The 72,089-nt window shown below is 43.8% G+C and overlaps 2 protein-coding genes across 3 annotated transcripts in view; one reads left to right on the forward strand and one right to left on the reverse strand.

The window, feature by feature from the left end:
• The first annotated feature begins 753 nt into the window (after positions 1 to 753).
• usp44 (ubiquitin specific peptidase 44) lies at positions 754 to 57,989 on the forward strand. Of its 2 annotated transcripts, XM_055652773.1 has the most exons (6): positions 754 to 910; positions 14,500 to 15,952; positions 35,059 to 35,257; positions 53,095 to 53,203; positions 53,292 to 53,497; positions 55,484 to 57,988. In XM_055652773.1, the coding sequence occupies exons 2-6, from the start codon at positions 14,555 to 14,557 to the stop codon at positions 55,630 to 55,632; spliced, it is 2,061 nt and encodes a 686-aa protein (XP_055508748.1). In that variant the 5' UTR covers positions 754 to 910; positions 14,500 to 14,554; the 3' UTR covers positions 55,633 to 57,988. The 2 variants fall into 2 exon arrangements, with proteins under 2 accessions (XP_055508748.1, XP_055508749.1); XM_055652774.1 differs by lacking the exon at positions 754 to 910 and having other exon boundaries at positions 14,552 to 15,952; positions 55,484 to 57,989.
• A 10,232-nt stretch (positions 57,990 to 68,221) lies between these two features.
• Positions 68,222 to 72,089, reverse strand: part of metap2a (methionyl aminopeptidase 2a) — a 23,498-nt gene continuing 19,630 nt past the window's right edge. The window contains exons 10-11 of the mRNA XM_055652776.1: positions 69,579 to 69,694; positions 68,222 to 68,809 (exon numbers count right to left, since the gene is read on the reverse strand). Coding sequence (XP_055508751.1) covers positions 68,557 to 68,809; positions 69,579 to 69,694 — 369 coding nt within the window. The 3' untranslated portion in view covers positions 68,222 to 68,556. The remainder of the gene's footprint in view (positions 68,810 to 69,578; positions 69,695 to 72,089) is intronic.

Raw genomic sequence — 72,089 nt, forward strand, 5'->3', positions numbered from 1 at the left:
ATCTACCGTCATTTCTCCTCACTTTTGGAAATCTGAAGTAGGTTAAATGTCTCACACGCTTATCCCGATTTCCATCATTATTTACAGAGCAAAATTTGACAATTTCGGCGGGTTTTAACGGGCCCGCCACGCTGGAAACAATGGTAAGTGCCTACCTGCAGTATATCGCGTGTACTCCACTTGGCGTAGTGTAGCAACAGTACGGGTCATGGGTCGTGACCAGACTGCCGTGAAACCTCCCTATATTGACTTGTTTTTGAAAGACAAATTAAGAAATTCAATTCAATAAATAAAGGAATTCAATTCAATTCAATTCAATTCAATTCAATGCTGCGGTAAATCGAAGATAGACAAAATGCTTGGAGTAACTCAGCAGGACAGGCAGCATCTGATCTCTGGAGAGAAGGGTGGGTGATGTTTCGGGTCGAGACCCTTCTTCAATCTGAAGAGAATGAAGTGGTTGGAACAGCCATGATCATATTGAATGGCGGTGCAGGCTCGAAGGGCCGAATGGCCTACTCCTGCATCTAATTTCTATGTTTCTATGTAAGACAAGCTCCTTGTGGCTGCTGCTGCTGACGGTCTAGTGATTGACAGCAAAGATCCTATAGGATCTTTGATTGACAGCACCCGGGACTGGGACGTGACGCGTAACCAACGGCGGGGGGAGGCGCTTGTGATGTCACCGGTGCCCGGGAACGTGCCCGCGGCTGAGCGTGTGCGTGTGTGACGTCACCGCGCAACGGCGGCCAGGGGAGCGCGCGACGTCACTAGCGGGCGGGAACGTGTGACGTCACCCGCGGAGCCACTCAAGATGGCGGCGATTTGAAAGACGGATCGCTGGCGAGGGAGAGAAGATGGAGCGGCCCGGAGTGGGGACCGTCCCTCGCCCAGTCCGCCGGCATTGCGGGTAAGAAGCGACCCCGGCCCGGGCTGTTGGTGCCGCCGATCGGCAGATGCCGCGGTTTCGGGCTCCCGGAGGAGCGGGGCCCGGGCACGTTGCTCTGTCGGGCCGCGGGGGTTCCCACCGAACCGGCCCCATCTCCATCTCCATCTCCCGCCCGGGTGATGCCAGCAACTGCCGGCGGTGTCCACGGTTCACCCGCGTCACCCCCCGCGGGTAGACACCCATCACGAGGGTAGTCACAGTTAGTCGCAGTCACTCAGCGGGACAGGCAGCATCTCTGGAGAGGCAATGAGTGACTTCTGCTTCTGCTTGTTTACTGCACAACCGCCAACAGCTGGGCTATCTCTCACATGGGCTCTGGTTGACCCTTCCTCGACCCGAAACATCGCCCATTCCTTCTCTCCCCAGATGCTGCCTGTCCCGCTGAGTTACTCCAGTTAACTGTGTCTATCTTCGGTTTAAACCAGCATCCGTAGTTCATTCTTACACTGTTCCCGAGGACCATTACACGTTAATTTTAAGGCATGGCCTGATATAACTGCATGGTGTCATTTAAAAGTCTGCAAATGGTTCAAAGACTCTCAAAGACATACAAAGAAATCATCTCACAGTCCACCTTGAAGCTTACAAACTCCACATCACTGACTCCAAAGATGCTCTCATTGCTGCAAAATCTGCCTACCTCTCCTCCATATTCACCGATCCCTGCCTAAACCACAGAACCCTCTTCTCCACAGTGGGCAACCTCCTCAAGCCTCGAGCCAACACCCTCCCTACCTCTACTCCGGATCTCTGCAACTCATCCCTCCACTTTTTCGCAACTCATTCCTCCACCTTTTCGCTGATAAAATCAGCACCATCTATCAATCTTTATCCCCTGTACCCGACTCCCCAGCATCTACTCCACCACCTACCAAGGCCCCTCCTTTCAACATCTCCACTGACCTCCTTACTGCTTCCTCTCCCAGTTTGACCTGGTCACCCCTATTGAAATCTCCAAACTCATCAGCTCTTCCAAACCCACTACCTGCTCCCTCGACCCTCTCCCCACTCCGCTGTTGAAGTCCTGCCTCCCCGTTCTCTGCCCCTACCTCACTAATCTCTTCAACTCATTGTCCCAAGGAATTGTCCCCTCCGCTTTCAAAACTGCTGCTGTTACACCAATCTTAAAGAAACCTGGTCTTGATCTCTCCTCTCTAATTAACTACCGCCCAATCTCAAACCTCCCCTTTCTTTCAAAAGCCCTGGAGCGTATTGTTGCGTCGCAACTTCATTCCCAGCTCCTTGCGTATAACCTACTTGAACCCCTCCAATCTGGCTTTCGCCCCCTCCATAGCACAGAAACTGCTCTCCTCAAAGTACTCAACGACCTCCTCACCTCTGCTGACACTGGTTCCCTCAACATCCTCATCCTCCTCGACCTGAGCGTAGCCTTCGATACAGTGAACCATAACATCCTGCTCACCAGACTCAAAGACCTCGGCATTGAAGGCTCTGCACTCAGCTGGCTCCGTTCCTACCTTTCCAACAGATCCCACTTCATCTCTCTCCACAACCACACCTCTGCTACAGCCACAGTCACTAAAGGCGTTCCCCAAGGCTCTGTACTCGGCCCCCTCCTCTTCATCATCTACATCCTCCCCCTTGGTCAGATACTCCGCCACTTCAATCTGGACTTCCACTGTTACGCTGATGACACCCAGATCTACCTTGGCACCAAATCCCCCCACACCCCCCCCTCCCATATCAACTCCTGTTTGTCAGCTATAAAAACCTGGATGCAACATAATTTCCTCAAACTCAACAGAGATAAGACAGAATTCCTCCTCATAGGCTCCAAAGCCACACTCAGCAATATCAATAACCCCACTCTCACCATCGACGGCACCACTGTCTCCCCATCTCCCCAGGCCCGCAACCTTGGCGTGATCTTTGATTCCACCCTCTCCCTTGAGCCTCACATCCGCCATGTCATTAAAACCTCCTTCTTTCATCTCCGCAACATCGCCCGCTGCTGACGCTCTCTCACACCGCCCGCTGCTGAAAGACTCATCCATGCCTTCATCTCCTCCCGACTGGACTATTGCAACTCACTTCTCCTTGGCATCAGCTCCACCTACATCAACCGACTCCAACTGGTCCAGAACGCAGCCGCCCGACTCATCACCCATACCAAATCCTGGCATCACATCACTCCAGTCCTCAAACAACTTCACTGGCTTCCCATCTCCCACCGGATCACCTACAAAATCCTGATCCTCACCTACAAAGCCCTCCACCATCTGGCCCCCCCCATATCTCACTGACCTCCTCTCCCCCTACCAACCCTCACGGTCCCTCAGATCCACATCAGCTGGTCTCCTCTCCATCCACAAGTCCAACCTCCGCAGTTTTGGGGACAGAGCCTTCTCCAGGGCAGCTCCCAGGTTCTGGAACTCCCTCCCCCCAACTGATCCGCAATTCCGTGTCCCTCACCATCTTCCAGTCCCGCCTCAAGACCCATCTCTTCACCTCTGCCTATCCTTAGCCCCACGTGCCGTCTCTTTTCATCTGTGTATTAATTGCCTCATACTGTGTTTTGTATTGAATTCTGTATTTACTTTGTGTACTAGTCAAGTCTCTACTATTTATTTCATTCCGCTTACATGTTTTTCCTCTACCTGCTAAATTTTTGTAAGGTGTCCTTGAGACTCTTGAAAGGCGCCCATAAATAAAATTTATTATTATTATTATTAAAGTGTACCGAGCCATACAGCGTGGAAATAGGCCCTTCGGTCTAACTTGCCCACTGATCAACATGCCCCATCTACATGCCCCCTGCCTGTGTTATGCCCATATACTTCTAAACTTGCCTTATCTATGTACGAGTCTAAATGTACTTGCCTCAACTACTTCCTCTGGCAGCTCAATTCCACACACCCACCACCCTTAGTGTGACAACTACGACCCCTCAGATTACTATTAAAAAAAATTCCCCCCTCACTGTAAACATTTGCCCCTAGTTCTCAATTCCTGCACTCTGGGCAAGAGACTCTGTCTATCTACCTAATCTATTCCACTCGCGATTTTATACACCTCGATAAGATTGTCCCTCATCCTCCTGTGCTCCAAGGAATAGAATCCCAGCTTACTCAACCTCTCCCTATAGCTCAGGCCCTCTTGTCCTGGCCACATCCCCGTAAATCTTCTCTGTATCTTTTCCAGCTTAAACACATCTTTCCTACAACATGCTGCCCAGAACTGAACACAATACTCTAAATACTCATACAATTGCAGCATGACCTCTCAACCTCTGTACTCAATACTCTGACTGATGAAAGCCAATGTGCCAAAAGCATTTTTGACTACTCTATCTACCTGCAACTCCACCTTCAAGGAACCATGCACCTACACTCCTAGATCCCTCTGCTCTACAACACTCCCCAGAGCTCTACCATTCACTGTGTAGGTCCTGCCCATGTTGCATTTCCTCTCTGTTTTTGCTCCATATCATCACCCTATGTATGAAAACGTTTCCCCCCCGGATTCATACTTGGCCAATAAACTTATTAATTCATTCAAGATCACCCCTCATCCTCCTGTGCTCCAAGGGAATAGAATCCCAGCCTGCTCAATCTCTCATCATAGCTCAGACCCTCAAGTGGGGTGGAAGATTGCAACTTTCACGTGGTCCACCCTGTTTCGACAAATGCATTCAACCCGGCGTGCACAATCAAATAAGATCAAATAGAACAAGTTGTCCTACAACTTTAGGCTGTGCACGCCATACGCAAGAAGAAGACCCTCAAGTCCTGGCAACATGCTCGGAAATCTTCTGTGCACCCTTTCCAGCTTGACAAAATCTTTCCTTTAACATGATGCCGAGAATTGAACACAATACTCTAAATGTGGCCTCACCAACATCTTGTACAACAGTAATATGACATCTCAACCTCTATACTCAATATTCTGACTGATGAAGGCCAATTTGCCAAATGCCTTTTTGACCCCTTATCGACCTGAAGCCACCTTCAAGGAATTATATACCTGCACTCCCCAATCCCTCTGCTCTGCACCCTACCAGAGCCCTACCATTCACTGTGTAAATCCTGCCCATGTTACACTTTTCAAAATGCAACACCTCACATTTTTCTGTATTTAATTCCATCGACCATTCCTCAGCCCACCTGGCCAACCGATTAAGATCCTGCTGCAATTTTTGACATCCATCTTCACTGTCAGCAATACCACCCACTTGTGTGTCATCTGCAAACTTGTTAATCGAGTATATTATCAGGTATGCAAATAATAATTTGTATAAGAGACATTAACCACAGAGACAATCAGACTGGTAGATGGGACAGTTGACATTTACACTAAATTGAGTGTGTAGTGATTTTTTTCAATGGGACAGTTGACATTTACACTAAATTGAGTGTGTAGTGATTTTTTTCAAATATGAATAAATAAGAATTAAATAGCATTGTTTTAAAGTGGTCATGAAAATGAAAAGACATGAAAAACTGCAGTTGCCAGAATATTGTGTAAAACACAAAGTTGCAAAGTAGTTCTGCGGGTCAGGCAGCATCTCTAGAGAAAATTAATAGGTAACATTTCAGGTCGGAGCCCTTCTTCACATTACGACCTGAAATGTCACCTATTCCTTTTCTACAAAGATGCTGCCTGATCTGCTGAGTTACTCCAGCTTTTTGTGTCTATCTTTGGTATAAACCAGCATCTGCAGTTTCTTCCCACAGCATCTGTGGAAGGAATTGATCGGTGATGGTTTGGGTCGGGACCTTTCCCCAGACTAAGGGAAGGTGCACATAAATCTGGGAAATCCAAATTTCAAAACATTATGTAAAATTCTTAATTTATTAATGGAGTGCAACAGTTTGATTGTGGTCACCTTGATTGTGGTCACCTAGCTTTGCAGAAAATATTAGATGTTCATTCCTGGCTGACACCACAGTGTGTGGAAGATTGCACTGTGTGATGTGTTGAGTAGTGCTGTAGCCATATCTGCTCTATCCTATCACGCGGAAAGTCCCAAGATATGTAAGAGAGTTCTGGCCTTCTGGCAATATTTATCCCTTGACGATCATAGCCATTTCTTCACAACTTGTTTGGCAAATTGGCTGCTTGTTTCTTTCAATTATAACTGTTTAATCATGTATTGCCTTATTCATGTCTTTCCGCTGGCTGGTTAACACGCAGCAAGAACATTTCACTGTACCTCGGCACATGTGACATTAAACTAAACTGATTTCATCTAAAAAATGCAATAGAGTGTGAAGCACGTTTTGATGTTGTGGTTTTGAAATTTGTTGCATAAATTCTCACTTCCACACATTGCCATCACGATCATAATTTGCTATGTGATGCAATGCCTCAATGACTTACTGCCGCGTAGTTAGTAAATCATTGTTATCGGACTGTTATTTTACTTGTCATTTTGTAAAATCTAGCTACAGTGATTTTGCAAATGTGTGTTTCAGTCCAAGCTTAAAACATTTCCTTTTTCCATTTGAATGTGAGTAGATCCCGCACAACAAGATTGAACACTTTGACACCCATTCCTGCTATGTGGGGCTGATTTTGGCCCACATGCAAGTGTTTTTCCCCAATATAAATAAAAGCTGCTGAAGTGGGCCAGGCAACGTCTGTGGAGGGAATGAGTTGCTTGTCCATTTCCCTCCACAGGTACTGCCTGCCCTGCTGAATTCTCCCAGCAGCTTGTTTTTTACACCAGATTCTGGCATCTACAGCCCATTTTGTCTCTGTTTTCCCAATAGAAACATAGAAATTAGGTGCAGGAGTAGGCCATTCGGCCCTTCGAGCCTGCACCACCATTCAATATGATCATGGCTGATCATCCAACTCATTATCCTGTACCTGCCTTTTCTCCATACCCCCTGATCCCTTTAGCCACAAGGGCCACATCTAACTCCCTCTTAAATATAGCCAAGTAACTGGCCTCAACTATCTTCTGTGGCAGAGAATTCCAGAGATTCACCACTCTGTGTGAAAAATGTTTTTCTCATCTCGGTCCTAAAAGATTTCCCCCTTATCCGTAAATTGTGACCCCTTGTTCTGGACTTCCCTAACATCAGGAACAATCTTCCTGCATCTAGCCTGTCCAACCCCTTAAGAATTTTGTACGTTTCTATAAGATCCCCCCTCAATCTTCTAAATTCTAGCGAGTACAAGCCGAGTCTATCCAGTCTTTCTTCATATGAAAGTCCTGACTTCCCAGGAATCAGTCTGGTGAACCTTCTCTGTTACTCCCTCTATGGCAAGAATGTCTTTCTTCAATTAGGAGACCAAAACTGTACGCAATACTCCAGGTGTGGTCTCACCAAGACCCTGTACAACTGCAGTAGAACCTCCCTGCTCCTATACTCAAACTTTTGCTATGAATGCTAACATACCATTCGCTTCCTTCACTGCCTGCTGCACCTGCATGCCTACTTTCAATGACTGGTGTACCATGACACCCAGGTCTCGTTGCATCTCCCTTGTTCCTAATCGGCCACCATTCAGATAATAGTCTACTTTCCTGTTTTTGCCATCAAAGTGGATAACCTCACATTTATCCACATTATACTGCATCTGCCATGCATTTACCCACTCACCCAGCCTATCCAAGGCACCTTGCAGCCTCCTAGCATCCTCCTCACAGCTATCACTGCCCTCCAGCTTCGTGTCATCCGCAAACTTGGAGATGTTGCATTCAATTCCTTCGTCCAAATCATTAATATATATTGTAAATAGCTGGGGTCCCAGCACTGAGCCTTGCGGTACCCCACTAGTCACTGCCTGCCATTCTGAAAAGGACCCGTTCACTCCTTCTCTTTGCTTCCTGTCTGCCAACCAGTTCTCTATCCACATCAATACTGAACCCCCAATACTGTGTGCTTTAGGTTTGTATACTAATGTCTTATGTGGGCCCTTGTCGAAAGCCTTCTGAAAGTCCAGATATAACACATCCACTGGTTCTCCCTTATCCACTCTACTAGTTACATCCTCGAAAAATTCTATAAGATTCGTCAGACATGATTTACCTTTCATAAATCCATGCTGACTTTGTCCAATCATTTCACCACTTTCCAAATGTGCTGCTATCCCATCTTTAATAACTGACTCTAGCACTTTCCCCACTACCAATGTTAGACTAACTGGTCTGTAATTCCCCGTTTTCTCTCTCCCTCCCTTTTTAAAAAGTGGGGTTACATTAGCTACCCTCCAATCCTCAGGAATTACTCCAGAATCTAAAGAGTTTTGAAAAATTATCACTAATGCATCCACTATTTCTGGCGCTACTTCCTTAAGTACTCTGGGATGCAGCCTATCTGGCCCTGGGGATTTATTGGCCTTTAATCCATTCAATTTACCTAACGCCACTTCCCGGCTAACCTGGATTTCACTCAGTTCCTCCATCTCATTGGACCCCCGGTCCGCTGCTATTTCCATCAGATTATTTATGTCTTCCTTAGTGAAGACAGAACCAAAGTAGTTATTCAATTTGTCTGCCATGTCCTTGTTCCCCATGATCAATTCACCTGTTTCTGACGGCAAGGGACCTACATTTGTTTTAACTAATCTTTTTCTCTTCACATATCTATAAAAACCTTTGCAGTCAGTTTTTATGTTCCCTGCCAGTTTTCTTTCATAATCTATTTTCCCTTTCCTAATTAAGCCCTTTGTCCTCCTCTACTGGACTGAATTTCTCCCAGTCCTCTGGTGGGCTGCCTTTTCTGGCTGATTTGTATGCTTCATCTTTTGTTTTGATACTATCCCTGATTTCCCTTGTTATCCACGGATGCACTACCTTCCCTGATTTATTCTTTTGCCAAACTGGGATGAACAATTTTTGTAGTTCATCCATTCAGTCTTTAAATGCCTTCCATTGCTTATCCACCGTCAACCCTTTAAGAATCAATTGCCAGTCTATCTTGGCCAATTCATGTCTCATACCCTCAAAGTTACCTTTCTTTAAGTTCAGAACCCTTGTTTCTGAATTAACAATGTCACTCTCCATCCTAATGAAGAACTTAACCATATTATGGTCACTCTTGCCCAAGGGGCCACGCACAACAAGACTGCGAACTAACCCTTCCTCATTACTCAATACCCAATCTAGAATAGCCTGCTCTCTTGTTGGTTCCTCTACATGTTGGTTTAGAAAACTATCCCGCATACATTCCAAGAAATCCTCTTCCTCAGCACCCTTGCCAATTTGATTCACCCAATCTATATGTAGATTGAAGTCACCCATTATAACTGTTTTACCTTTGTTGCACGCATTTCTAATTTCCTGTTTGATGCCATCCCCAACTCCACTACTACGGTTAGGTGGCCTGTACACAACTCCCATATTATCCTAATATGCTTTACTTTTCTAGAATGCCAACATTCTGACCACCAAGATTTTCTGCTTACCTTTGTTATTGGAGTATATTTTCCCAAATGTATTAATGTATAGAAAATCTAGCTAGGATTAGTTACCTAGTTTTGATTAGTTTGGTCCCTGATCTGATTGTGCATCATATTATAGAATACAGGCACACAAGTAGTATTGGCTTAGTTGTTGAGCAGGAAAAATAGTGATATTGGTTGTGGAGCTGCTTCATTTTCTCAAACTATTGATGAACTTCACTTTGGAGATTATCAAACCTTTGTTAATAAGGGCACACTTAGTCTCATTATGTTGAAGTTGTTTTTTGGAAAGAATATCTGTTCCTGCAAACTTGCTTCGTCGAAATGTCAATGGGGTGCCTTACAGAGCCCGAGACCTGGGTTTGATCCTGACTTTGGGTGCTGTCTCTACGGAGTTTTACGTTCTCCCTGTGACCTGCGTGGGTTTTCTCCTGGTGCTCCAGTTACCTCCAACACTCCAAAGGCGTACAGGTTTGTAGGTTTATTAGCCTTGATTAAAAATAGTAAATAGTCCCTAGCGTGTAGGATAGTGGTAATGTACGGGGGGGGATTGCTTATCGTCGCGGACTCGGTGGGCCGAAGAGCCTGTTTCTACACTGTATCTCTAAACTAAACTCTTGAGGATAGTACCTTTGTATTGGAATCATACAGTTTTGTCACGTAGTAAGCATGTACTTTGTGAGGTGGATATTTTTTGCAGTAATTTGAGTAAAATGACCTGGCTGCTTCATTATTGATAATGTCGCTATTAACATTGTTTGTCTATTTAGTTTCTTGAGTATATGAGACATGTTTGTTTCACATAAGTAGTTTACATTTGAACAGTATGGTGAGCAGGAGAATATTAACTTGGCAGTATATTATGCCTTTAACAGAGTAAGCCTGAGGAATTTAAAGTGTTCTAGATCAAAGCTTGACAGTGAATCGGAAGGAAAACAGGTTGACTATAAAAGCTTTAAAAAAGTAAGACTCAGAGCTGTAGAGATTTAGATAGGCAGTTTCAGACCTTGGGGCCCAGTCAGAAAAAGACACAGCTGTTAATATTTGAGTTGTTTTAAATTGGGAATGTGCAAGCATTGGAAAATTGGAGAAGTGCCGATGTCTCTGAGGGTATTCTGTGTGGAGAAGATTGGGAAGCCAGGATTAATATATTGGGTCTAGAAAAGACAGGGTCATAAGTAACAAACCCTCGATTGCTGAGGGAATGTTACAGAGTGTGACACTGACTGTGAGGCAACAGCACTGTGATAACGTGGTTTACCAAAGGGAGATGGGAGGGCAATGAAGTTTTGAGTAATATTTTCTGGCTTCAGACTTTTACGGTTTATGTTGCAAGACTTTGTGCTATTAATAGGAGTTGCATGTTGCTTCCCTGAGTATGAAAATCACAAATATTTTCTGAAAACGGGTGCTTCTTAATTTTGCAGATTTCTGGTTTCAAGATCATTTTTTTTTCTACACTTTGTGAACTGTTTTTCCCTCTTTCTGCTCTCACTCAGAAGGAATACACTTGCATACGGCAAATCTTTTTCCCAACTGTGGGAAGCTGGCCGGGGAAAATAACTCGGATCCATTCCCCTTTCCCTGTGGATGATGCCAATCAAATCAATGTTATTGGCTGCTGCTCCTAAAAACTCCACGAGTCCGACAACAATGATCTGCTTTCGTTGTTCTTACCACAATTTTTGCAATTCTTTCCACATGTACTATTTCATCAACCCTTGAACAAAAATAATATTAGTCTCTAGTATGATTATAGGATTCGACTGGATAGAATGCAAGGAAAGATTTTCACTTTCTTGGTGCATGTGACAATAATAAACCAATACAAATATTAGATAGACAAAAGTGCTGGAGAAACTCAGCGGGTGCAGCAGCATCTATGGAGTGAAGGAAATAGGCAACGTTTCGGCCCGAAACGTTGCCTATTTCCTTCACTCCATAGATGCTGCTGCACCCGCTGAGTTTCTCCAGCATTTTTGTCTACCTTCGATTTTCCAGCATTGCAGTTCTTTCTTAAACAATACAAATATTAGTTGGTCCATATTTCTCTTTCCCCTGACTCTCAGTCCCATATCTCTCACTCTCATATCTTTCCCCTGACTGTCGATCTATTTGTCATTTCCTTCTCCCCTCAGTCTGAAGGAGTCTCGACCTGAAATGTCACCTATTCCTTTTCTCCAGAAATGCTGCCTGACCCACTGAGTTACTCCAGCACTTTGTGTCCCTCTTCAATATAAATATTATTGTATACTTATTATAGGCAAAGCAACATACCACAAAATTAAACAGAAGCTCAGCTTTTGAGTTGCGTTAAATGATATTGTGGTAAAGAAGCTGACCACTTTGTATACACCTTAAACAGCCATCAAGTGAAAAGTGGACTGTTTTTTAGCTGAGATTGATATTGGCAAATGTGGTGGGCAAAATCCCCGATTTTCAAATAGTGCCACTTGAACCAATAGAACTCTAATCCGCCATCTTGTCTGACACCAGTTCATCATACAACCTAGCCAATGGATATTTTGGATGTTCTTTTTAAAAGGCTCTATTACAGACATTGGACTTGATCAATTGTTATGATTTGCAAGTATTTACCAAGCTGTTATTTAAATGTCCTTGGTTTAAGAAAGTAGAAAAAGACTAGCATCTGCCCATTGCAATAAATACATTTTGTCTCAGTTGGCGTTTTGTGTAGCTGGGGTCCGCTGCGGCCTTGAGCAAATAACCTATGGTTACACCTGCACATGGGTGGTGCAGTGACAGAGCGCCAGGGCAACCTTACAGCGCCGGAGACCCGGTTCTCCTTGTGTTGTGGCCTGCGTAGATTTTCCCCGGGTGCTCTGGTTTCTTTCCACGCTATAAAGATGTACTGTTTTGTAGGGCAACTGGCTTGGTAAGATTGTAAATTGTCCCTTGTGTGTGTTGGGTAGTGTTAACATGCAGGGAACGCTGGTCGGCCCAGACTTGGTGGGCCGAAGGGCCTGTTTCTGCACTGTATCTCTAAACTAAGCTAAATGAAGGTGAATATTGGTGAGGCGGAGAAGGGTCTTGACCCGAAACGTCGCCAATTCCTTCTCTCCACAGATGCTACCTCCCCAGCTGAGTTTCTCCAGCATCTTGTGACTGCCTCTGAGGCAAATGAAATTCCTGATTGGAAATTTCTCCAATTCTTTGGCCTGGATTCTGTCCACATAGTTGATAGTCTTTGTGGATTGTGAATTCTAAAGGTCAAACCTTTTCCAATCCCTGGCAATCCATACTTAAAATAGTCCCTCAAACTCTCCCTTAATTCACAAATGTCATTCGATGTAACTAGAGGAGTTATTATCTATTGATGGCAGTGGTTGTTGACTGATACCGTACCAAATAAATGTATGGGAAGTGAATGGAAGGAGAAATGATGAGGCCTCGTATTCTGTTTGTACCTGTTACATTTCCAACTTTCAGTTTTGATGAAAGGATGGTTGGTCTTTCTCCATGGGTGCGCCTAGCTATTGCTACCAGTTTGAAAAGCAGTGTATTTCGTGATGTTCAGGGGATGATAAAGAAAAGAACTAAGTTGTCAGAGTTGCATGTTTTGCATCTTATTACCCGTTTTCCTGGAATAATGAAGTTGATTTGCTGGGTTCCCCAGATTTGAAGTTCATTTTCATGGTTGCATTGCAGTGTACAGCTCTTTTTAATTTCAGTTTTCAGTTTTAATTTTAGGGACAGTATGGAAACAGGCCTTTTGGCCATCAGTTCATGTCATAGGAGCAGAATGAGGCTATTTGGCTCATGTCCACCATACCATTCAATCATGGCTGATCTACTCTCAGTCCCATTCTCCTGCCTTCACGGCATAACCCTGGACACCCGTTCTAATCAAGAATCTGTCGGTCTCCACCTTAAAAATACCCTCTATGGCTAACCAAGTCCATGCCAACCATCAATCGCCTGTTAACACTAGTTGTATGTATTCGCACTTTTGCATCCACACTTCACACACTATGGGTAATTTAGAGCGACCAATGAACCTTCAAACCTGTGTCACCCATCCTTTTCCTCCAGAGATGCTGCCTGACCCTCTGTTACTCCAGCACTTTGTGCCTATCTTCTGTATATACCAGCATCTTTCTACACATTAGTAAGCAAGATTCACTTTGTGCAGCTAAATAACAAGGGGATGCAATCTGTATTTTTTACTCTTTCATACTTTCCTAGATTAGAGCAAATGACCTCAAAAAGTGTAGACAGTGACAGCGGGTTCGTTGGCGGCAGCATGAGCCTCGGCAGCAGTGGGAGCCTCAGCGACAGCAGGAGCCTTGCCGGTGGTGGGGCCTCTCGATCAACCAGCGGTCAATGAGCATGAGCGGGGGAGTGGAAGACAATGGGGACCCCATGGTGGGGGAACGCGTGAAGAACAATAGGGACCCCGTGTGGCAGGGACCGCTGTGAGGGACAGTGGGAGAACAAAGGGGGACCCAGTGTGGGGGGGGGGGGGGGGTTCTTGTTTAAAATCCTCTGCCCAGGGGATTAATCCTGCATTTGTTCGTATGTTTGTTCCAGTGAAGGCTCTGTGCACGCAGCCAGCCAACAGTCGCTTGTCTGTTTCGTTTTGTTTTCACGTTTAATTTCAAGTTTTCGTGTACTATGTTGTGACTGTTGGCAGAACAATTTCCCTCCAGGCATGAATAACGTTTTATCATATGATTTGAGTTGCCATTGATTAGTTGAATGAGGAAATTGATAGGCAATAACATTTTGAATTTATGGCTCTGCATGCATCTGAGTTTAGTAAAGTTTCATCTTAATCAGACGTGGATCTGGTCTCTATTCTTGCCTTTTAACGGTTATGTCGTGGTGAAATTGTAAATCTTAGTGCTCCTCACCACATTGAAGTGCATATGATGCCACATATCCTGCTTAGATCAAATGCCTCCCTTTCATCTGGTATTTGTTGGTTCACATGCTTGACCATTAATGTTTTATCATTAATGTTTTATTATTATTAATGTGTAGTGTTTTCTGAGTCATTCGTAACTGTCACAGTATGTCATGTTACTTGTGGGCGGAGCACCAAGGCAAATTCCTTGTATGTCAATACTTGGTCGATAAACTTACTTACTGACTTATTTGAAGTTAGATTTGATTCTGTGAAAGTTTACGCTTGTTTCTTGTATTTCTTGCAGTTTATCATATTGGATGTTTGCCGTGCAACCTCCAGAATGGTGGTGCCTGTAATTGATGGATCGGTGCAAGCATGTAGGTCGGCTTCGGCTGGCCCAGGATCATTCGATTTTAAATCCGCAAAAATGGCATTGTATGGAGTGCAACACTACCGAGTCCATGTGGGCATGTCTCAGCTGTTCCCATGTTGCTTGCGGACGATACAATGAAGAACATGCACTCAAACATTTTCAGGAGAGTCAACACCCCGTGGCCTTGGAAGTAAATGAACTGTACGTATTTTGTTATATATGTGACGACTATGTGTTAAATGACAATGCCACTGGTGATCTTAAGCTATTGAGGAGCACATTAAGTGCGATCAAGAGCCAGAACTATGACTGCACAACTCGAAGTGGTAGGACTTTACGGTCGATGGCAAGCGGTGACGACTCTTATCTTTCTCGAGGGTGTACGCAAGCACAACTGCGCAACGAAGATCAGATGTTCACAGCACTTTGGCACCGCCGTCGATCGCTTATGTCCAAGGTCTTCCAATCTTGGTTTGTGCTGACACCCACGGGCAAACTGAGGCTGGAAGAAGAGCTGTCAAGAGAGGAGGCTGAAATTAAGAGGGAAGATGCTCGGAAAAGACGACAGGAGCTGAAACGCCGGCTGCACGAAGAGTTCTTAAGCTTGCCGCCACGTAAGAGTCTGCGTGTAAAAGATCCCTCGTATACAAGTGACCTGTCGACTGAAATCGCACCTGCAAAACATCCAGCTGGCCTGCCTTCCTGCACAGTTAGATTGAAAAAAATTGGTGATTCTCCTATTAAACGAAGGCCGACTGTCACGCCTGGTGTGACGGGACTGAGGAACTTGGGTAATACCTGCTACATGAACTCCATTCTACAGGTGCTCAGCCATTTGCAAGTGTTTTGTGAGTGCTTCTTGGATCTGGATTTGAGTCCGTCCCAGGATTTGCTGGCTGGTACAGCAAATGGGAAAACCAGGTCGTGTAGCAGGCGACCTATTGTCGGTGAAGTCAGTTCGAGTATATCTCTGGATGAGGAAAAAGGTTCGAGGCGACCCAGTTTCTCAGAAGGCCTAAGCGGGGGAGCATCACAGAGCCAAAATCGGGAACTCATTCAATTAAAGGAGCCGAACTCCAAACATATTACCCTGTGCCACGAACTCCACACCCTTTTCCTGGTCATGTGGTCTGGGAAATGGGCATTGGTGTCTCCCTTTTCTATGCTGCACTGCGTCTGGCGACTTATTCCTACGTTCCGTGGCTATGCCCAGCAGGATGCTCAGGAGTTTCTCTGTGAGCTGCTGGATAAAGTTCAGCAGGAACTGGAAGCTACAAAGCCATCAGTTCATCACAAGCGATCAATTCCCATATCACAGCGAAAACTTATCCGAAGAGTTCTGAATGTGATTAACACCATTTTCCACGGACAGCTGCTCAGCCAGGTACAGATTGTGTTAGTTGTTAAACCTTTATTTAATATTTGTTGGCCATATAGTAGTACTTTGCCAAAGTGATCCAAGTTTTGATTTAATTTTTCGTTGTCGCCAAACTACGATGCAAATATTTTAGTTTCCTTTGTTTTTATTGTCCTAGTTAAAAAGCTGTATGTGTTGAGAACTTTTTCAAAGTCCCTGAGATGTTATAGTGCATTTATCATGTGATATTTGTTGCTTATAGCGTTATGATATTTGGAAGTTGAAACGGCAATAGTCAAGGACCATTGGCTTAGAATAAAAGGACATGCCTTTAGAAAGGAGATGAGGAGCAATTGCTTTAGTCAGAGGGTGATGAATTTGTGGAATTCATTGCCACAGTAAGCTTTGTAGGCCAGGTCAATGGATATATTTCCTTTGCTCCATAGATGCTGCCTCACCCGTGGAGTTTCTCCAGCATTTTTGTCTACCTTCGATTTTCCAGCATCTGCAGTTCCTTCCTAAACTTTTACCGTTCAATGTACATTAGAACAGATATTCCAAAGACTGGTTCTTGTTTTGAATTAATGGCTGCTACTTTCAGAAAATTTTAGAACCCTTGAATAGTTCCTAACAGTAACATCAAGGAGTTTGGGTGGCAATGAAGTTGATGAGCATCAAGGAGAAAACAGTTCAGGTTATTCTCGCACAAAGGGCAATGGTTGTGCTCATTGAAGGTTTAATCATCCTAGTCTTGGGCCATTGGTGTAGGAAACCTTGGCGCAATGTCCCAGGCCCGATCAGTTATTGGCTGCTGTTTCATTGTTTCCGTCCATCATAAGGTGAGAAGAGGAATGTGCAATTATCATTTGCAATGTTCAATACTAAAGCAGAACATGCCTGGTCACATGGACAGTGTTCAGTCATAGACTAATAACAATCATGCCACAAGTTTCAGGCTATGATAATCTTTCTCAGAGAGGAAATCTGACCGTTTTAAGTTTTGATAATAATGACATTGCCATTGAACAGGTGCAGCTAGTAGAGATGCTACCTCACAGATCCAGTGATGTGTTCAGTCATGACCTCTGGTGTTGTCTGTGTGAAGTTTGCACATTCTTCCTACAACTGATTTTTTTTTTTCCTCTGTGTGCTTTGGTTTCCTCCCTCATTCCAATGACCTGAGTTGATAGAGGAAGGGTCATGAGCCAAAACATCACCTATTCCTTTTCTGCAGAGGTGCTGCCTGACCCGCTGAGTTACTCCAGCTTTTTTTGTCTGTCTGGCTGATTGCCTCTTAGTGTGTAGGAGAGTGATAGAGTCTGGGTGAATTGATGGGAATGAGGAAAGAATAGATTACCTCAGGAAAATTTGAGGGGAGCGAGTGCTTTGAGCTGGCACAGACATTGGCGGAAGTGGTCTTAAAAAAAAAGTCACAAAAATGTGAATAGTCAATTCTGCTACCACAATGATTCTAGAGATACCATTGACCAGACGCTCAACTTGACAATAGGCAATAGGTGCAGGAGTAGGCCATTCGGCCCTTCGAGCCAGCACCGCCATTCAATGTGATCATGGCTGATCAGCCCCAATCAGTACCGTGTTCCTGCCCATAACCCCTGACTCCGCTATTTATAAGAGCCCTATCTAGCTCTCTCTGGAAAGCACCCGGAGAACCTGCCTCCACCGCTCTCTGAGGCAAAGAATTCCACAGACCAGCCGCATAAATACTGTGTCTGCAAGAACAAATCAGTTGCTGGTTATCATGCGACCAAGGGCCTCTCCACCAAAGATCTTATAGCCACCATGTACAAGGATTGTGTAGGAATACTCTCCACTTCTCCAGCTGACTGCAGTGCTGATGTATCCCAGGAAGTTTTATATCATTGAGGTCAAACAGCAGTGTATACTAGCAAAAAAAATACGGTGCAGTTCCTTGTGTTGGTTCTCTGTCAGCGCCCCTTGGACCCTCTGCTTCCACCACTAAGGTGGACCAGAATCGCAGGCTAATTGGAACACTATCTCCCACTGCCCGTACAGGACGCATCCCACACTAACTTGGAAACATACCGCCATTCTTTTATCATTGTTAAATCTATATCCTTGGTGGCCGATTAGGAAAAGGGGAGATGCAATGAGACCTGGGTGTCATGGTACACCAGTCATTGAAAGTAGGAATGCAGGTGCAGCAGGCAGTGAAGAAAGCAAATGGTATGTTAGCATTCATAGCAAAAGAATTTGAGTATAAGAGCAGGGAGGTTCTACTGCAGTTGTACAGGGTCTTGGTGAGACCACACCTGGAGTATTGCATGCAGTTTTGGTCTCCTAATCTGAGGAAAGACATTCTTGCCATAGAGGGAGTACAGAGAAGGTTCACCAGACTGATTCTTGGGATGGCAGGACTTTCATATGAGGAAAGACTGGATAGACTCGGCTTGTACACGTTGGAATTCAGAAGACTGAGGGGGGGATCTTATAGAAACTTACAAAATTCTTATGGGGTTGGACAGGCTAGATGCAGGAAGATTATTCCCGATGTTGGGGAAGTCCAGAACTAGGGGTCACAGTTTAAGGATAAGAGGGAAGACTTTTAGGACCGAGATGAGGAAATCATTTTTTACACAGTGGTGAATCTCTGGAATTCTCTGCCACAGAAGGTAGTTGAGGCCAGTTCATTGGCTACATTTAAGAGGGAGTTAGATGTGGCCCTTGTGGCTAAAGGGATCAGGGGGTATGGAGAGAAGGCAGGTATGGGATACTGAGTTGGATGATTAGCCATGATCATATTGAATGGCGGTGCAGGCTCGAAGGGCCGAATGGCCTACTCCTGCACCTATTTTCTATGTTTCTATGTTTCTATCCTGTAGTCCATCCTATAGCTCTAGGGATTGCAATGGTTCAGAAAGGTGACTCCTTACCACCACCACCTCAAGACAATTTAACAAGGCTAATAAATGCAGATCTTGCAGCAGTGCCTACATCCACAAACAGATAAAAATGTATATCCAGATCATTAATTCACAATTCAAAACTTGCAATGTATCAATAACAGATACCTATCTCAAATTTTTGGGTGGCACAGTGGCACAACGGTAGAGTTGCTGCCTTACAGCGTCAGAAACCCTGGTTCGATCCTGACTACGGGTGCTCTCTGTCTGGAGTTTCTACGTTCAACCTGTGACCATGTGAGTTTTCTCCAGGTGCTCCGATTTCCTCCCACACACAGGTCCTATAGATTTGTAGGCTAATTGGCTTCTGTAAAAATTGTAAATTGTCCAGAGTGTGAAGGATAGTGCCTGGGGATCGCGGACTCAGTGGGCCAAAGGGCTTGTTTCCGCACTGTATCTTTAAACTAAAACTAAACTAAATGTGGGAATGGAGGGTTATAAACTTCCTCCAACCCTATACCTTGTCTCACTCTTTACTAGCTCCTGACAGCCAGCCCCATTTTGTACAAGTTTACAATTTTGTTCATCCTGTTCCCACTAAACTCGCTGTGCTCCTTTTGTGCCACTCCACGAATGAACAAAGCTTGGGAAACAAAATGTTGCATTTCCTAGTAGTGGTCCATTCAGCACTCCCTCCACTTTCTGCTTCATGGTTATCAGAAGTGGATCTTCAAACAACACGTTTGTGAATGGAACCAGCTCTGCTATGTTTGTATGTGAATGTGCCCTATTCATGACCCCATGCTGCTGTGGGCCAAGCCCTTCTGCAATCATTCATCCAGGGTTAATCACCCAGTTTGTGTGTCGACTCTCAGAATTGTTTGACGATTGTTTAAACCATTTATTGTTTTGATGTACCTTCATTAAGCACTTAAAACACAGGAGGCAAAGATACAGCTTGTACAAGTGGAGCATTGGTGACATTCTCTCAGTTAAATATGAATATTATACCATGTGGATTTTGCATTTATTACCAATGCATTTGATTATTCATTATCTTTCTCTGAAGCTAACTTGCAATTTATTAGGTTGACAGATCTGGTTGATAATAATTTTATTACATAACCAGTGCTTGAATAATAAAACAGTGAATTCTGAGGATTGCTAATGCCCCTGTCCCACTTAGGAAACCTGAACGGAAACCTCTGGAGACTTTGCGCTCCACCCAAGGTTTCCGTGCAATTCCCAGAGGTTCCCGGAGGTTTTTTGTCAGTCTATCTACCTGCTTCCACTACCTGCAACCTCCGGCAACCACCTGCAACCTCCGGGAACCGTACGGTTGGGTGGGACGCAAAGTCTCCAGAGGTTTCCGTTCAGGTTTCCTAAGTGGGACAGGGGCATAAGTAATTTCCCATGCCCAGAGAGCGGAGGGTTGTTGGGATCGGGTCAGAAAGTGGAGCTGAGGCCAAGATGTGATCAGTCATGGTCTTATTGAAAGGCTGTGCAGGTCAAGAGGCCACATGGCTTCTTCCTGTTCCTGCCTCTTGCATCCTTATGAACTCTGCACACCTTCAGTGCTTTCCATTTGTGTCTATATCTAAGCCCCTGTCTTATCAACACCAGCACTGTCATCATACAAGACCATCCACAATATGATCATGTGTGTAGGAAGGAACTGCAGATGCTGGTTTACATCGAAGATTGACGCAAAATGATGGAGTAACTCAGCGGGTCAGGAAAAGGAAAATCTTTTCCCCCGTGATGCTGCCTGACCCGCTGAGTTACTCTGGCATTTTGTGTCTATCTACAATATGACCATGTCTAATCTGATCTTGGCTCCGCTTCACTTTCCAAATACCCATAATTTCTATTTGTGAGAAATTGCAGCAAGAGCATGATATCACATTCCCACGAAGTTGCACAGAAATGTGCCATTCATCAAAGACCATTCAATATTTAAGCTTGAGGAAAATGGCTAAATTTGCTATTACTGATTATTGCACACAGGAACCTGGCATGAGACAGTGCAATGTACCTTGTGCATAACTTGGAAGCAACTGAGTTACACGCTTAATTCATACTACATGTAGTTGACGGGTTGAAGTTTGGGAAAAAGAATTGAATAAAATGAGAAAAGTTGACTTGTATATACTAAGTTCTTCAAACACAACCTGTCCTAATCATGTTTTTAAAGTGCACATTACAGCACTATCAAATAGTTACTTCTCACCCCTTGTGCTTCTGTCAAATGGATGAACATATTGATTTTTGAAAACTGACTTTCTTTGTTATCATTGGTGCTTCGTTGACAAACTTATTAGCAACCCTGTAGTTTGTCTTGGAAGGGAAGCAAATCTGATTTCAGGAAAAAAAATTAAATGTTTGTAATATCTAATGGTATAACAACTATCAATTGAATATCATACATCGATTAAAACTGTGTGTGTGTGTGTGTGTGTCTATCCCCCAGAGAGTCTATCCCCTACCCCCTCCCTCTCTCTCTCTCTCCTCTCTCTCTCTCTCTCTCTCTCTCTCTCTCTCTCTCTCTCTCTCCCATCTCTCTCCCCTCTCTCCCCTCCCCCTCCCCCCTCCCTCCCCCCACCCTCCCTCCCTCCCTCCTCCACCCCCTCTCTCCCTCTGTCTCTTGCCCTTCTGTCTCTGCCCCTCTCTCTCTCCCCCCCCATTCCTCTCTGCCCTCACTCTCTACCCCCCCCCCCCCCCCCCCCCCGCGCCCTCTCTAGACACGCCTGCGAGTTGGGGGCTATGCGTCAGTGGATAGGGCGGTTATGGGGTAAAAGGAGCAAATTAATAATATTAATATAATATTAAGGGGGGTAATTAGCATGAGTGCGGGAGGAGGGGACAGTTAGTGGGGGTGTGTGATGCCGCATGCCGCCCGCAACCGCGCATTGGAGGAACAAACCCAATGGGTCTGCACTTGGTCTAGTCTAATATAAAACTCAGGGTGCTGTACAGTCATAATACATTGGTCAAAAAGCAGGGTTAAAGCATATCTTGGGATCTTTGGATGCCATCATGGCTATTGCCCTAGCTGGGGACCACAGTTTGTGAGAGGCTCCAAGGGTAATGGCTTTGGTCTTTCTAATTTGGTGAAACCAATTTGGAGAGAAGTGGAACTAAGGAAAGACTATTTTGTTGGTATGTCCAAGTTGACATTTTGTGATACTAACGGGACATCGTGAAAAATGGGAGGCAGTGGATAAGCTATCGGCTCTCTCGGGCATCATGGAAAATAAAACAAAGCCTTTATAAGAATTTCTGTGGCTCAGGTGGAATGGGTAGGAGTGAAAGTAAGTGAGGAAATTCCCATCCAGTGGGGATGAGGAAAAGCATTTTGAGGGATAATGATAATTCTCTCGAGTAGGCAGAGGATAAGATAAAGATTATGTACCATTGGTTTTGGCAGTCACTGTTTCTGGCACAAAAAAAGTACTACATAGAATATGATCTATGTAAAATTAATGTGGAGGTGTGATTCCAAGATGGGGTTCTGGACAATTGTCCATGTGATGGTCCAGACACTAAAAATCCTAAGCTATTAAAACTGGAAGCATAATGTATCGTAATAATGTACTTTGTGCTGGTCGCTATGATTTATTTGATGCTTATCAATTCAGACGATTTTTGGCCGAATGTAGTTAATTTATTTTGTGGTTGTACACTGCTGTTTTATCTAATCCTTTCCAAACTTCTTATTGACACTAGTGAAATTGTCAATTTATCCCATGGGAACCATATTACCCAATCATAATTTTATTTTATTTTTGTTTCCGCTTCTTGCAGGTTGTGTATGGCATTGGTTTCTGTTTTCTTTTTTTAATTGCTAGAATAATCTTCTGAAATTAGGATGTTGAAAAAGGGCGGCACGATGGCGCAGCGGTATAGATGCTGCCTTACAGAGCCAGAGACCCAGGTTCAATACTGACCGCGGGTGCTGTCTGTACGGAGTTTGTATGTTCTCCTCGTGACCAATGTGGGATTTCTGCAGTTTCCTCCCATTCTCCAAGGACGTGCAAGTTTGTACGTTAATTAATTGGCTTGGTAAAATTGTGAAAATTGTCCCTAGTGTGTAGGAGGTGTGTTAGTGTGCCTGGTCACTGTAGTGTCACTGGTCGGCATGAACCTATTGGGCCAAAAGATCTGCTTCCGCATTAAACTCGTTTTGGAACAGAGAACCCTTGTAGAAAAATGTGAAAATAAGGGCCATGTATAACATTAAGTGTGATTTCTTCAGCACTTCATGGGTTTCATGCTGAGAAAGTATGTTAAAATAAAGCAAGTCAGATACTTGAGTCAAATGGATTTGAACAGTGATGTGCTTGAAGCTGTTTTGGACCAGTTAATAACATTTGGCTCATTAGCAATCCTGGTTAGACTGGTTTAAGTAGAATTGTAATTATAAAAGTGTCAATGATTCATCTTCAAATTTGTGCCTGGTCAAGTCACAGCAAGCAACATTTAAAAATGAATGGAAATGCAATCTTTTTGTTATCCAATGTTTAAACTTTGGCTGCCGTAGAATAGGAAGGTTGATGCACTTGGCAGGTCTGCAGGGTTTAGAGTGTTTAGACGTCTGCAGAATTTTTTAACCTAACACTTGAAAAATGTTGATAAAGTTGATTAAATAATATATTTAAAGAAAGAAGGATTGCGTCAAACATTCAAATGACTACATTTTTTTCTTAGCGTGTGGACTAATTGAGAATGTTTTAACATGCTTTCCTATTCCAACAGTTTAGTTTGAAGATACATCATGGAAGCAGGCCCTTTGACCCACCGAGTCTGCACTGAGCAGAGATCCCCACACACTAACACTATTCTACACACATTAGGGACAATTTACAATTATACCAAGCCAAATAACCTACAAACCTATACATCTTTGAAGTGTGGGAGGGAACAGCAATTCCTGGAGAAAACTCACACAGGTCACAGGGCGAACATACAAACTATATAGACTGCACCCATGGCAGATTGGAAGGTAGCAACTACAATACTGCATCTTAAGGAATATATTTAAAGCAAGTAGGAAGCTGAAGATTAATTAGATTGATATCAATTGTCGTTATGCTGGAATTTATTGTTAAAGAGGAAATTCCTATTCTCCTTAATGAATACAATCACAGAATTCCAGTGTAAGATATGAAGGAGATAAGTGATCCATGTGGAGTCCGGGACTCTTTGGGAAAATCTCATTACAAGATAGCTACCAGGGGAGTCAATCGTCCAAGGACAAAAATGCTCTCCAAAATACAGTGCAAACATTAGCTTCCTTGTCTGTAAATATATATGTTTAAGTAGAATCATTAATTTGTCTAACACCATTAGTGGGTCACTTGCTATATGTTCAACATATTTTGGCCATATGGGTGATCATACACACATCTTGCAGTTTTATTATATCATATATGCAGCTAATGCCCTCATTTCCTTTAGTACATCCTGTTTGTTCCAGTCTGGAGAGTAATGGGATGGTTGTAGTAAAGCCCCTGGGATTACTTTTGATCACAAGAGCCTACAGCTCTGTTTGAGCTGGTTCCAGCCAGCTCTATCCAGCTGACCACATGGCTAGGTAGGCTTTGTCTCCCGACCAAAGGGCCAGTAAAGGAGGTAAACATATGGGGTAACTGGAATTTCTAAGTGGGTGTTTATAAGATGCATAGAAAAGGTTGCCACTTAAAATATGAACTAAATCTTGTCAAATTGTTGACTATTATTAGTGGGATTGTGACATTGTCAGCTATTTGCTACTTCTAATAATATGTTGGATGAGAATGTAGGGTGTATGTTCATGTTTTGTGCTGATAAGTTAATTTGTATGTAATGCCCTTGTCCCACTTGGGAAACCTGAACGGAAACCTCTGGAGACTTTGCGCCCCACCCAAGGTTTCCGTGCGGTTCCCGGAGGTTTTTGTCAGTCTCCTTACCCTGCTTCCGGCAACCACCTGCAACCTCCGGGAACCACACGGAAACCTTGGGTGGGGCGCAAAGTCTCCAGAGGTTTCTGTTCAGGTTTCCTAAGTGGGACAGGGGCATAAGAAAGCAAGGAGAATGTCAAGTTTTGCAAAGATTCATCGTCAGGTTAAGCAAATGGACAGGAATAGATGACAGATGGGAAATAAAGAAAGAATGTGAAAATGTGCACCTCGGTCGGAAGAATTAAAGTAGATGCTGTAAATTGCAAGGAAGAAATGTTGGTATAGAGTGCGTGGTGTTGCTCTTTGCAAAGTCAAACCTGGGCGGGGCCTACAGATTGGATGGTTGGGCTATGAGGAGTGATGTAGAGCAGAGGGATCTAGGAATGCAGGTACATAGTTTCTTGAAAGTGGTGTCATAGGAAGATAGGATGGTCAAGAAAGTTTTTGGCACATTGGCCTTCCTCCGTTACAGAGTATTGAGTGTTAAAATTGAGACATTATGCTACAGTTGTTCCAAATGTTAGTGAGACCACCTTTTGGAGTCATTGTTCAGTTTTGGCCAACCTGTAATAAGAAGAATGCTATTAAGTTGGTAAGTTTGCAGAGAAGATTTATGAGAATGTTGCCAGGACTTGAGGGCCAGTGCTTTAGGGAGAGGTTGAGCAGGTTAGGACTTTATTTCTTGGAGTGCAAAACGATGAGGGATGATCTTGAAGAGGTGCATGAGATGAATAGATTCAGCAAATGCACAGTCCTTTACTCAGAGTAGGGGAATCAAGAACTAGAGGTCATAGGTTTACGTTGAGGGAGGGGGAAGATTTAATAGGAACCTGAGGGGCAACTCTTTTACACAAAGGGTGGCAGGTATATGGAATGTGCTGCCAGAGGAGATAGTTGATGCAGGTACTAACACAACTTTTAAAAGACATTTGGACAGGAAATGTCCTATATGTATAGGATAGGTTTAGAGGTTATGGATCAAACGTAGGCAGGTGGAACTAGTGTGATGGGACATGTTGGTCAGCGTGGCAACGATGGGCTGAAGGACTTGTTTCCATGCTGTATGAGTAGAGTAGAGTAGAGTGAGAAGTGGTGGGATTGATTCATGAAATGATGAAAGTAAACTTGCCACGAAGACAAACATTTTGGAAGACAAATAGTGATTTGAGTACAAACAATGCAAGATCTTTCTACTGTATAGGGCTTTGGTGAGATCAATTGAAGTGGTGTGAGGATGTGTGCCTTGGAGTTGCCATATCCTGGACCTGCCAGATTGATTGCTGTGGGGAGAGCAAGATAAATTGTTCTTGAATATTTAGTAGACTCTTTGTTAAGCTCATTGAGAAATGAGCTATTTAGAGTCGTTAACGGGATGGATGGCAAAATGCTGCTTCCTCCAGCTGTCAATTCTGGGGAGGGCTGCCTCAGGATTGGGAATTAGCCATTTGGGATGAAGACGAGAGACATTTCTTTTGCACAAGAGTTGTGATTTTTTTCTTTAGGATTCTCTACTTAAGTTAACATGAATTTGGGCTATCATTTTGCTTTGGATGTTAAGGAGATTGGCATGGAAAACAAGGTGGGGAAGACAGGTGAGATACAAGGCTAGGTGTGAAATTGAAATGCAAGGCAAACTCACAGACCCTTCCGCCTACTGAATACACTCAGTATGGGCTGTAGTGTAAACCTATTGCTCTATCCAATGCTGCAAATTCTTTCAGTTGGCCAAGTTTCCTATTTTCTGCATGGATCATATTGTCTGCAGCCACATAGAACAGAGAAACATAGAAAATAGGTGCAGGAGTAGGCCATTTGGCCCTTCAAACCTGCACCGCCATTCGATATGATCATGGCTGATCATCCAACTCAGTATCCCATCCCTGCCTTCTCTCCATACCCCCTGATCCCTTTCGCCACAAGGGCCACATCTAACCCCCTCTTAAATATAGAACAGTTCCCTCAAGAAACAAGACTTCCACGTTTTAAATCTAAATCCCACTAAAACATATAGATTATTTTGTTTTTTGTGATTACTTTAACTGAAGTTGATTCCAGTGATAATGGGGAACTTTTGTTAGCAGGGTTTTCTGTATGTTTCAGGTGACTGGCTTTAAACATTTTTTTAAATGGAGAAAGTTTAAACTGCAAGAAATGCTCTCCTTTGTGTGACAGGAACTATGATGTGACAGATATGAAATGTGCACATGTACCACTTCATTTGCCAGTCTCCTGAGTCCCTGCATGGGTGAGTTTGTGAATATTACCTTGTATTTGACACTTTGATCTGGGCATTTCTCAGCAGAAGGTACTGTGTCTGAGGAAACTGCTTTCTGTTGATCTAAAATTCTGTCTTGTATGCATTGATTTGGGGATAGTACTCTTGATGATAAATTCACTGGAAATGCAAAGATCAGGGCTGGTTTACAGGATTTAGCTAATCTGTATTTCATTGTACATATCTAAACTTCCACCTATAGTTTTTTAATTTAGTTTAGAGATGCTGTGTGGAAACAAGCCCTTCGGCCTACCGAGTACTCACCGACTAGTGACCCCCACACATTAAAACTATCATTTACACTCTAGGGACAATTTGCATTTATACCAAGCCAATTAACCTACAAACCTGTACGTCTTTGGAGTGTGGGCAGAAAACAGGGCACCCGGAGAAAACCCATGCAGGTCACAGGGAGAACGTACAAACTTTGTACAGACAGCGCCCATAGTCAGGATCGAACCCAGGTCTCTACCGCTGTGCCACTGTGCAGCCTCGTATTGATCATGTGTTGATCTTGTATCAAACACTGGGGCTAACGTCTGCTACCAACATTCATTTTAATGCTCTTGAACTTACCGCAGCTTGGGTAAATAGTGTGGGAAGTTACAATGTGTGCCAAACAATCCCTTTGGCTGTGACATTTACTTCTACAAGTGGCGGCTTAACCCTGCTGGACTGAAAGGGTTTAATAGGCTGATATATCACCACCTGGATTCTGATTTGCAACCCAAGAGAAATTAAATTGACCAACATGAGCAGTCAAGTACTTTTGTTCTGGGTCTGTTTCTTGAATCAGACACACAATGCTGGAGTAACTCAGCGGGTCAGGCAGCATCTCTGGAGACGAGGAAAAGGTGACATTTCGGGTCGAGACCGTTTTTCAGACCTTTTTTTTGTGTTTTGCTTTAATCTCCAACAAATGCTTTATATTTAGGTTTAAAAGGATCTGACAACAAACTAATAACATAAACTGTATATCATAACTGTCTGGTACTGATGCATAGATTTTTACAAATTTAAAAGCAAGAATTTAGAAAATTGGAACCAAATTATACTCTTTTTATGCTTTTATGCATTTGTTGGAGATGATGTATATAAGACTGGCTGAACATAACTCCACTGGGTTCAGTCTTCATTCTTACATTTCATCTTGTAAACTAAAGAGTCCAGAGAATCGTTTTTCACCACCTCGGATGATGGTGGACAAATCAACTACTGCTAGGCAGGCATTTTGGGACATTTAAATTAATATTAGCAGGTGCTGTACTCGCTCCATACTCATGACTGCGTAGCCAGACATAGTGCGAACTCCATCATCAAGTTCGCTGACGACACCACTGTTGTGGAACGTATCACTGATGGGGACGAGTCAGAGTATAGAAGTGAGATCGACCGATTGAGCAAATGGTGCCAGCACAATATCCTGGCTCTTAACACCAGCAAAACCAAGGAACTGATTGTGGACTTCTGAATGGGTAGAATGGGGACCCACAATCCTGTTTATATCAACGGGTCGATGATGGAAAGGGTCAAGAACTTCAAATTCCTGGGCGTGCATATTTCCAAAGATCTCCCCTGGTCCCAGAACACGATGCAATCATAAAGAAAGCACATCAGTGCCTCTACTTCCTGAGAAGATTACGGAGAGTCGGTTTGTCAAGGAGGACTCTCTTGAACTTCTACAGGTGCACAGTAGAGAGCATGCTGACCGGTTGCATCATGGCTTGGTTCGGCAACCTGAGCGTCCAGGAGCAGAAAACGCTGCAAAAAGTTGTAAACACTGCCCAGTCCATCATTGACTCTGACCTCCCTACCACCTAGGGGATCTATTGCAGTCGCTGCCACAAAAAGGCTGCTAGCATCGTCAAGGACCCACACCATCCTGGCCACTCATCTCTCCGCTGCCATCAGGTAGAACATCCAGGTTCAGGAATAGCTGCTTCCCCACAGCCCAGACTATTAAACACAACTTCAAACAAACTCTAAACAAAAACAGCCTATTGCTCTTTATCTGTTTATTGATGTGTGTATATATATATATTCTATGGTATATGGACACATTGATCTGATCTGTATTTTTGACTACAATATCCTGTTTAGCTGCAGCAAGCAAGAATGTCATTGTCCTATCAGGGACACATGACAATAAACTCTCTTGACTTGATCAGATAGGAATTATGGCAACAGTTACAATGACAGCACAGAAACTGTCTGTTTGACCCATGATATCTGTGCCAACTGTCAAGTACCAATCCCATTTTATATTCCCCACATTCCCTTTTAAGTATTCCGAGATTCTGAATTTGGAGAAGGTAGGGAAGTCACGGAAGAGAGTAGTGATGTGGTAGTGGAGGAGGTGTTGACAGCTTTAAAGTACATAAGCTGGCTAAACTCCTGGGGCCTGGCCAAGTGTATCCTGGAACATTGGGAAAGCAGAATAGAAATTGCTGAAGCACTGGCAAATATATTTGCATTATTGTAATCCACAAAAGAGTGGAGAATGGCAAATGTCATGCCTTTATTTAAGAAAGGATACAAGGACAAACCAGGGAAATACAGACCAGAGAATGTAATGCCTTAGTTGGGCAGGTTACTTAAGGGGATTTTAAGAGACAGGATCCAGGTGTATTTGGAACGGCAAGGACTGAGTAGGGACAATCAGCTTGGCTTTGTGTGTGGGAAAGTGTCTTTTACAAATTTGGTTAGGTTGTTTAGAAGAGGTAACCAGCACGATTGAGGGCCGTGCAGTAGTCGACGTAGACTTTGAGCAACGGTTTTGACAAGATCTTGATTGAAAGGTTGGATCTCATGGGATTCTTGATAAACTGGTCAAATGGATACAAAATTTACTTGAAGTTAGAAAACACAGGTGGTGGTAGATGTGTGTGCGTGCGTGTGTGCGCGTGTGTGTTCATAAGTTCAGGGGGCAGCATTAGGCCATACGGCCCATCAAGTCTACTCTGCCATTCTCCGCCGTGTGTTTGGGTGGGTGGGTGTTTGGGTGGGTGGGTGTTTGGGTGTGTGTGTGTGTGTGTGCGTGCGTGCGTGTGTCAGCAGTAGGCCATTCGGCCCATCACGTCTGCCCCGTCAGCTGTCTTGGCCATGAAAGCCACAGATGCACCGCCCTCAGACAAGAAATTCCTTCTCATCTTCTGTCTAAAGGTACGTCCTTTTACTCTGAGGCTAAGGCCTGTGGTCCTAGACTCTCCCACTAGTTTTCCACTCATGCCAAGTTTGGCATGCTTGCCTTCATCGGTCAGGGTATAGACTACAGGAGTTGGGACGTCATATTATCATTGTAAGGCAACATATGGAATGTTGTGTAAAGTGCTGGTCACTCTGCTATTTGAAAAATGCCATTAAACTGGAATGGACCCAAAAATGATTAAGGAGGATGCTATCAGTTCTGGAATGTTTAAGTTATAAGGAGAAGCTAGATAGGCTGTATCTTCTGGAGGTAAATGCAATATATACCTTTAGAAGACCCAATATACCTTCATGGGGTAATATAAAGTTGTGAGTGGGCTTGGGTAAGATGAAAGGTCAGTTTTTTTTCTCGAGGCTTCATGGAGCCTAAAATTAGAAGGCACAGGTTTAAGCGGAGAGGGGAAAGATTTAACAGGGACACGAGGGTTAGCTTTTTCACTCAGAGGGTGAAAAAGCTTGCCCCCACCTACATCAAAAGTCTACTTACCCACCACACCACCTCCAGGTCCCTCAGATCGGCCGACTTGGGGTTACTGAACATCCCGCGGTCTAGGCATAAGCTCAGGGGCGACCTTTGTGGTTGCAGCTCCTAGACTGTGAAACAGCATCCCTCTTCCCATCAGAACTGCCCTCCTCCATCGACTCCTTTAAGTCGAGACTTAAAACACATCATTACTCTCAAGCCTTTCTTGACGTTCTCTGAGGGAGGGCTATACGTATGTAGCGATGTATGTACTTAATCTATGAACCACTGTTGTATAACGTTAGTACCTCCACCAATGTAAAGCACTTTGGTCAACGAGAGTTGTTTTTTAAATGTGCTATAGAAATAAAAATGACTTGACTAGTGACAGGCACGTGTGACTGGCTCAGATGGGTAACTTGGCCACCACGGACAGGGCTGGGCAAAGGCCCTGTTTGTGTGCTCCATAATGCTATGACTCTACTTTACCACTTGCTTCACAAGCTCTGGGTAATTTACAGTTAACCTTTGGAATGTGGAAGGCGTGCACTAAACTGTTCAAAGGGCTCGGCGAACATTTATTCACATAGTCATGAAGGCAAACAGCACGGAAACAGATGCACCATGTGCCAACTGCAGATGCCTATCCATGCTGATCCAGCACTCAGCCCATAGCTTTCTGTGCCATGTATTTCAGATGCTCGTGTAAATACATTTAAAATGTTATAAGCATACCTGCCCTCGCCATTCCCGCAGGCAGCATATTCTAGATTACAACCGCATTCCGGGTAAAAAATTCATCAAATCTCCTAAATTTCCCATCCCGTGCCTTAAACTTTGTTAACAGCAACATCCAAGACAGCAAGAAATTGCAGCGAATTGTGGTCGCAGCCCAGACCTTCACACAAACTAACCTCCCTTCCATTGACTCCATTTGTACCTCACGCTGCCTTGGCACGGGCAGCAGCATAATCGAGGACGAGGTGTAGAAGTGTGGAAAAAGCCCACCTCCAGATTCCGAGACAGTTTTTTCCCGGCTGTTATCAGACAACTGAACTATCCTGCCGCAACCAGAGAGCAGTCCTGAACCTCATCTATCTCATGGGGAACCTCAGAATATCTTTGATCGGTAATAATTCTGATTCTGTACCATTATAACGACACAGGCGCAGCGATAAAGGTGCTGCCTTACAGCGCCGGACACTCGAGTTCGATCTCTTGTCTGTACGGAGTTTGTACCTTCTCCCCGTGACCACGTGGGTTTTCTCCGAGATCTTCGGTTTCCTCTCACACTCCAAAGACGTACAGGTTTGTAGGTTAATTGGCTTGGTAAATTAAAAAATTGTCCCTAGTGGATGTAGGATAGTGTTAATGTGCGGAGATCGCTGGTCGGAGAGGACCCAGTGGGCTGAAGGACCTGTTTCCGTGCTGTATCTCTAAACTAAACTAATCCCACCTGCCTGCGCTTGTTCCATATCCCTCCAAACCTGTCCTATCCATGTAGCTGTCTAACTGTTTCTTAAAAGTTGTGATAGTCCCAGCCTCAACTACTGCCTCTGGCAGCTTGTTCCATATACCCACCACCCATTGTGTGAAAAAGTTACTACTCAGATTCCTATTAAATCTTTTCCCCTTCACCTTAAACCTATGAGCTCTGGTCCTCGATTCCCCTACTCTGGGCAAGAGATTCTGTGAATCTATTCCTCTCATGATTTTATACATCTCTATAAGATCACCCCTCATCCTCCTGTGCTCCAAGGAATAGACGCAGCCTACTCCATCTCTCTCCATAATTTGGACCCTCTAATCCTGGCAATATCCACGTAAATCTTCTCTGAATGCTTTCAAGCTTGACAATATCTTTCCTATAACACGGTGCCCAGAAATGAACACAATACTCTAAATGTAGTCTCACCAACGTCTTATACAGCTGCAACATGACCTCCCAACTTCTATACTCAACACTCTGACTGATGAAGGCCAATGTGCCTTTTTGACCACCTTATCTACCTGCGACCCGACCTTCAAGGAACCATGCACCTGCACTCCTATATCTCTCTGCTCTACAACACTCTCCAGAGGCCTACCATTCATTGTGTAGGTCCTGCCCTTGTTAGACGTCCCAAAATGTAACGCCTCACATTTTTTGTTTTAAATTTCAAACCATTCCTCAGTCCACCTGGCCAATCGATCTAGATCCTGCAGAATCTATCAAAACCATCTTCATTATCTGCAAAACCACCCACTTTTGCATGATCAGTGTGTGTAGGATAGTGTTAGTGTACGGGGATTGTTGTTGGCATGGACTTGGTGGGCTGGCGGACCTGTTTCTGCCTATTTCCTTCGCTCCATAGATGCTGCTGCACCCGCTGAGTTTCTCCAGCTTTTTTGTGTAACCTTCGATTCTCCAGCATCTGCAATTCCCTCTTAAACGACCTGTTTCTGCGCTGTATCTGTAAACTAAACGTAACGATAATAAATAATTGTTTGTGTTAATCGACTCTCATTGAAATTGCACTATTCTGATTTGCAGAAAAATTGATTTACGGGCAGTTCTTGGGAATGGAACCCTATGTAAACCCAGGGATTGCCTGTATTGGGAAAGTTGCATACCCCTACTTCTAATACCCCTATCATTTGTAAACTTGTATTTGCTGAGGCTTTTATTATATACAATGGGCAATTTGTAAAACTTGTGTTTCGGCCATATGATGGTGGATTAGTAACTCTAAAAGCCATTCACAACCACTTCAAATGTAACGGTGCTGCAATTTGTCAGAGGACCAGTGGTGAGCATTAGTTTTGTAATTGTAAATCTTTATTGTCATTTCCTGAGTATTCGCATACTCAGAGGAAACAAAAAAACGTTTCTCAACCAGTGTCCATTCAGTTTTCGTTACAAAATAAATAGCAATTAAAATTAAAATACATGTCATGAACAATTTAACCCTCTAATAACATTCAATAACATTCAACAGCCGTTCCGACCGGCAGCGGCACAACAGTGGCTCTGCTGTAGTGTGGGGTGTTTGTGCGCGATACTTGGCAGGGGGGAAAGTTCATTTAACAGTCTTATAGCCTGTGGGAAGAAGCTGAGGAGCATCCTGCTGGTTTTGCAGCTAATGCTCCTGTACCTCTTCCCAGATGGGAGGATGGTGAAAAAGTCATGCGATGGGTGGTAAGGGTCTTTGATGATGGAGATGGCTCTGTTGATGCATCTCTTCTTGTATATGTCCAGCAGGAAGGGGAGTGGAGCACCAATATGTGCGCAAGCTTGAAAATATCCTGTTTTAAAAGGATCCATTAGAAATGATGCAATACTTGTATTGGGACTTCAATTTAGTTTTGTTTATTGTCACGTGTACTGAGGAACTGTGAAAAGCTTTACTGAGGTATTTTTCTGAGGTTCTTTTAAGCGGAAAATACAAGCATTTCTATAAATTACATGATGGTATCTCATGAAATCATTTTAGTTGTTTGGAGAGGAAAATGAAACGATGCTATCATTGTAAGGCTGGAACACCTAATGGATCTTTGTAATTCTGCACTCTATCTGCCCTTTGTTTATGTTAAAATTTGCAAGTAGCAGGACTCTGTGTACTTGTGGAAGCAGTGGGTGAAGAAAACCAGTGAAATCAATTTGAAAGTGGGTGTCATTTATTTTGTGCAGCCGTTGGCAGCATAATGACTAATGGTGCAGATGATTCTCTTCATGTGCTGGAAGGGGTGTGTGCTTTTTATAGCCTGCCACTCACTGTTCTACATGTCAGGTTAACTACAGGCTCCAACTGAATCCAAGTGGCTGTCAAGTCAGTGCCCCTACAGTAGTTTGCAGTGTTCTGTTTATGTGATTGGCATTATTGGTTAGCCCATTCTGTGGTGTTTCGACAGGTATCGTATGCACCACTGCCTATTGAAGTGCTTAACGTGACCTCTCTAGTCCTGTAGTTGCTTGCGTTTGCTTCCAAGTAACATGCAGCAGGATGTTAGAAATGACTATCTACCGAACAGCACATTCTTTGTTTCAATAAAACCCACAACCTTTTACTATTCAAGCGTTCTCAATGCGATTGGCCCATAAAATCTGAGAAAATATTAAAATTATTAATGTCAATTTATTACACATTTTCAAAACTGGGAATGGTGTCATTATTGCAAGTAACTTCTTTTACCCTTTTGTGCCATTTTCTATACTTTACATTAGCCAGCCTCACTGTAATGCTCGATATAATTAAGCTACTACCAGATTTCTGCTGAAACAAATCTGTTACTGTCTAATTGGGATCCTCTTTTACATGAAGGATAAAGTGGGAATGAGGGTTGAAATCACCAATTATGTAATTGACTCGTATCCTTTGAAACAGGTTACTTGCCTTACCTGCGACAACAAATCCAACACAATTGAATCCTTCTGGGACCTTTCTCTAGAATTTCCCGAGCGATACCACTGCAATGGAAAAGAAGATGCTTCCCCATATCCTTGCTTGTTGACGGAAATGTTGGCAAAATTCACTGAGACAGAGGCTTTGGAAGGGAAAATTTATGCCTGTGACCAATGCAACAGTGAGTAAAGTTGAAGCAATATGTTTGTACGCTGCGCAAAGATTGAATCGTTATGGAGCTGGGATCTTTTTTCCGATTGATGCACCTCACTTACATGTATAAGATTGTTAAAAAGTGGCAAGAATGTTGTTTTAGGCGTGTGGCAATAGAATCTAAACTTTGTTTGGGTTATAATTTTCTGATTTATTTTGTATTCTTCTCGCTAACCCATTTATTTGTGATGCTGACCAAATATCCGATTCTGTTAATTAAAGTGAAATCATTTTTCCATCTGGACTCTCACTGCTTCTCATGTACACTGTAAATGGCATCGATTGTAACCATGTCTTGTCTTTCTGCTGACTGGTTAGCACACAACAAACAGCTTTTCACTGTACCTCGGCGCACGTGACAATAAACTCAAACTGATTCATTCATGGAAGATGCTGGGCTAAAGTATTGTTGTTAACTTAATGTTCAGTAACACAGAGTATTGTGTTCAGGTCTGAGCGCCATGTTATAGGAAAGATGTAGTCAAGTTGGAAAGGGTACAGAGAAAATTTACAAGGATGTTACCGGGACTCGAGGATCTAAGCTATAGCAAGAGGTTGAGTAGATTGGGACACTATTTCCTGGAATGCACTAGGATGAGGGGTGACCTTGTAGAGGTGTATAAAAGCATGAGAGGAATAGATTGGGTAGATTCGCACAGTCTCTTGCCCAGAGTTGGGGGGGATCTAGAACCAGAGGCCATAAGTTTAAAGTGAAGGGGAAAAGGTTTTATAGGAATCTGAGGGGTAACTTTTTCACAAAAGGGTGGTGGGTGTATGGAACGAGGTTCCGGAGGAAGTAGTTGAGGCTGGAATTATTGCAAAATTTAAGAAGCAATTAGACAGGTACATGGATAGGACAGGTATAGCGGTGTATGGGCCAAACGCAGGTAGGTGGGACAAGTGTAGATGGGACATGTTGGTTGGTGTGGGCAAGTTGGGCCGAATAGCCTGTTTCCACACTAACTCGAGCAATGTGAACTGCAAAGTGCATAAGAATGTGTCACATAGAAGTTAGCAATTGGACCCAACCTGTCTGTGTCCATGTATCCTATCTTGCCTAACTCTTTTGGCATAATTTTATCTCTTTCTACCTTGTGTATGTATCTAAACTTGCCATAGATGGATCCAAATTTACTATAAATGGATCCAGGCAGTGCAGCGTAGGTTCATGAGATTGATCCCTGGGATGGCGGGACTGTCATATGAGGAAAGATTGAAAAGACTAGGCTTGTATTCACTGGAATTTAGAAGGATGAGGGGGATCCTATAAAAACATGTAAAATTATAAAAGGACTGGACAAGCTCGATGCTGGAAAAATGTTCCCAATGTTGGGCGAGTCCAGAACCAGGGGCCACAGTCTTAGAATAAAGGGGAGGTCATTGAAGACTAACATAGAGGAAATCCTTAAAAAGTGCCATCAGAGACAATATCTACTCAGGAAGCTGAAGTCATTTGGGATGAACAAAGACATTCTCACCACATTCTACTACCCATTCATTGAAAATGTAATAACCTTCTCTTTCACTAGCTGGTTCCACTCCATCACCCTACAACACCCTGCAGACCTTGAGCAGCCTGTTAAATGTGCTCAAGGTCTGCTCAAAAATCTTTGAGCAGCCCGTCCGAACTCTCACTGCCCTATGCGACCAACAGTCTGTAAAGTTAACACGCAGGATTCTTCAGGTCCCCTCTCACATCCTGTTTCCTGAGTTTGAGTGGCTCCCCTCAGGACGCAGACTCCGTTGTCTGGGTTGCCGGACACAGAGGAGGAAGGCAACCTTCATCCCCAGGGCTGTCCAGCTTTTTAATGCTGATCACTGACTCATGAACATATGAAATGAAATAACCTTCTATATGCACTTTGTGTGTTGTGTGATTGTGCACTGTGTCTGGAATGCGTGTGCTCGTTGATTGTGCAGTATGTGTGCTGCTTATGTTTGTTGATTGTGTCCCTTTTTAAAAAGCTACTGTAATGCGCCCTTTTAAATTGCCCCTCGGGGACGAATAAAGTGCTTTGAATTGAATTGAATTGAGGTGAGAAAAAACTTTTTCACCCAGAGAGTTGTGAATTTATGGAATTCCCTGCCACAGAGGGCAGTGGAGGCCAAATCACTGGGTGGATTTAAGAGATCGTTAGATAGAGCTCTCGGGGCTAGTGGAGTCGAGGGTTATGGGGAGAAGGCAGGCACGGGTTATTGATTGGGGATGATCAGCCATGATCACAATGAATGGCGGTGCTGGCTCAAAGGGCCAAATGGCCTCCTCCTGCACCAATTTTCTATGTTTCTAATTTCAATCAGGTTCTTTGGTTATCATATTCCACATTGAAACCACTCCCTGTTTAATAATGTATATTTTAAATTCTCTGTTGATTCATTGAAGGCTATTATGTTTGCACTATTCAAGGCACCTTAATTTTAAACATTCCCCAAGGTCACCTCTCAACCATCCTTCAGGAACAGAAAATTGACCCAGGGTGTTTATATTGTTTTATAAGTGTATTATTGTTGGTAGTTGGAGGATCTGGGTATAATTGGCAAGGCAAACATTTATTGCCTGTTCCTACTTATCCGGTAGATGTGTCGCTACCTTAAACAATGGTCGTCTTCCTATAGGCTCTTCCATGGTGCTGTTAGATGGGGAATTCCAAGACTTGGACCCAATGACAACAACGCATCAATGACAACAACTCATCGAGTCTACTCTGCCATTCAATCATGGCTGATCTATCTTTCCCTCTCAACCCCATTCTCCAGCCTTCTCCCCATAACCACTGACAACCGTACTAGTAAAGAATCTGTCAATCTCCACCTTAAAAATATCCATTGACTTGGCCTCCACTGCCTTCTGTGGTAATGAATTCCACAGATTCACCACCCTCTGACTAAAGAACTTTCTCCTCCTAAAAGGACATCCTTTTATTCTAAGGCTATGGCCTCTGGTCCTAGACTCTCCCACTAGGGGAACCATCCTCTCCACGTCCACTCTAACCAGGCCTTTCATTATTGGGTAAGTTTGGAGGAAACTTGCAGGTATTGATCACAGTACTGGTCGTAGAATTGGTAAGTGCTAATCGTGTGAAACAAATCCTTCAGCCCACCAAGCCTGTGCTGGTCATCAAATATCTACTGTTACTTTTAAGAATGGCTTGAAAATCGAAGGTAGACAAAAGTGCTGGATAAACTCAGTGGGTGCAGCATTATCAGTCTGAAGAAGGGTTTTGGCCTGAAATGTTGCCTATTTCCCTCGCTCCTTCGATGCTGTTGCAACCGCTGAGTTTCTCCAGCACTGTTGTCTACCATTAAGAATGGCTTATTGTGTGTGGATCCAGTGGGAAATCTTGCTTGCTATCCTGTCAATGCATGAGTACAATCAACCTAACAGATGGTACAACATATCAGAGTGCAGAAGGTGTTACCGTGTTATAGCATTGCAGCTGAAGCGATAGTGCTGATTTAGTTTTTTAGTCCAAGGGCTGTAATAAGATAGGATGGGAGGTCGGGACTACAGCCTTAACTTATGGGAGGGCCATTGAGTAGTCTGGTAACAGCGTGAAAGCAGCCAGACCTAAATCCGCCAGTACGTGCTTTCAAGCTTTTGTATTTTCTGCCTGACGGGAGTTGGGTAAAGAGAGAATGACCAAGGTGAACACAGTCCTTTGTTATGTTGGTTGCTTTCCTGAAGCAGCATGAAGTGTAGGAGTCGATTGGGGAGGGAGGGGGGCTGCTTTGTGTCTAGACTGGGCTACGTCCACGACTCTGCAATTTCTTGACGTCTTGGGCAGGGCTGTTGCCAAACCAAACCAGTCGGATGCTCGTCTGATGAAGCCCTAAAGGTCACCTATTCCTTTTCTCCCCAGATACTGCCTGACCCGCTGAGCATTTTGTGTCTATCTTTGGTGTAAATCAGCATCTGCAGTTCCTTCTTACACAGTAGGATGTTTTCTGTAGAGCTGGATAAGAGTTGTTGGAGACATGATGAACCTCCTTAGTCTTCTGCGGAAGTAGAGGTGTTAGTGTGCTTTCTTGACTGTCTCTTCAATGTGGTATTTAGATATATCGATACATTGTGGAAACAGGCCCTTTGTCCCAACTTGCCCATACTGGCTCAGCTACAAGAGTGCCACCTGCCTGTGTTTGGTCCATATCCCTCTAAACCTGTCCTATCCATGTACCTGTCTAACTGTTTCTTAAACGTTGGTATAGTCCCTGACTCAACTACCTCCTCTGGCAGCTTGTTCCAGACATCCACCACCCTTTGTGTGGAAAAAGTGACATCTCAGATACCTATTAAATCTTTTCCCCTTCACCTTAAACCTTTGTGTTCTGGGCACGAGACTCTGTGCATCTACCCGATCTATTCCTCTCATGATCTTATACACCTCTATAAGTTTGCCCCTCATTCTCTTGCCTCATCATCTCTTGAGTCCCAGCCTACTCAACCTCTGCCTATAGCTCACACCCTGGCAACATCCTCGTAAAGGTACACAAAAATGCTGGAGAACATCATAGGCCCGAAACGTTGCCTATTTCCTTCGCTCCATAGATGCTGCTGCAGCCGCTGAGTTTCTCCAGCACTTTTGTCTACCTTCGATTTTCCAGCATCTGCAGTTCCTTCTTAAACATCCTCATAAATCTTCTCTGTACCATTTCCAGCTTGACAACATCTTTCCTATAACATGGTGCCCAGAACTGAGCACAATATTCTAAATGTGGCCGCGCCAACATCTTATACAACTGCAACATGACCTCCCATCTTCTATACTTAACACTCTGGCTGATGAAGGCCAATGTGCCAAAAGCCTTTTTGACCACCTTAACTACCTGTAATTCCACCTTCCGGGAACCATACGCCTGCACTCCTGGATCTCTCTGCTCTACAACACTGCCCAGAGGCCCACCATTCACTGTGTCGGTCCTGCCCTTGTTAGATTTTCCAGAATGCAACATCTCACATTTTTCTGTATTAAATTCCATCAACCATTCCTCAGCCCACTTGGCCAAGACCCAGATCCAGGATCCAGATCCTGCCGCAAATTTTCACAACCATCTTCACTATCCGCAAAACCACCCACTTTTGTATCATCAGCGAACTTGCTTATCTTACCGTGTACATTCTCATCCAAATCATTGATATAGATGACAACCAGTAACGGGCCCAGCACCGAACCCCGAGGTACACCACTAGTCACAGACCTCCATCCTGAGAAGCAACCTGCCACCATCGCCCTCAACCTTCCTTCCATGAAGCCAATTTTCTATCCATTCAGCCATCTCTCCTTGGATCCCATGCGATCTAACCTTCCAGATCAGCCTACCACGAGGAACCCTGTCGAATGCTTTACTGAAGTCCATGTACACAACATCTACATCTCTGCCCTCATCGACCTTTTTGGTCACGTCTTCAAAAAACGTAATCAGATTTGTGAGACACGACCTCCAACGTACAAAACCATGCTTACTGTCCTTAATCAACCATTACCCATCCAAATGCCTGTATAACCTATCCCTCAGAATACTTTCTAGTAACTTTCCAAATACAGATGTTTAGCTCACTTGGCCTATAGCTACCAGCATTTTCCCTGCAGTCCTTCTTGTACAGAGGCACAACATTTGCCACCCTCCAGTCTTCCTGCACCTCTCCTGTATTTAAAGATGACCCATGGTATTAGTCACAGACGTCGGATGATACTTCAGAGGGGTGAACACTTGGAAAGCGCCTGGACCTGATAATATACCCGATCGAGTTCTGAAAACCTGTACAAACCAACTGGCGGGAGTTTTTGCAGACATTTTCAACGTCTCACTTCTGAGGTCTGAGGTTCCCACCTGCTTTAAGAGGATATCAATAATACCAGTGCCCAAGAAGAGTGAGGTGACGTGCCTCAATGACTATCGGCCAGTGGCACTAACGTCTGCGGTGAGGAAGTGCTTTGAGAGGTTGGTAATGGTGCATATCAACTTCTACCTCGACAAGTCAAGTCAAGTCAAGTTTATTCGTCACATACACATACGAGATGTGCAGTGAAATTAAAAGTGGCAATGCTCGCGGACTTTGTGCAAAAAGACAAACGGACAAACAATCAAACAAACTATAAACACAATCACAAACACACACATATTCTTTTACATATTAAATATTGGAAGGAAAAACGTTCAGTAAAGTTAGTCCCTGGTGAGATTTACAGTCCGAATGGCCTCTGGGAAGAAACTCCTTCTCAACCTCTCCGTTCTCACCGCATGGCAATGGAGGCGTTTGCCTGACCGTAGCAGCTGGAATAGTCCATTGCATGGGTGGAAGGGGTCTCCCATGATTTTGTTGGCTCTGACGTTGCACCTCCTGATGTAGATAGATCCTGCAGGGGGGCGAGTGAAGTTCCCTTAGTGCGTTCGGCCGAACGCACTACTCTCTGCAGAGCCTTCTTGTCCTGAGCAGAGCAATTCCCAAACCAGATGGTAATATTTCTGGACAAGATGCTTTCCACCGCCGCTGCGTAGAAGCACTGGAGGATCCTCGGAGACACTCTGAATTTCATCAATTGCCTGAGGTGGTAAAGGCGCTGCCTTGCCTTACTCACGAGTGCTGAGGCGTGTGATGTCCATGTCATATCCTCAGAGATGTGGACTCCCAGATATTTAAAACAACTCACCCCATCCACAGGATCCCCATTTATACTCAATGGAGTGTACGTCCTCGGATGATGTGCCCTCCTAAAGTCCATGATCAGCTCCTTCGTTTTTTTGATGTTCAAGAGGAGGCTGTTATCCTGGCACCAGAGTGCTAGATCAGCCACCTCCTCCCGGTAGGCCTTCTCGTCGTTGTCTGAGATCAGGCCCACCACCACAGTGTCATCAGCAAACTTAATTATTGAGTTGGAGCTGAACCTAGCCACACAGTCATGTGTGTACAGGGAGTACAATAGGGGGCTGAGGATGCAACCCTGGGGCGATCCAGTGCTCAGGGTGAGGGACTTCGATGTATTCCTTGACCCACTACAGTTAGCATCCCGCCACAACAGATCAACGGAGGATGCAATTTCACTGGCTCTCCACTCCGCATTGGACCACTTGGACAATAAAAACACTTGCGTCAGGCTGTTGTTTATAGACTACAGCTCGGCATTTAATACCATCATCCCCTCCAAGCTGGTTACCACGCTCACGGAACTGGGTCTCTGTGCATCCCTCTGCAATTGAATCCTTGACTTCCTCATCTACAGACCACAGTCTATTTGAATTGGAGGAACCACTTCATCGTCAGTAACAATTAGTACGGGAGGACCTCAAGGCTGCGTGCTCAGCCCCTGATTTACTCACTCTATACCCATGACTGCGTAGCCAGTCATAGTGCAAACTCCATCATTAAGTTCGCCGACAACACAATTGTTGTTGGATGAATCACAGATGATGATGAGTCGGGGTAAAGGTGAGATCGACCGATTGACCAAATGGTGCCAACACAATAACCTGGCTCTCAACATCAGTAAGACCAAGGAACTGATTGTGGACTTTGGTAGGGGAAGGATGAGGACCCACAGTCCCGTTCATATCAATGGGACGATGGTGGAGACGTCAAAAACTTCAAATTCCTGGGCGTACATATTTCAGAAGATCTTTCCTGCAATTATAAAGAAGGCACATCAGCGACTCTACTTCCTGAGAAGATTACGGAGATTCAGTATGTCAAAGAGGATTCTCCTAAACTTCTACAGGTGTACAGTAGAGCGCATTCTGACTGGTTGCATCGTGGCCTGGTTCGGCAACTTGAACGTCCAGGAGCGGAAAAGACTGCAGAAAGTTGTGACTAATGCCCAGTCCATCAACGGCTCTGAACTCCCCACCATCGAAGGGATCTATCGAAGTCACGCCCCAAAAAAGGCACCCAACATCATCAAAGACCCACACCATCCTGGCCACACATTCATTTCACCACTGCCATCGGGAAGAAGGTACTGGAGCCTGAAAACTGTAACGTCCAGGTTCAGGAACAGCTTCTTCCCCACAGCCATCAGGCGACTAAACACAACACCAAATAAGCTCTGAACTGCAACAGACTATTATTATTATTGCACTATATTTGGTATTTATTGAGTATGTGAAACATGAACTTGTTTTCTTCTCCGTTATGTACTATGTTTACATATTCTGTTGTGCTGCACCAAGTAAGAATTTCATTGTCTTATCTGGGACACATGACAATAAAACACTCGACTTGACTCTTGACGACTAAATTTCAACCAGGGCTCCTGCAATTTCCTCTCTGGTTTCCCACAATGTCCTCAGATATCTGACCAGGCCCTGGAGATTTGTCTACCTTCACACACGATAGTACCTTCAGCATCTCTGTGACCGTAACACTGACTGCTCTCAAGCCACTTCCAGTGACTGCTCCAATTTCCTCCATCCTCCTGTCTTTCTCCTTGGTAAATGCAGAGGAGAAATACTCATAATAGATTTGAGTATAGGAGCAGAGAGGTTCTACTGCAGTTGTACAGGGTCTTGGTGAGACCACACCTGGAGTATTGCGTACAGTTTTTTGGTCTCCAAATCTGAGGAAGGACATTATTGCCATAGAGGGAGTGCAGAGACGGTTCACCAGACTGATTCCTGGGATGTCAGGACTGTCTTATGAAGAAAGACTGGATAGACTTGGTTTTATACTCTCTAGAATTTAGAAGATTGAGAGGGGATCTTATAGAAACTTACAAAATTCTTAAGGGGTTTGACAGGCTAGATGCAGGAAGATTGTTCCCGATGTTAGGGAAGTCCAGGACAAGGGGTCACAGCTTAAGGATAAAGGGGAAATCCTTTAAAACCGAGATGAGAAGAACTTTTTTCACGCAGAGAGTGGTGAATCTCTGGAACTCTCTGCCACAGAGGGTAGTTGAGGCCAGTTCATTGGCTATATTTAAGAGGGAGTTAGATGTGGCCCTTGTGGCTAAGGGGATCAGGGGGTATGGAGAGAAGGCAGGTACGGGATACTGAGTTGGATGATCAGCCATGATCATATTGAATGGCGGTGCAGGCTCGAAGGGCCGAATGGCCTACTCCTGCACCTAATTTCTATGTTTCTATGTTTCTATAAGACCTTGACCATCTCCTGTGGCTCCACACACAGTGTTGAGGGGTCCCACTCTCTCTAGTTACCCCTTTCCCCCTTATGTATTTATAAAATCTCTTCGGGTTGGCCTTAATGCTGTCTGCCAGCTATCTCCTGGCCCCTTTTTTGCCCTTCTGATTTCCTTTTTGACTTTGCTCCTAAGTTCCTGAAACTCCCCCAGGAATACACGTTAATGAGTTGCCTCAAGCGAGCTGTTTTCTCCTCTTGTACTTCCACAATTTTTTTCCCCTCATTTCCTCCATCTGCACTGTGGTTGCTTTGATAACTTGACTTTCCAGAGTGCCTTGTAAATGTCTTTCATAGAAACATAGAAAATAGGTGCAGAAGGAGGCCATTCGGCCCTTCGAACCAGCACCGGCATTCATTGTGATCATGGCTGATCGTCCCGTATGAATAACCCGTGCCTGCCTTCTCCCCATATCCCTTGAATCATGGTTTTGCCTCCACCTTAATTGTACGGCCTTGACTGCACCTATTCCTGACCCTGGTCCCCTACCCCTCTCTGCTGGGCAGTGTTTACCTCTGAAATCTGCTCCTTAACAACTTTAACACTTTTCATAGTTTAGCTCCTTCATCAGCCCAATAACTTTGTCGATAAGTTGACACAAAGTGAAATCTATTTTAAAACTAAATTGAAATTCTAATTGCATAACAGTTACAAAATCTTGGGATGTTGATGACATTGCCAAGGCACCAATTATCATCCACCTGTGGCTGCCTGCATTCAAAAAGACTTAAAATGGGAAAATAAACAATAAGTCTAATGGCCTCCGTAGCCTGCTATGTATCATGGAGGGCTTAATACCAATCTAATACCAATGTTCTTCACACAGAGAGTGGTGAATCTCTGGAACTCTCTGCCACAGAGGGTAGTTGAGGCCAGTTCATTGGCTATATTTAAGAGGGAGTTAGATGTGGCCCTTGTGGCTAAGGGGATCAGGGGGTATGGAGAGAAGGCAGGTACGGGATACTGAGTTGGATGATCAGCTATGATCATATTGAATGGCGGTGCAGGCTCGAAGGGCCGAATGGCCTACTCCTGCACCTAATTTCTACGTTTCTATGTTTCTATGTTCTTTGATTATTTTATTGTCCAAAAATGTGTTTGTTCAAATTTATTATATTTTTACAATGCAGCCAAAGGTCTCTGTTATAAATTCTAAGGGATTATAGCTTTGTAATTTCTTTCACCACTTATTCTGATCCCAAGATGTAGACTCCAGATAGTGGAATAGCCTTCCTCAACTATTGAGGAAATAGCCTCACTAGTTGAGGCTTCCTGAAAGCTATTCTGGACTCTAGCAGAAACCACTCTGTTCCTTGTTCCAATAAATGAATCCAGCCACTGTGTGGCACGGCTTCTGAGGCAGGTGATGTTTCTTTGGTGCAGACGGTGAAACTACCAACAACACGTCATCTATTGTCTCTAAGCACAAAATAATTGCAGCAAAACTTCCTACAAAAATGACCCTGCAATTTGCCTTTCATAACAAGCTGAATATGCATGGGAAATCCTTCATTTTGTCAATTAGCAGATTAAAAGCCCTGTCCCACGGTACGAGTTCATTCCAAGAGCTCTCCCGAGTTTTAAAAAAATCAAACTCGTGGTACGTTGGAGCTCGGGGACGTCTCTTAGCGCTAACGGCAGGTACTCGGGAAGACTCGCTAATGGCAGGTAAGCACGGGAAGACTCATGAAGATTTTTCAACATGTTGAAAAATGTCCACGAGAGCTCCGAGTACCGACGAGTGGCCATTACCATAAATCTCCGAGTTGGAATCAGGGCAAACTCGGGAGAGCTCTTGGAATGAACTCGTACCGTGGGACAGGGGTTATAGAGATCCCAGTGAATTCTGTGAGGGTGAAGATCAAGAGACTGACAGGCATGTTGTCAATGCTGATTGAGAGGGTGTTGAAGGCTTGTTCATTGCAACTTTTTAAAAATGTAATCAAAATAAACTTTATTCAGACTAAAAGATATATGCAAAACAAGAACTGTGCAAAGGTTCTTCCACATTCTCCGAGTCTTCGGTTTAAGTTAGCATCTGCAGTTCCTCTCTACGTATTTTATGCAGGCTTTGGAGAGGATGCATGAGAGATTTTACCAAAGTAATTCAAATACTTAGGGGTGTTATGTGGGAGACTAGAGAAGTCTCTGTTGTGTTCACAGGGGAATTAGGTAAACATCTGAACAGAGAAAGAAAAGCAGCACAGTAGCACATTGAGTAGAGTTGCTGCTTTATGGCGCCAGAGACCCGGGCTTGATCCTGACTACGGGCACTGTCTGTATGGAGTTTGCACGCTCTCCATGTGACCCCGTGGATTTCTTCCGGGTGCTCTGGTTTCCACCCAAAGTCCAAAAACATGCAGGTTTGTGGGTTAATTGGCTTCTGTAAATTTTCTCTAGTGTGTAAGGTAGAACCAGTGTACGGGAGGTTGCTGGTCGGTGTGGGACAAAGGGCCCGTTTCTATGCTGTCTCTTTTTCAACTAAACTGAATGGAAGAGCTATGAGTAAAGCGTGAGTGAGAATGGGACTATATAGACAAAAGTGCTGGAGAAACTCAGCGGGTGCAGCAGCATCTATGGAGCGAAGGAAACTCGCTATGGAGCGAAGGTAATCTATAGGACTATATAGATTGCTCTTTTGCTTGAACCAACCTGTAATTCGATCATATATTGATTGGACAAACATCCTATGACTTTTTGCATAATTCTCTACCTTTAGTTAGTTTAGTTTAGAGCTACAGCGTGGAAACAGGCCCTTCAGCCCACCGAGTCTACGCCGACCAGCCATCCTCACACAATAACACTATCCTACACACACGGAACAATTACAATTTTACCAAAGCTAGTTAACCTAAAAACCTGTGCATCTTGGGAGTGTGGGAGGAAACTGGAGCACCCGGGGAAAACCCACGCAGGTCATGGGGAGAACGTACAAACTCCGTACGGGCAGCATCCGTAGTCAGGATTAAACCCGGGTGTCTGCCGCTGTAAGGCAGTAGCTCCATTGCTGCTCCACTGTGCCGCTAAGATCCCTATAGTTTTTTGGTTATGTCCGGCTAATTGATAGTTCCACATGCTTTGTCTCCCTTATTCAAATAGTGGTACACCTGAGACTGTTCTCGAATTGCGAGAGTTGTTGGCCACCAGTTCTGCAGACAAATACAATCGAGATGAATGAGAGCAGCCTTAATACTGATAACACTGGATTCTGGTATTTTTCTCATTGCACTACTTGGGGTACTTATGTGTGGCTTGACTGTACTCGTGTATCCTATGATTAGACTGGATGGCACGCGAGCAAAGCTTTTCACTGTACGGCCAAATTCTGCTCTAACTCCATCTATGTTTGAAAATGATTCCTGTGTTGTGGGCCGGATCACTAATAGTGACGAGGCAGAGTACTGGAAGGAAATAGAGAACTTTGTAACGTGGTGTCAGGATAATAACCTCTCCCTCGATGCCAGAAAGACGAAGGAGCTAGTGATTAACTTTGGCAAGAATGCTGGAGTATATGCCCCATCAGCATCCATGGTGCCAAGGTGGAAATGGTTGAGAGCACCCTGTCGTTCCTTGACACTAGTATTACCAACAAGCTGTCGTGGACCAACCACATTGATGTGACGGCCAAGAAGGCACATCAACTCCTCTACTTTACGAGGAGTCGATTGAGAAAATTCTGCTTGTATCAAATGACTCTTACGAACTTCTACAGACACACTATAGAAAGTATATTGAAAGTAGTGTTGCAACAGCTCTGCCCAGGATCACAAGACACTGCAGAAAGTTATAGATGTAGCACAGACCAGACTTCTCACCATTGATTCCTATCGACACTTGGAAAAGCAGACAACATAATCAAAGATTTGTCCCACCCCCAGTCATTCCTTTTCTCTGCTCCGGTCTGATGGAAGGTTGCAAGCATGCATCACCCGATTTGGGAACAGCTTCCCCTCTGAACGTAGGCTGGGGGTACTGCCTGCTTCTCCTCTACATTGCACTTTGTCTATGGAACTGATGCGCTACAATGCTGAGAACTATATACTGCACTCGGTATCTTCGCCTTTGCTCTATCTATTAAACACTAGCCAATAGGTGCAGGAGTAGGCCATTCGGCCCTTCGAGCCAGCACCGCCATTCAATGTGGTCATGGCTGATCATCCACAATCAGTACCCTGTTCCTGCCTTCTCCCCATGTCCCCTGACTGCTATTTTTAAGAGCCCTATCTAGCTCTCTCTTGAAAGCGTCCAGAGAACCGGCCTCCACCGCCCCCTGAGGCAGAGAATTCCACAGACTCACCACTCTCCGTTTTAAATGGCTTACTCCTTATTCTTAATATTGTACTTGAATTTGATGATAGTATTTAATATATTATATCTGATCTGTTTGGGTAACATGCAAAACAAAGCATTTCATTGTACACATGACAATAATAAGCCTAACCAAATCCGACCCCACTCTTCCTTCGAGAGTGTTAGAAACTAATTTGTGGATGTTTCTTTTTACACTTGTACCTATTGCTACTACAGACCTTCTACAGAATTCTGTTTCATAGCTTGTGTCTGATTTGGACATGTCATGAATGAATGAATGAATATGTTTATTGGCCAAGTATGTCCACATACAAGGAATCTGCCTTGGTGCTCCGCTCGCAAGTAACAACACGACATACAGTAAACCATTAAGAATAAAACATTAAGAATAAATCATTATAGTTTAAACATGTGAATGAAATAAAATACCAGAGCAAAAGGAGGCTACAGACTTTTGGTTATTGAGTAGAGCTACTGCTCGTGGGGAAGAAAGCTGTTTTTATGTCTGGCTGTGGCAGCTTTGACAGTCCGGAGTCGCCTTCCAGAGGGAAGTGATTCAAATGTCATTAGAAACGGGAATAGTGCCGAGGATTGGCGTACTGCGCATGTTGTTCCATTGTTTCAAAAGGGGTCTAAGAGTAAACCTAGCAATTATAGACCTGTTAGTTTGACGTCAGTGGTGGGCAAATTAATGGAAAGAATACTTAGAGATAATATATATAAGCATCTGGATAAACAGGGTCTGATTAGGAACAGTCAACATGGATTTGTGCCTGGAAGGTCTTGTTTAACTAATCTTCTTGAATTTTTTGAAGATGTTACACGGGAAATTGATGAGGGTAACGCAGTGGATGTTGTGTATATGGACTTCAGTAAGGCCTTTGACAAGGTTCCTCACGGAAGGTTGGTTAAGAAGGTTCAATGGTTGGGTATTAATGGTGGAGTAGCAAGATGGATTCAACAGTGGCTGAATGGGAGATTCCAGAGAGTAATGGTGGATGGTTGTTTGTCAGGTTGGAGGCCAGTGACGAGTGGGGTGCCACAGGGATCTGTGTTGGGTCCACTGTTGTTTCTCATGTACATCAATGATCTGGATGATGCTGTGGTAAATTGGATTAGTAAGTATGCAGATGATACTAAGATAGGTGGGGTTGCGGGTAATGAAGTAGAGTTTCAAAGTCTACAGAGAGATTTATGCCAGTTGGAAGAGTGGGCTGAAAGATGGCAGATGGACTTTAATGCTGATAAGTGTGAGGTGCTACATCTTGGCAGGACAAATCAAAATAGGACGTACATGGTAAATGGTAGGGAATTGAAGAATGTAGGTGAACAGAGGGATCTGAGAATAACTGTGCACAGTTCCCTGAAAGTGGAATCTCATGTAGATAGGGTGGTAAAGAAAGCTTTTGGTGTGCTGGCCTTTATAAATCAGAGCATTGAGTATAGAAGTTGGGATGTAATGTTAAAATTGTACAAGGCATTGGTGAGGCCAATTCTGGAGTATGGTGTACAGTTTTGGTCGCCTAATTATAGGAAGGATGTCAACAAAATAGAGAGAGTACAGAGGAGATTTACTAGAATGTTGCCTGGGTTTCAGCAACTAAGTTACAGAGAAAGGTTGAACAAGTTAGGGCTTTATTCTTTGGAGCGCAGAAGGTTAAGGGGGGGACTTGATAGAGGTTTTTAAAATGATGAGAGGGATAGACAGTTGACGTGGAAAAGCTTTTCCCACTGAGAGTAGGGAAGATTCAAACAAGGGGACATGACATGAGAATTAAGGGACTGAAGTTTAGGGGTAACATGAGGGGGAACTTCTTTACTCAGAGAGTGGTAGCTGTGTGGAATGAGCTTCCAGTGAAGGTGGTGGAGGCAGGTTCGTTTTTATCATTTAAAAATAAATTGGATAGTTATATGGATGGGAAGGGAATGGAGGGTTATGGGCTGAGCGCAGGTATATGGGACTAGGGGAGATTATGTGTTCGGCACGGACTAGAAGGGTCGAGATGGCCTGTTTCCGTGCTGTAATTGTTATATGGTTATATGTTATATGGTTAAAGAGTTTGTGGCCAGGGTGAGAGTGGTCAGAGATGATCTTACCCGCTCGCTTCCTGGCCCTTGCAGTGTACAGTTCATCAATGGAGGGAAGGTTGCAGCCAACAACCTTCTCAGCTGATCGAACGATTTGCTGCAGCCTCCGGATGTCGTGTTTGGTGGCTGAGCCAAACCATGATGGAGAAGGTGAGGACAGACTCTACGATGGCAGTATAGAATTGGACCATCATTGCCTGTGGCAGATTGTGTTTCCTCAGCTGCCGCAGGAAGTACATCCTCTGTGGGGCCTTTTTGACTGTGGAGTCGATGGTGGTCCCCCATTTAAGGTCCTTGGAGATGATGGTTCCAAGGAACTCAAAAGACATAGAAACATAGAAATTAGGTGCAGGAGGAGGCCATTCGGCCCTTCGAGCCCGCACCGCCATTCAATATGATCATGGCTGATCATCCAACTCAGTATCCCGTACCTGCCTTCTCTCCATACCCTCTGATCCCCTCAGCCACAAGGGCCACATCTAACTCCCTCTTAAATATAGCCAATGAACTGGCCTCGACTACCCTCTGCGGCAGAGACTCCACAGATGTGACTGTGGTGTTGTTGACGGTGATTGGGGGGAGGGGAGGGGAAGCTCTCCTAGTCTACAAGCAATTCCACTGTCTTAAGAGCATTGAGCTCCAGGTTGTTGCGATGGCACCAGGACGGCAGCTGTGTCACTTCTTGTCTGTAGGCAGATTCCTCCCCATCTTGGATTAGTCCAATCGGGGTTGTGTCATCCGCAAACTTGAGAAGCTTGACAGAGGTGTTAGTGGAGGTGCAGTAGTTGGTGTAGAGGAGAGGGGAGAGTACGCAGCCTTGCGGTGCTCCTATGCTGAGGATCTGTGGGTCCGAGATGTGCTTTCCCATCCTTGTTTTCCCGAGATGGGTATTTTACTGTTGCTCAAACCTAATATATATACACAAAAAGCTGGAGTAACTCAGCGGGTCAGGCAGCATCTCTGGAGAAAAGGTATAGGCGATGTTTCAGGTCCAGGTCCTTCAGACTGAGAGTCTGGGGAAAGGGAAACAAGAGATACAGACAGTGATATAGAGAGATGTGGAACATGAATGAAAGATATGCTAAAAGTAACAATGATCATGGAAAGGTGGAGCCCACAATGGTGCATTGTTGGCCGTGGGCTAGGTGATATTGAGTTATACGGACAATGAAATTTAGCATTCCATCCTACTCCATTCTGGTTTAGATGACTGCAGATTATAGTTGACTCTTGACTGCAGCCTGCTTTAGAGCAGTGCATGTTAGCATTGCCAATGGCCACCATGCCTTGGGAACTATTTAAAACTTGTCCACCATCTCTGCCTCTTCATTTCAGGTGCTGGCTGCCTTCCTTGTTTTGACAACGTTGCATCGCAGAAAGGAAAATGAAATAATAATAATTTGGCGGGAAGCAATAAAATCGTGATTTTGTAGAAGGGAGAGCAGCCAATAACAATCGTTGCTTAGATGCTAAACTCTTGGTTGAAAGTGTGTGAATTTTTTGGCAATTTGTCCTGTAGGCCGAGCTTTTGTCAGCTTCACCAGTAAGTGCTTCATTCATTTGCTGCAAGGCATTTAGAGTATGGTGTTCAGTTTTGGGCACTATGTTATCAGTAAAATGGTGCCGAACTATAAAGGTGTGGTGAGAAGATTTATGAGGATGTTACCAGGATTCGAGGGCTTGAGCTATCGGGCCAGGTTGAGCAGTCTGGGACTCGATTCCTTGGAGCGCAGGGGGATGAGGGGTGATCTTTTCTAGAGGTGTACAAAATCATGAGAGGAATAGATCAGGTAGACGACGCACAGTCTCTAGTCCATAGTAGGGGAATCGAGAACCAGAGGACATAGGTTTAAGGTGAGGGGGGAGATTCAATAGAAACCTGAGGGGGCAACCTTTTCACACAAAGGTTGGTGGTGGTATGAAACTAGCTACTGGGGGGTGTAGTTGAGGCAGGGACTACCGCAACATTTAAGAAGCATGGAGACAGGTACGTGACTAGGACAGGTTAAGAAGGATATTGCCCAAAAACAGGCCGGTGGGACTAGTGTAGATGGGACATGTTGGCCGTTGTGGGCAAGTTGGGTTGAAGGGCCTGTTTCCATGTTGTAAGACTCTATGACTCTGATTTTCCAACGGTGTAGGCAAGCGGAACAACATTTTTATTCAGCAAAATCTAGTTACCGCTGTTCAAAAAAATTCCATTTGACGTGATGCCATATTTGGTGAATTGTGTTGAAATGTTCATGTAGAGATGTTTAAAAGGTGCTTCTTGTCTTAGGTAAGCGCAGGAAGTCCTCTTCAAAACCATTGATCCTAACTGAAGCACAGAAACAGCTCGTGATCCACAAGCTACCTCATGTTCTGCGTCTACACCTCAAACGCTTTAGGTAAGTAGGAATTTAATACCCAACACCAGTTGCGAGCGTTGGCGTTTGCGGTTCAGTGTTTGTACTCTCACTGCTGTCTTTCTCGCAGGTGGTCGGGTCGCAATCACCGTGAGAAGATCGGAGTCCACGTCAGCTTCGACCAGGTGTTAAACATGGAGCCATACTGCTGCAGAGAGTCCACAGGAGCCCTCGGGACCAATTACTTCACGTATGACCTGGCTGCCGTGGTCATGCATCACGGAAAGGGCTTTGGCTCAGGACATTATACAGCGTATTGCTACAATACGGATGGAGGTGTGTGCGTTTACTGTGTTTAATGTGCTCTTATCCCTAGCACATCAGTCTGGGGAAATAAAATAGCGGTAAATAACAATGTAAAAAAAAACCTATATTTATTTGCTCATGAACACTGCACATAATTCTCTTTACAGTGGCAATTCTTGCTACTGAGGGAGTGCAGCGTAGGTTCACAAGGTTAATTCCCGGGATGGCAGGACTATCATATGCTGAGAGAATGAAGCAGCTGGGCTTGTACACTCTGGAGTTTAGAAGGATGAGAGGGAATCTCATTGAAACATATAAGATTGTTAAGGGCTTGGACACACTAGAGGCAGGAAACATGTTCCCGATGTTGGGGGAGTCCAGAACCAGGGTCCACAGTTTAAGAACAAGGAGTAAGTCATTTAGAACGGAGATGAGGAAATACTTTTTCTCACAGAGAGTGGTGAGTCTGTGGAAATCTCTGCCTCAGAGGGCGGTGGAGGCAGGTTCTCTGGATGCTTTCAGGAGAGAGCTAGATAATGCTCTTAGAAATGGCGGAGTCAGGGGATATGGGGAGAAGGCAGGAACAGGGTACTGATTGTGGATGATCAGCCATGATCACATTGAATGGCGGTGCTGGCTCGAAGGGCCAAATGGCCTACTCCTGCACCTATTGTCTATTGTCAATCTGAGAGCTATCAGTTAAATTGCATTTAGAGATCTGTGAGGGGGACAAAAAGAGAGAGAGTTTCTGTTTCCTCCAACCCATCATCCTTCCGCTTTCCCCTCACTGTAACCTCCCCCAGAGTTCAATCAATCAAACTCTGGCTCGATTCTCTGTCTTTCTTCATTGCCAGAGGTTGCACATGTGATTATGCAATTTCTAAATCTATTGGCTTCAGGGGTAGGAATGTTTTAGGCAGGTGGGTGGGGGGGGGGGGGGGTGGGGGGGCTGCATTTGAATCGCACACTTTAAACCAAGGGATTGGTTCTCCTGCCAGATACTTTCCATGATGCAAAAACTGCATAAAAGGCTCACTCTTGTCTCATCCAAAACATAAAACTGCAGAGGAGAACTGTGCAAATGGGATAATGTCTTGTATTAGGGTGTGAATCTGGTTGATTCAAACGTGATGATTGCTATGAACTGCATTTGATTTTAATGAACCATGGGCTGAGGCAAATTTGATCTACTCTTTAAAATGAAATTGGTGTAATGTTCTAATTTTGAGCTGCATTGAACTAAACGGATCAGCCTGAATTGCCTTTGACATTGTGTTATTTTTCTTCTTGCTCTCCTACTATTATGTTGCCTTTCTGTGCATTATTAATTGTTTTGATTGAAGCTTCTGAATGTCTTCCTTTAAAGCAGTTGCCCTCTCCAGAATCTCATTCAGAATGTAAGATTAGAATCCTTTGACCATTTCAATGTGTAAGCAACTGCAATGCTGTTTGAACCCTGATCTAACGGACTGATATTGTCCTGCTGCAGTTGGCCTTGGCTGGGAGAGCCCCCCCCCCCCGCCTGTATCCTGTTACTGCAGCTGTGTCGTATCCCTTTCAGGAGCGTGGCCTCTGATGGTCTCCTTGGGATTAAGGCTTTTTTTAGTTTGCATGTAACGGCACCTCGGGAACAAGGGCAGCAGGGTGGCTGGCGCAGCGGTAGAGTTGCTGCCTTACAGCGCCAGAGACCCGGGTTCCATCCTGACTACACGTGCTGTCTGTACGGAGTTTGTACGTTCTCCCTCAGGCTTTCTCTGGGTGCTCTGGTTTCCTCCCACATTCCAAAGACGTACAGGCTTGTGGGTTAATTGGCTTCTGTAAATAGTAAATTGTCCCCAGCGTGAAGGATAGTGCTAGTATACAGGGTGATTGCTTTTCAGCGTGGACTTGGGCCGAAGGGACTGTTTCTGCCCTATATATATATATTTTTTAAACTAAAAAAGAATATTGCCCTAAATGGCAGCATTCATGTTCAGTGCTGTGTACTTTGTAACTGGAATCCTTTGGCTTTTGTAGGGTTGTGGGTCCATTGCAATGATTCAACGGTGACTCTGTGTACTGTGGATGAAGTTTGCAAAGCTCAAGCCTACATCCTCTTCTATATTCGCCGACTTCCTGACGGCATTGAAGTGCCTTCATCGCCTGCCTCACCTGATAACAAGTGAACACCAGCTACATGACTACAGCTTGAATACTCTGTAACAATCACTTCCTCAACAATACCCTGACCCAAGCATTTTGTGGACGTACATTTTACTGATGATGTTGGGACTTTCATTTTTGAACAGATGTGTACTTTGTTTTATTAGTTCTGTTGTGTGTGTTTTATTTTCCTCAGAAATATTTGGGTCTAGTTTGAATGAATGCTTTCCATTGCTTCATATGCAATAACCTTCTTATAACGAGGACATACATACAAGACAGCACCTTTTTATTTTCATCTTAAATTTGATAAGTGGAATTTAATCGATCAGTTATGGAGAACATGTACAGTTGAACAGTTCATAGTTTGGTGATAAATGTTAATGTTCCCATCTCAGTTTCCTAAAATGATCCATTCACCACCGAACCACACACCATGGCCTACAATATTTGCAGATTCAGTGTCATCTTCTAGGCTTTGATATAGAATGTGCAGGGATCCTTGTTTTAGATTTCTACCAATTTCTCTGCAATGTTAAAATATTTTTTCCCTTAATAGGAATTCAGAGTGGCGCTGCGATTGAGTTGCTGCCTTACAGCACCAGAGACCCGGGGATTGATTCTGATTACGGGTGCTGTCTGTGTGGAGTTTGCACGTTCGCCCTGTGACCTGCGTGGGTTGTCCCCAGGCGCTCCAGTTTCCTCCCACACTCCAAAGACGTACAGGATTGTAGGTTAATTGGTTTGGTTAAATTGTAAATTGTCCCCAGCGTACGTAGAATAAAGTCGATGTATGGGGACTGCTGGTCGGTGCGGACTAAGTGGGCTGAAGGGCCTGTTTCTGCACTGTCTCTAAACCGGTAAACTAAAAAGTCACCCTCTTCCAGCCTTTGAAATGGAAAAGTAATCTTTAATTTTATTTCTAGAATAAAAGGGGATAGTAGTTATGTTCCAGCTCTACAATGTGCTAGTGGAAATACATTTGGGTGCATGTGTTGTGGATTCTGGAGCGTGGGACTTTCTGGAAGAAAGTGCACTATAGTGAACCAAGGGATGTAGTACATCAAATGGAGATTAGATAAATGAGGGTTAAACATTTGTGTCATTTTGAAGACAAGTGGCTAAATAGGTTTTCAAAATATTAAAAGAGAACTGCTAGGAAAGAAGAGGAGAACCTTTCCCCGTGTATTGAGCATTCCACAACTAGGGAGTACATTCTACAAATGATATCTGGGCCTTTGTAAAAGCACCACCCACAAGTGAAAGGTACTGTTTGAGGCAACTTCAACTAATCCTTTACTCACTTGAATAGGATGGGTGAAGTAAAAGCACGGGAATACTGGGAATGGTCAGCTGCATCTGTGGAGAGGGATGATTTCTTGCAGAAAGTTGTGTTGTTATTTTGGACTTTCCGCATCTAGCTTCTACGCTCGGAGAGCTGTTAGACCTCCTCTTGTTGGAGAAGGTCATGTTGCTCGCTGGCTAGCACTTTTCAGTTCTACCGTCTAATATTGTCCAGCTCGTGTTCTTGGAGATTGTCATTGCCTAATGTTGATGTGCAGATTTTTCAGTCCTGCTTTTGAAGTGTCCACCTCAAGCTGCAAGAGCGCGTGGAACTGCGTATTTTGAGGCGATTGTGAAAGGAATTTAACAATTCGACAGTGAAAACGCCCACTTTGGATGGGTCGTTCTGGTGTCGTTATTGTTGAAGTTGTTCAAGATCCCTTGCAATGACCTGGAGCTGAAGTCATTGATGCAATCAGCCATTCCTAACATATTCTGGTTTAGATAAGTGATAATAGCAGAATTAGGCCATTCTGCCCATCAAGTCTAATCCTCCTGATCTATCTTTCCCTCTCAACCGCATTCTCCTGCTTTCTCCACCAAACCTCTGACATCCGTACTAATCAAGAATCTGTCAATCTCCGCCTTAATAATAATCCATTGACCTGACCTCCACAGCCGTCTGTGGCAATGCATTCCACAGATTCACCACCCTCTGACTACAGAAATTCCTCTTCATCTCCTTCCTAAATGAACATCCTTTCATTGAGGCTATTGCCTCTGGTCCTAGACCCTCCCACTAGTGGAAACATCCTCTCTGCATCCATTCTATCCAGGCCTTTCACTAATCAAAGATGTAATTCTGCACTGATGTATCTCCCTTAACAATGAGCAAACGTTGGATGAGGGAGTGCTTTGGAATCCCACTGACCCACAACAACACCGAATAATTCCACAAATGTCATACTCCAGCCACAAACTTGACCTAGTTTGCTGTTGAGGGTAAATTATGCCTATCTTCACCAGAAATTCCTAAAATGCTGGAGGAACTCATCAGGTCAGACATCATCTAGAAAGAGGAACGGTCGGCCGGTGTTTCAGGTGGCCTGGCCCCTTGAGATGGGGGTGGGGGGGGGGGGATGGGGGGTGGCCTGACCCGCTGAGTTCCTCCAGCACTTTGTGTTTTGGTCAAGATTCCAGCATCTGCGGTCTCTCAGGTTTCCATTCCACAGAAAGATCTCAATTTTGGCATCTTTTATTAATGACCTGGAAAGACATTGGGAGGAATTTCCTTTTTGACATCCTGGACATTGAAATAGTTGATTGAAGTGTTTGATTGTATTTCTGAACACACCAGAATGGATTCTTTATTCCCCTCTCTGCATTCCATGTGAACAAACATTTCTGCTCACGTTTAGCACCTTTCCATGACCCATCTATTCAAACCAATCTTAAGTTAAAGTCCAATGTTAAGTCGCTACTTCAATCAATGAATTTCTCTATTTTAAAGTGTTTCCCTTTTCCTCTAAGATTGCATTTATCTGTGACCATTCATTCTGTGATTCTCAATTATTGCAAAACTATCTAACTCTCGTCTTGTTTTTAATTGTTTCCCCATTTTAAAACTTCTTTATAGTTTTTGTTGTAAATGGAACAATACTTTTCAATTTAATGAACATTTTGTTCTTTACACTAGATGTCTCCATTTTGCCAGCCTGCCACATTTTGGATAGAAATCGGTATTTGTACAATTTGTGGTACATTTTCTACACGAGTTCTAATGTGCCCTGCTAAGATGTGGTTTATGCGATACTGAATGGTGGCTCTTGCCAACATGAGTTGGAGCCAGGTGAATGTTGTCAGCACTGAGGTCGGAGGAAACCACAATACAAATTGCAACGGTGCACAAAATGCTGGAGTAACTCAGGCAGTATCTCTGGAGAGAGTGACGTTAATTAACATATTGTTATTTGCCAATTCCTTCTCTCCAGAAATCCTACCTGACCAGCTGAGTAACTCCAGCATTTTGTGCCTATCTTTGGTGTAAACCAGCATCTGCAGTAACTTCCTACAGCTATCACTCAGGCCTTGTCCAGTGTCTTCCATTATTTTACCTGGGGTGTTTACAATTGAAAATAATTGTGTACATTGCATCAGCCATGCCCTTTGCTGAAGGCCCAAAGTATTCCCACTACATGTGTTTCCTTGTGCATCTTCAAGGTTTATTCTGCAAAGGGGACACTGATTAATGGCCTCTGCCTCCCGAGCTATCTTTCTGATTTGGTTTTATGCATTTCTATCTGTGCTTTGAAATGACGATGTACTTTTAACCTGGAATAGTGAATTCTGATGAAAATCCAGTGGGGGAGAAAGCTTGAGCTTGAATGTAATGTACTGGAGGTACACTTTTAATGTGGAAATAATAACTTCTGCTTGAATGTAGGGAATCATTTTGAACAAAAATCTGTGTAAGTTCGTAACTGAGATGAAAACAATATTCCTCACAAGTACACAGCAGACCAGGCAGTTTGTGCAGAGGCATAAGAAAAGTTCATGCTTCAAGCTGATGACCTTTGAAAGTAGTTTAAGAAAGAGCCGCAGATGCTGGAAAAATCGAAGGTAGACAAAAATGCTGGAGAAACTCAGCGGGTGAGGCAGCATCGATGGAGCGAAGGAATAGGCGACGTTTCGGGTCTAGAGCCAAAAGGTCGCCTATTCCTTCGCTCCATAGATGCTGCCTCACCCGCTGAGTTTCTCCAGCATTTCTGTCTACCTCTGAAAGTAGTTTGGTATTTTATATCTCCAACATATAGTCATGGAGTTGCACAGAAACAAACCATTTTGCTATTTAGCCTTGTGAATGCTCAGTGACAAATCCAGTTGAGATGCCCAGTTCTTTAATGAACCCTTCCACTCTTGAATGTTGCTCAAAATATTGATTTTATAGAAGGGAAATGAAGTTCTGCTAATCCTGTGCAGCTCTGAACACCCTTGTGTGTTGGGTAAATGTGCAATAAAGTGTTTACAGAAAGTTTAGACTTGATGCTGAAGGTGGTTTCTGCTTTTTGTTCCATGCCTTTAATGTGCAGTGCCCGTCACACAGTCTGTCCACTAGGATTCACTTCTTCAATGTACATATGATAAGAAAAACATCTCTTTTGTCAGCTTTAATTGGGAAAGGTTTCCAAATCAGTGTTACAGTCTTTGTAAGAACATGTAAAATACCCATACTAAACACGATTGGAGCTGGTCTGAAGAAGGGTTTCGGCCCAAAACATTGCCTATTTCCTTCGCTCCATAGATGCTGCTGCACCTGCTGAGTTTCTCCAGCATTTTTGTCTACCTAAGATTGGAGCTTATGTTTTAAAATTTGTATTGAGGTTCAAAAGGTGGAACCTTATCATAGGAATGTGACGTTTAATATTCAAGTTTTGTTCTTGATGTAGTTTTAATTTTCCAATGCCTAGTTCATATTCTTTGCCAAGTCTGTTTGCATCATTACGTCCACACGTCTCTTTTCTTCTTCCCCCGTGCTGTTGCAGGTTCTGCCTGACTTATCTTTCCCCCGCACATGCAAGTGTACATCGAGGCTGAGTCGTACAGCACAGGAACAGGCCCTTCAGTCCAACTCGCCCAATGATGACGAGTGTAGCAGACTGTTTTTGAGCAGTTTGTTCATTTGACTATTTTTTTCTCTGCCTCGTTGCATAGATTGTTATCTCCTACCATAGAGGTTAGGTGAGGTTTGGGAGTGAGTTCCATACCTGCAAAATTGACGGGGGCAGTATGTTTCAAGTTGCTTCATACCTATATTTTAATGCACGGCTGATTCATTTTACTGAGCACACTGGGACTTCATGTTATATTGAATATTTGATCATGTCTATAATTTCTGACAACTTGTTAGCTTTAGTTTTTTTGTGGGTTGTTCCATATATCCCATACTGCAGACTTGGCAAAGGCGAGAGTTAGCATCCACTGTTTATAGAATTGCATCAATCTTACTCATCTCGTACTGCGCGGAGCTGTAATGTGCTACTGGTGATCTGGTTGGGATTTTTCTTGTTGTTGAAATACTTCCTTCATATTTCACTTTAACATAGTCATTGAGGTCTATGCCGGTTCTTGGTGCAAACCCCCTCCCCTCAACTTGACCTATGTTCTCTCATCTGCCCATTAACTTGCCCCAGTTCTCTCTCCCCCCCCCCCCCCCCCCCCCATCCACACCACGGGTATTTTAAAGTGGCCACTAATTTACCAACTAGCCCAGGGTAACCTGCGGGTTCATGGAGAGAACTTGCAAACTCCACAGGCTCAGAAGTTCTAGATTGAAGTCGTGTCTCTAAAGCTGAGGCAGCAGCACAACCCACTGTTTTGTATTGATGCTTTTTAGATGTTAAACTGTGGTGAGGAATGGAGTTAATGTTGCCAATACTCACTAATGGGTGATGGAATTCTCTCCCTTCTCTGGGATCTTTGTATGATATGTGTATTCCAATTTTGCTGAATTTTGAGCAGAGTACAGTGGGATAAGTTTTTAATTTTTGGATATTTTTGTAGAAGAGTTATCTAAGAGATAAGAGTTTATCATTTAATATGGTTGTGCCATAAAATGAGGGGCAGGAAATAGTGAAAATGGGAATAGAATTTATCTCAAAGGTTTTCTACAATCAAGGTTTGGATTCAAGGTTCTATATTTTTTTAAATATACAGATATTGTGACATGAATTTTGCATGTATGTGCAACTGGCTTTAATTGACAGGTTGACTTGTATCATAGCAGCATTTTATACAATTGTACAAAATTTAGCTTTTTATCCAACTTTGTTAACAGATGAGCTTATTCATTTTGCTATTTGAAAAATCTCTGGTTGTTGTAAAGTAATGCAAAATTGTTACCTCAATAAAATTCTTAAATAAATGAAACCTAGTTTGTTTCAGTCCGGTTTTTTTGCAACATGAACACAATGTAGATGTAGGCCCCATTCACTGCTTTAACATCTCTGCTATTGGATCCATGCGCTCCAAGGATTGCTATGGTTTTGTTATTGTACTCCATTAGTGTGCTTGACTGCACCAAAAGCAGATGCCACAAAACTTGACAAGAACATACAGTATGACTCCAATACTCTGTAGTTTGATAGTGAAGAATGCTATTGTTGGTCTGGCTAGAAGTACTTGCAGCAACAGTGAAGAAATCTGGACAATACAATAAAAACCATTCATTGAGCTGAGAGTGGTAAGTAGTATTTTAACAGATCCCCATTCTCGATGACAGAAAGACGAGTCATAGCACTATCATTAAAAGGTTAAGGGGGAACAAATATTTTTGGGAAAAGGAGGGGGAACTTTTTTAAAAAGTGTGTGGTTCCAAAGAGCAAGATAGTTGAGGGATGAGACCACTTCTGTGAGAAGCGAAGCAACAGGAGAGACAAATCCTTAGACTCCACATTGTGCCTTGGGGTACTGAACAATTGAAGCTATTTAAAATGTTAATGATTTCATCATTTTACAGGTGGGGCGAACAGGGCTCAACTAACATCAATAGGCCAGGATTGTTGCGTACAAGTCAAATGATCCTGAACAGTACAAGAAATCTCACTACCATCTTTACAAAGCCTTCAATACGCCAAGAGATAATCACTCTGAAGCCCATCGACTATGGCAAGGCCTGAATACTATAATGAGCTGCAAAGCAAAGTCAGGCAGCATCGCTGGTGATGGTGCATCCCTCCTATTGAAGTTAATGCATTGTATGCCCACTTTAAGCAGAAGGCCAACCGTCAGAAGAAAGAGCAGAAAGACATCCATCCTGTCAGACTTGAGTGTGCCTTTTCCCAGAACTTATACAGAAGTTAGATTGGCCTTCCTGTGGGTGAACTCACAAAAACTGGACGGATAGAGACCCTGGCTGCGTCCTTGGGAACTGGCGGACCACTAGCAGAGGTGTTGATGGCCCTCTTCCCTACTCCGGTCGGTCTAAGCTACCCAGCTGCTTCAAGAAGACCACTGTCATCCCAGTGCCAAAGAACTGCAAGATCTCATGCCTTTGGCAACACTGCTGATGAAGGGCACCAGCTGCATCATTGTTGTACAAGAAGTTGGGAAGGCCACATATGGGGTATTTTGTAACGTTTTGGTCACTCCTGCAGGAAGGATGTCGTTCAGCTAGAAAGGGTGCAGAGAATGCCGAGGAGGATTTCGCCAGGACTCGGGGGCGCCTCGGCAAATGGGGAAAGATTTGGCAGGCTAGGACGTATTTCTTGGTACACAGGAGGCTGAGGTGTATAAAATTATGGGAGCAGTAAATAGGGTAAATGCACAGAGTTTTTCTACCTAGGTTGGGGAATCAAGGAGATGGGTTTAATAGGAATCCAAGAGGCAACATTCCCCCTCGGGGTGGTTGGAATATGGAACCGGCTGTCAGTAGCTAAGGCAAGTGCTATAATAGTATTTAAAAGACACTTGGACAGCTACATGGATAGGAATGATTTAGAAGGACGTGGGCCAAACGTGGGCACATGGGACAGCTTGGATGGGGCACTTTGGTCGCAGGGCCTGTTCCCTTGCTGTATCCCGCTAAGATTTTGTTGCGATGTGGCTCATCCAAAGGTGATAAAATGAGGGGAACATGACAATCACCCATCGGTAACTGCAAGAAGCAACTGACCTTGACATAAACTTGCTAATCATAGCGTGAGATTCTGCTTATTATCACTGGCAGCTCACTCAGTTGTTATTAATAAAACCATTATTCAGTTTGCCCAGTGAAGATGTTTGTGCAATTGCAGTCAGCTATTTATATAACGCTGACTGAAAGCAGCAGTATCACTGGATATTTTATTGCCACAGTAGCTTATTATACAAGACCATGCAACTTTTTAACAATGGCAGCATCCCCCCCCCCCTTTCCTCCTTCCCCCCCCCCCCCCTTCCCCCTTCCCCCCCCCTTTCCCCCCTTTCCCCCCCCCACACACATACACTCTTCACCTGCGTGCTTTTGGTACATGTCCCTCGTAACATTTCTCTCACCGGTTATTGCTTGGGGATGATCACAATGACTCAAAGGGCCGAATGGCCTCCTCCCACACCCATTTTCGATGTTTCTAAACCTGTTGCCAGGGTCTCCATCCGTGCCATGTACTTTTCTAAATGTTTCTTAAATGTGATAGTAACTGCCTCAAATATCCCCTCCGGCAGCTTGTTCCATACACTCATCACCCTTTGTTGAAAGAAAAGTTATTCAGGTTCCTATTAAATCTCTTCAACCCACCCACCCCCACCTTAAACCAATGTCCTCTGGATTACATTAATTACATGAGAACATAAAATCTAAGATAGATATAAAAAGCTGGAGTAACTGAGAGGGTTATTACAGCTTTGGTCAACACCAGCACCTGCAGCTTCTTACACATACATTCTAAGAGTAGATAAACAGTGAACAGGTTGTGCCCAGTGAAACTCCACTGCTACTTCTGGAGGAGATTTTTCCGTTACCATCCACCCTATCAATCACCCTCAGAATATGACGATAAATATTGTATTGTATTGTATTGAATCTTATACGCTTCATTGAGATCGTATCTCATTCTTCTACAGTATACTCATTACATAAAACCAAAGATGCAAAGTGCCGGAGTAACTCAACGGGACAGGCAGCATCTCTGGAGAAAAGGAATAGGTGACCTTTCGGGTCGAGACCCTTCTTCAGACCCGCTCCGAAATGCTGCCCATTCCTTCTCTCCAGAGATTCTGCCTGTCCCGTTGAGTTACTACCTGCAATTTAAACCTGCATCTGCAGCTCTTTCTTACATTTAAAAAAAACAATTTGATTTAGCTCTTTGTCCATCAACCCCTTCATCTCAGAAATCGATCAAAAAGGCAACTTCTCTCCGTGATGCCTACAATACATTGTTGTTAAGAAGGAACTGCAGATGCTGGGAAATCGAAGGTAGACAAAAGTGCTGGAGAAACTCAGCGGGTGCAGCAGCATCTATAGAGCGAAGGAAATAGGCAACATTTCGGGCCGAAACCCTTCTTCAAAGTGGAGAAGGGTTTCGGACTGAAATGTTGTCTTTATTTCCTTTGCTCCATAGATGCTGCTGCAACCGCTGAGTTTCTCCAGCACTTTTGTATGCTGACAATACAGGTAGGTATATCCTTTGTCATGCGAGATGAAAACTGCAGAGCTTCAGATAAAGTCACAATATAATTGACTCGTAACTACAGGATGCTCACCTGTTCACTTCCCATGTTATTATATTGAAAGACAGGCTCTACACCATTTCCACAATGTGCTAATTGACCTATTGCCCCAGTCCGGATTCCATGCAAAATTTGAAACTGAGGAAGAGCATTTCCTCTTGAGAAATAATTGACTGTTTCTTTAAGCAGGTCCAGGATACATAGGAAAAATTCAGATAACATAAAATTGACTTTTATGTTACCTATTATGGTGTCAGCTGAGGGTCTCAGGTTTTTTTTTAAGTTTCCTTCATGATTCAAGCTTAACCTCATTAAATATGAAAAAGGTAAATGCCATTTTTTTTAAAAAAAGCAACTGTCCCATCTATTCAAACTCTTCCATTCGCTGCTTCTCACGGAACAAACAAGCAAGCAAATGACCAAAACTGAAGTCCGTAATTGATGTTGGATGTTATCACTCATGAGAACTGGGCCAGAACATCCTGTGGAAAAACAGGGTAGTGTTGAAAGCAGCTTCTTATTTTTTGTTGTTAATTATGTATCCATGCATAAAATCTCAGAATAAAAGGACATATCTTCCGAATGGAGAGGAGGAATTTATTTAGCCAGAGGGTGGTGAATCTGTGGAATTCATTACCACAGATGGCTGTGGAGGCAAAGACATTGGGTATTTTTCAGGCAGAGATTGATAGTTTCTGATCAACGTCCCTTCCCCAAGTACTTTCCCCAGCAACTGCAAGAGATGCAATAGCTGTCCCTATATCTCCCCCCTTAACTCCGAATCGTTTTTTCAGATGAGGTAGAGGTTCATTTGCACCTCCAACCTCATCTGCTGTATCCGCTGTTCCAGGTGTGGACACAGGCTTGGCGATCGTTTCACTGAACACCTCCACTCAGTCCACCTGAACCTACCTGATCTCCCGGTTGCTGGACATTTTAACTCCCCCTTCCATTCCCACAGAGCTTTCTGTCCTGGGCCTCCTCCATTGTCACAGTGAGGCCCAGCTTAAATTGGAACAGCACCTCATATTTTGCTTGGGCAGTTTATACCCCAACGGTATATATTGAACATAGACTTCTCCAACTTCAAGTAACCATTGCTTTCCCTCTCTCTCCATTCCCTCCCCTTCCCAGTTCTCCGACCAGTCTTACTGTCTCCGACTGCATTTTATCTCTGCCTTCTGGTTACCTTCTCCCAGCTAACAATGATCTATTCTACATTTTCCATGATCTCCATTCCCTTTGCGTGATAAGGAAGTGTTTTCACACCTTCACACTTCCTTATCTATCTACCTCCCTCCCCCTGAAGTAAGTCTAAAGAAGGGCCTCGACCCGAAACGTCACCCATTCCTTCTCTGCAGAGATGCTGCCTGTCCCGGTGAGTTACTCCAGCCTTTTGTGTCTTATCTTTGGTTTAAAGCAGCATCTACAGTTCCTTCATACACATTGATAGTTTATTGATTGGGAAGTGCGTCAAAGGTTACAGGACAAAGGGGTTGAGGTTAAAAATAGATCGATCGTGATTGAATGGCAGAGTAAACTTGATAGGAGCAGAATTTGGCCATTCGACTTCTGTCTTAAGGTGTTACAGATGGTAGAAGTTGCTTTCAGCTTTTTGATGGGGTTGTGATTAAAACCTAAGAGACTGAAGAGAAGTCTGCAGCTCTAAGAAAGGTATAACGAGATCATTATATCTACCCAGCAGCAGCTCCAGTGAACAGTCCTGAACTAAAAGATTAGAGTAGATTATATTGTCTAATATCATAAATGGACTACAAGATTCAAAGAAGCGTATGTATTGTATGAACCCTTTCTTAACAGCTACCCACCCCAAACACCAAAGGCTGAATTATAATCTGGAACATGGCTTGAACTTTAATCCTTCTGAATTAGAGTTCCTATCTGGGGTGGAAGATTGCAACCTTCACATGGTCCGCCCTGTTTCGACAAATGCAATCAACCCAGTCGGTGTGCACAATCAAATAGAACAAGTTGTCCAACAACTTTAGGCTGTGCACGCCATACATACGCAAGAAGAAGAGCTCCTATCCAATAAGCCAGTGTCGAAGGTGGTCCAAAAGATAATGTTCTTGTGCAAACTGAACAGTAACATTCATTAATATAGACACAAATGCTGGAGTAACTCAGTGGGACAAGCAGCATCTCTTGCTATTCCTTTTCCTTTCCACCAGAGATACTTCCCGACCCACAGAGTGATTCCAGTATCGCTTGCCTGTCTTCGGTGTAAATCGGCATCTGTAGTTCCTTCTTCCACATCTGTTACTATAGACAGATTGATGTTCTACTTGGAACTACAGAAGTCTCTCTCTTAAGAATCAATCCCCCTATTAAAGGGTTGTGAAGTGATGAACCCATTGTCTTGCTGCACTGCAGTGCAACTAATGAAACTCCAAGTGCAGCCTGCACTCTGCACCCAAGACCTGTCCACTATTTTTTCCCCACAGAAAATTCACACAACCCACTCTTAAATATTAGGGCAGTTTAAACATTTTTTAATTTAACCGGTGCTTCAGACTCTCAGTACTTGATAATTGCATTATATCCATCTTAAAGTATTACACAACGTTTCTTGGTGCTTTAGGCCAGCATCTCGCAGTCTTGGCCTTGTCACTAAAACAGTCCAACCTCGAATCTTGACAATGAAACCACACAAGCGCTAGCCATCTCCAAACCACTAGGAATTGGACTGGTGAGTTACAAATCTAACTCTTGCTGTTTAGGCAGATTGTGCATTAATTAGGAGGCCCCAGTCCAGCCCAAGGTTGCAATTCATCTTGGAGCATTTGTACTGACAAACAAATAGTTATTAAAAGTAAAACAAATCTGATAAATACCAATACTGAGAGCTCCTGTATTTCCTCCTCCTCGAACACCTCTTCCACATAAGATGTTAAATCGGCACGGGTCATTTGCTATGGAAGTTAATCTTTATTTTCATTAAATCACCAGGGAATTTGGAAGACAATGGAGAGTGCAGGTACTGAAGTAACAGTTATATTCAACACCATGCTTACTGTAAAAAAGGAGCCACTAAGAAGTATTAGTAGAAATCTCTGCTGGAGATGAGTGTCTACAATAAGCAGCATTCCACGCTCTGGAAACGCCAGTACCAAATTAGTTTTTATTATAGCAGCAGACAGTTTAATATGAGTTATCACATTCTGCTCCAATGGTTGTACTTCAATTGCACTCTATTAATCCATCCGTAAGTGTTAAGGAGAAAATCCCATCCACATAACAAAGTTCCTAGATATCAGAAACCTTTTATTAAAAATTGGTGATGGGTGGAAATACAAGGTGCTCCTCCTCCCTACTGCCACCCTCTCTCAAACATGGCAAACTTAAACCCGGTCCATTACTAAAACAAACAGGTGGGTGGGAGAACGTTGAAGGCAAAACCATTCACACAGCCTCTCAGCGCAGCAAAGGCCAAATGATTAGTAATCGTCCCCACGGCTCACAACTTCTTTACACGTTGGGCGTAGCAGGATGGTGTGTTCAAACTGTGCTGTGTACGAGCCTTTGATGTCACACAGGGGAGGGTATGGATCTACGATACCCAGGTCACACAGGTTCTTCAAGGCCATGAGGTATTTGCTCTCACCCAAACGGTCTAGCCATCGACGGCAAAAGGCAAGTGTCCCAAAGTTCTCATTGATAACATTCAGGAGGTGCTTTGCTCGTGGAAGTCTAGAAGAGAACAATCAATTTTGAATGATTTGCTCAAAAACTCAAATGTATCAATTGAACCACTATGATATTGCTGGACAACGCTGAATCAATTGTCCATCAAGCCACTCAGTAACAAATCAGCAGCAAGAGCTGGAAAATTCAGTTTAATTTAGCTTTGAGACAGTGCGGAAATCGGCCCTTCAGACCAGTGAAACTGCACCGACCAGCGATCATCCCATACACTAACACTATGCTACACATACTAGGGACAATTTACCATTTTTTACCAAGCCAATTAGCCTACACACCTGTACGTTTTTGGAGTGTGGGAGGAAACCGGAGCTCCCGGAGAAAACCCAGTCACAGGGAGAGCGTACAAACAAGCACCCGTAGTCGGGATCGAACGAACGCGGGTCTCTGGCGCTGTATGGCAGCAACTGCCTGCCGCTGGCCCACCTTGCCAGCCTGAAAGTGTAACTGAAAAATATTCTATTCTTCTGTCATGCTTCTAGACAAGCACATTCTTTTATCATTCAACATTAAACCACTAGTTGATTCTTACTGCATTGCCAATGTTGAATTATTTTTTTTTTACATGAACTGAACATGGGTATTATCCAGCGGGAAGTACCAAAAAGCTGTAGGAGCAGAGTCAAATCTCCACAAACCTACACCTTCTTACAGCTCCATTTGATGCAGAGCTTCCACATTTTTAATTCAAATAACCATGGCGAGCAAAAATAAGATATCTATTGACTGCCAACTCCCAAAATATGATGAGATTTACCTAATTGGTACATGGCCAACATCAAAGTTCTTCATGTAATGTGAACAGTCCATGTCATCATGGACAACACCTTTCCCTGTGCTGCCAAATGTCTCGATTGCATACACTTCACCTTCCTGAAAAACAGAAAACATCTCAAGTTTAAATCGGAAAAGGATATCTCTCCCCACCATATAAAATATCCCATAATGATATTGCTTTTTACAATTGACAATACGTTTAAAGCAAACAGCTATTTTACGTGCGAGACCTTCAAGGATCACCAAACTGATCAACTTTTCATTGCACACCCAGCAACGCAGGAGGCTCCTCGCCACAATGTTGGCAGCAGAGTCTTCCAGCCTTTGCATGGGGAGGCAGCCTCCTGTTCTGGCGAAGAGTCTCGGCATGGCTGGATGCTTCAGACAGAGGGAGAGCCCGGGAAGAGAAGAGTCTCGGCCTCATGCAAGTAACTGAGCTAATGTTTCTTTAAAACATCCACATCTCTCAATAAACCTGATCAACAGTGCAACTCTGTACACTGTTATTCACCCCTAAATGCAGGGTTTTGGAAATGAAAAAGGCACTGCAGTTAATTTAGCAAACACCAGAAATTAAACTGACTTCCTTGGCAAACAAGTGTTTTAGGGTTGTCCATGAGTGACAATCACAGAATCACAGTATTAATATTCTTTTTCAACAATTTACTTTAGAGGGTGTAACATTATAATTTTAAGATGAATACTTAGCATCCAACTCCCTACCTTTTGATTTGTTTATTATAATATACTAGTTAACTGACCAGATAAATGAACAAAACATTGTGGCTGAGGAAAGATTGAATGAGCTAAGGTGGTTTTCTTTGAAGCACAGGAGATTCAATTGAGATACATAAACTATGATGGGTTACTATAGAGTAAGTGGGAAGGATCTATTCTCCTTAGCAGGTGCATTGTTTCAAGGTACCTTTGGAACTAGAGGAGAAATGTTGTCACCCTGACTGAATGTCTGAAGAAGGGTCTCGACCCAAAACGTCACCCCTTCTTCTCTCCAGAGATCCAGATAGTTACTCCAGCTTTTTGTGTCTACCTGTTATCACCGAGAGTGATATTGATCTGAAACTCACTGACAAAAGGTTGGGACTGACTGCCAGACACCCGCCCTCAATAGAAATTAGATGTGTAGTTGTGACCTGCAGAGGTACGGACCAAGATGGAGGTGAGAGTAGATGCAGAGCTCTTTTTCAACTCATTTGTTGTTGGAGCAATCTATGACAATCTACACATGAAGGCTTTGGGGAAGCAACAGAAACAAGCTTTGGGGGCCAGATGTGGGGGGTTAAGGGCCTTTTTAAACACTAACATTATAAATAAGTGCACGATCAACCGTTTTATATAAAACCTAGAAATTATTCATGCCATTGTACATCACCTCTGGACATGCACCAGCCAATGATGCTCCATTCTTTTTATAAAGGACAAGAGCAAAGGTGGATAAAGGGAAGTAAGGTACAGTGCCCTCCGTAATGTTTGGGACAAAGACCCATCGTTTATTTATTTGCCTCTGTACGTCACAATTTCAAATTTGTAATTTTTTAAAAATCATGTGGTTAAAGTGCACATTATCAGATTTTAATAAAGGCCATTTTTATACATTTTGGTTTCACCATGTAGAAATTACAGCATTTTTTACATTTACCAAGCCAATTAACCTACAAACCTGCACGTCTTTGGAGTGTGGGAGGAAACCGAAGATCTCGGAGAAAACCCACGCAGGTCACTGGGAGAACGTACAAACTCCGTACAGACAGCGCCCGTAGTCGGGATCGAGCCCGGGTCTCCGACGCTGCGTTCCCTGTAAGGCAGCAACTCTACCGCTGCGCCACCGTGCCGTGCGCACAGCCATGGTTGGAGTAGGAGTTAGCTTGAGCAGGAAGAAACTGCACATGCTGGTTTACATCGAAGATAAACACAAAATGCTGGAGTAACTCAGCGGGTCATGCAGCATCTCTGGAGAGAAGGAATAGGTGACGTTTCGGGTTGAGACCCTTCTTCAGACTCCTGAAGGTGTGAAGAAGTTTCGACCCAAAATGTCACCAATTCCTTTTCTCCAGAGATGCTGCCTGACCCACTGAGTGACTCCAGCATTTTATGTCTATGTTCAGCCCCATTAGCTTGCCTGCTACTTGTTTTTCTAGTGATAGTCCTTTCCCAATGGTCCTTCACCATTGCTTTATTATGCAGAAGATTTTAGGGGTTTGAAATCAAACCTCGTGAAAACACAGCTAATGATCTCACTTCATAATCCAAGACCAAAGTCTCCAGCCATTCTCATAGGAAATGAAACCCTTCAACCCATTGAGTCTATGTTGGGAATCAAAACAATCAATCCCACTCCCTCACTTATTTTCTTGCCCACATATTGTAGCAGTTGTGCCTGGTTTGATTTCTTTAGTCAGAGAGTGGTGAAACTGTGGAACTCATTGCCACAGAAGGCTGTCAAGTCAATGGTTATTTTTACGATGGAGATTGA

The sequence above is a fragment of the Leucoraja erinacea genome, chromosome 22 (genome assembly GCF_028641065.1).
Source record: "Leucoraja erinacea ecotype New England chromosome 22, Leri_hhj_1, whole genome shotgun sequence".
NCBI lineage: Eukaryota > Metazoa > Chordata > Chondrichthyes > Rajiformes > Rajidae > Leucoraja > Leucoraja erinaceus.

Coding starts and splice junctions, on each gene's coding strand:
- usp44 (XM_055652773.1), top strand. CDS start 14,555: ATGGATCGGTGCAAGCATGTAGGTCGGCTTCGGCTGGCCCAGGATCAT. Junction 35,258..53,094: donor TGCCTGTGACCAATGCAACA/GTGAGTAAAGTT, acceptor TTCTTGTCTTAG/GTAAGCGCAGGAAGTCCTCT. Junction 53,498..55,483: donor TTGCTACAATACGGATGGAG/GTGTGTGCGTTT, acceptor TGGCTTTTGTAG/GGTTGTGGGTCCATTGCAAT.